Source organism: Eurytemora carolleeae, unplaced genomic scaffold, assembly GCF_000591075.1.
Source record: "Eurytemora carolleeae unplaced genomic scaffold, Eaff_2.0 scaffold800, whole genome shotgun sequence".
NCBI lineage: Eukaryota > Metazoa > Arthropoda > Copepoda > Calanoida > Temoridae > Eurytemora > Eurytemora carolleeae.
In genome coordinates, this window is record NW_019396687.1 from 78518 (window position 1) to 150606 (window position 72089).

At 31.1% G+C, this 72089-nt stretch overlaps 3 protein-coding genes across 3 annotated transcripts; 1 reads left to right on the forward strand and 2 right to left on the reverse strand.

Annotated features, from left to right (window-relative positions):
- Positions 1 to 5850: 5850 nt before the first annotated feature.
- LOC111707386 (histone-lysine N-methyltransferase, H3 lysine-79 specific) lies at positions 5851 to 19125 on the reverse strand. The gene is made up of 16 exons (XM_023480486.1): positions 19036 to 19125; positions 18677 to 18763; positions 18199 to 18282; positions 16555 to 16580; positions 15600 to 15733; positions 14897 to 14985; positions 14549 to 14574; positions 14432 to 14469; positions 13039 to 13147; positions 12804 to 12921; positions 12119 to 12227; positions 10913 to 10975; positions 10629 to 10722; positions 9842 to 9929; positions 6856 to 6899; positions 5851 to 5975 (listed from the first exon to the last, which is right to left on the reverse strand). The coding sequence occupies exons 2-16, from the start codon at positions 18737 to 18739 to the stop codon at positions 5873 to 5875; spliced, it is 1188 nt and encodes a 395-aa protein (XP_023336254.1). The 5' UTR covers positions 18740 to 18763; positions 19036 to 19125; the 3' UTR covers positions 5851 to 5872.
- Positions 19126 to 19947: 822 nt separating this feature from the next.
- LOC111707387 (uncharacterized) lies at positions 19948 to 32630 on the reverse strand. The gene is made up of 9 exons (XM_023480488.1): positions 32603 to 32630; positions 31728 to 31753; positions 31429 to 31482; positions 29826 to 29908; positions 28371 to 28436; positions 25301 to 25397; positions 24693 to 24781; positions 21721 to 21784; positions 19948 to 20191 (listed from the first exon to the last, which is right to left on the reverse strand). Exons 1-9 carry the CDS (start codon positions 32628 to 32630, stop codon positions 20099 to 20101), a joined length of 600 nt encoding a protein of 199 aa, XP_023336256.1. The 3' UTR covers positions 19948 to 20098.
- A 2557-nt stretch (positions 32631 to 35187) lies between these two features.
- On the forward strand, positions 35188 to 55104 carry LOC111707389 (soluble guanylate cyclase 88E). The gene is made up of 21 exons (XM_023480492.1): positions 35188 to 35351; positions 35515 to 35592; positions 37346 to 37467; positions 38093 to 38188; positions 38838 to 38900; positions 39325 to 39460; positions 39658 to 39789; positions 40052 to 40155; positions 41416 to 41498; positions 42402 to 42484; positions 43485 to 43547; positions 44229 to 44310; positions 46952 to 47103; positions 47770 to 47875; positions 48306 to 48382; positions 50677 to 50787; positions 51149 to 51195; positions 52962 to 53032; positions 53816 to 53882; positions 54550 to 54682; positions 55032 to 55104. Exons 1-21 carry the CDS (start codon positions 35310 to 35312, stop codon positions 55074 to 55076), a joined length of 1893 nt encoding a protein of 630 aa, XP_023336260.1. The 5' UTR covers positions 35188 to 35309; the 3' UTR covers positions 55077 to 55104.
- Positions 55105 to 72089: the final 16985 nt, after the last annotated feature.

Consider the following 72089-nt stretch of genomic DNA (forward strand, 5'->3'; position numbering starts at 1 on the left):
ACAGTCGTATATATCATTTTCATTTTTAATTTTTACCAAGCTTTCAAACAGACAATGCACACCGAACTAGTGAGAAAGAGAAGGTAATATTGATACGACAGTACAAGTACGGCTTTGTGTCCCTTGGGATCTTAAAGGATTTACAGATCTTCACAAAGTTGTATATGTTTCAAATGAATCCTAAAGAAGTTTTTCACAGCACTGCATACTCAGTTCAACTACCTTACATAGCCGGTCTGTCCCTTTAAGTTTTTGTTTTAAGTTCAAGTATAAGAAAAACAAAATGTTCGTTTAAGCATGAGAAACGCAAACTTTTGCAATTAAACATTAGAAATTCAAAACTTTTTGTTTTCTCTCAATAGCTCTTCAATAAAAAGAAATATAATTATATGATCCAAAATATTTCTAGCATACATATACTTTTATATATACATATACATATACTTTTATATATACATATACATATACTTTTATACATATACTTTTATATATACATATACATATACTTTTATATATACATATACATATACTTTTATATATACATATACATATACTTTTTTATATACATATACTTTTATATATATACATATACTTTTATATATACATATACATATACTTTTANATATGTATAAAAGTATATGCTTTCATATATACATATACATATACTTTTATACATATACATATACTTTTATACATATACTTTTATATATACATATACATATACATACATATACATACATATACTTTTATCTTATTTTACATTTTCTGAAACTTGAAGTCCAGAGCCGGAATGTTAAGAGAGTATATTTGAACGAAGCTCCTAAGTTTCCTTTTTGGGGTCTAGACATTGCGTAGATTTTAATTTAAAGATATTTTATATAAAAAACATGAAATAATATTTCTTTTACAGAAATATTGATGTTACTTTTAGGTTTATAATTATTATTTTTATTTTGTTTAAATTTCTGAAACCGAGTTTCCGAAACTGAGTTTCATCATGATACTCTGTCTTAAGTTTTGGGTTCTGGAATCTCTTGGTTTATTATAAATTTCATCAATATGGGAAACCGATTCCTCAGAATCTAGGTGGAGATGGGCAAATTAGACTTCATCGCTTGTGAACGGCCCATTTCGTTCATTTTTTTTCAATCGTCCAAAAGTTGTCAGTAAAAAAATATTGTTTTTTAAAAACTTCGTCAAACATATTGTTCGTTCTGTAATACAAACTATAGTTTTTAGGTTCGTTCGAACGATTTTAAATTAAAAATTAAAATTTTTAAATAAAGATATTTTTTTTTAATTCTTTGAACAATCCATATTATTTGTGAATTGCTCGTTTTTTCCTGAACGACACCCTTTTTCACAAAAAATTTCGTTCGTACTATAAAGTTTCATTGGTAAAAAAACTATGCCCATCTCTAAATCCAGGAATTACAATTTGAAGTCTTAGAATTTGTACAACTTGAATCCAACTTTGGGAAATCTAATTAAGAATCTCAAGACACAATTCCACTTACTCAACTTACTCAACTTCAAAACTTACTCAACTTACTCAACTTACTCAACTTCAAAACTTACTCAACTTACTCAACTTACTCAACTTCAAAACTTACTCAACTTACTCAACTTACTCAACTTCAAAACTTACTCAACTTACTCAACTTACTCAACTTCAAAACTTACTCAACTTACTCAACTTACTCAACTTCAAAACTTACTCAACTTACTCAACTTACTCAACTTCAAAACTTACTCAACTTACTCAACTTACTCAACTTCAAAACTTACTCAACTTACTCAACTTACTCAACTTCAAAACTTACTCAACTTACTCAACTTACTCAACTTCAAAACTTACTCAACTTACTCAACTTACTCAACTTCAAAACTTACTCAACTTACTCAACTTACTCAACTTCAAAACTTACTCAACTTACTCAACTTACTCAACTTACTCCACTTACTCCACTTACTCAACTTACTCAACTTAATCAACTTCAAAACTGGCAAAATCTCAACAATTTTTTATCTTAATAATCTTTCTGATTATTTAGCGTAAATTAAAAGCTGATCTGTAACAATAATAAATATATTTAAAATTTAATGATTTTTTTATATCATCTTCTTTTCCAGAAATGAAAGGAAATAGGATAATTCAAATTTACAGGTATAAGCTAATTTAGTTAGCAACCACTTGATATCTGACATTTCAAGGTGACATATTTTTAAAATTAAAGATATTTTGAAACGAATTTGGAGGCATCAAATGCTCCATCCCCCAAGGACCTTTCTTGAGATTAAAGTATGTTAAAAAAAATTGCAAAAATATACAGGCTTTTCCAAAAAAGTGTGTGTAAAAATGCAAGAAAAGAGATCCTACATTTGAGATCTTTAAATGCAGAAAATCATCTCCCTCAAAACTGGACACCGGCTTTGCATGCTTTTACATCTGCCTAAATATTAGGCAGACGCTGAACTTCAACCTTCGAGTGTGCAAGGTTGGGAAGACTTCACTGCCTCGCTTAATTAAAAGCATGATTAAGGGGGGATGACATTTGTAGATCGAGATTGAATCCTAACCGCAGCGCTCGGCCCAGAAAATGTAAAAACTTAACCTAAACCGTGGCTGCAGCGCTCGGCCCCCTAGCCTGTCCTAGACGCAGCGCTCGGCCCACAAAGTGTCTTACCCTAACCTAACCCTAAATAAAAGAAAGTTTAATAACTTAACCTAACCCTAAATAGATACTAATTTAATTTAATTGAAAAAGTGGTCAAGTACAAAAGTAAAATCTGCAGTGAAGTCTTCCCCAACTCGAGTTGGAGTTCAGCGTCTGCCTAAATATTATGTTTATTTTAATGATTTTTTAACAAAGATAATCTGCTAAAAGTAAGCAAAATATCCTGTAGATAAGCTAGGATTTAAAAACAATAGATTGTAATCAAAACGTTCATTATTTTGTCCTTGTTAGTTGGATAAAAAGAAATGTACTTTTATTTTTCAACTTTACACTTTAAAAGGCGTAAATGATTATGAATTTAAGGGAACTAAAGTTTAACATAAGTTTAAGTAACCCTCCATTAATTATGTTGCCGGTTCGATTCACAACAACACTTCTGAAAGCTTTATTAGAGTAACCATGAGAGAAAGATATCGTTTTATCTTTAATTACCATAGTCATTTTAAATTCTTGATATTCCATAATTTCGGTTAACTCTTTCAATCTAGCAGACATAATTTCGAAGAATTCCAAAAATCTAGGGGACATAATTTCGAGGAACTCCTTAAATCTAGCAGACATAATTTCTAGGAACTCCTTAAATCTAGCAGACATAATTTTTAGGAACTTCTTAAATCTAGCAGACATAATTTCTAGGAACTCCTTAAATCTAGCAGACATAATTTTTAGGAACTTCTTAAATCTAGCAGACATAATTTTAAGGAACTCCTTAAATCTAGCAGACATAATTTCGAGGAACTCCAAAAATCTAGCTGACATTATTTCAAGGAACTCCTTAAATCTAGCAGACATAGTTTCAAGAAACTACAAAAATCTAGCAGACATTATTTCAAGGAACTCCAAAAACCTAGTAGACATAATTTCGAGGAACTCCAAAAATCTAGCGGACATTATTTCAAGGAACTCGTTAAATCTAGTAGACATAATTTCGAGGAACTCCTTTAATGTAGCAGACATAATTTCAAGGAACTTCAAAAATCTAGCAGACATTATTTCAAGGAACTCCAAAAATTTAGCAGACATAATTTCGAAGAACTCCTTAAATCTAGCAGACATAATTTCGAGGAACTCCTTTAATCTAGCAGACATAATTTCAAAGAACTCCAAAAATCTAGCAGACATTATTTCAAGGAACTCCAAAAATTTAGCAGACATAATTTCGAAGAACTCCTTAAATCTAGCAGACATAATTTCGAGGAACTCCTTTAATCTAGCAGACATAATTTCAAAGAACTCCAAAAATCTAGCAGACATTATTTCAAAGAACTCCAAAAATCTAGCAGAAATAATTTCGAAGAACTCCTTAAATCTAGCAGACATAATTTCAAGGAACTCCAAAAATCTAGCAGACATAATTTCAAGGAACTCCAAAAATCTAGCAGACATAATTTCAAGGAACTTCAAAATCTAGCAGACATAATTTCGAAGAACTCCTTTAATCTAGCAGACATAATTTCAAGGAACTCGTCAAATCTAGTAGACATAATTTCTAGGAACTCCTTAAATCTAGCAGACATAATTTCTAAGAACTCCTTAAATCTAGCAGACATAATTTCTAGGAACTCCTTAAATCTAGCAGACGTAATTTCAAGGCAGAATTATTTCGAGGAACACCTTAAACCCTTGGGAAATATGACTAAGCTCTAAGAACGATTTAAAGCATACACTTATCTACATTTTTTTTAGGGAACACCCAACTGTATAACCACTATCTTTAAATCTTTTGTATATATTTATTTTGTAAATCTTTACTTTGTAAATCTTTATTTTGTAGATCTTTATTTTGTAAATATGTATTTTGTAAATCTTTATTTTGTAAATATGTATTTGTAAATCTTTATTTTGTAAATCTTTATTTTGTAAATCTGTATTTTGTAAATACAACATTTTAGTTAAATCTACAATTCTTCGAATTGAAGAGCCAAACATTTTTAATTAAGAGGGATTAGAACAAATAAACAGAAAAAAGACACAATATAGCATCTTTATAATTTGTTTGTGACGGGGGGAGATATTTGTAAAACATAATAAACATTATTTCATTTGCTAAAGTAATATTTCAGGATGAATTAAATGCATCTATTAAAATTCCAAAATTAGATTGTAATAACTATATTAACATAACAGAAACGTAGATGATGGATTAAGTTTATACTTATGATGTGAGAATTTTATAAACAAAAAAAATGAAAATTAAGCATTGACGTTAAAACCATCTTTGAGTTTTAAAAGAAATTAAGAGTTTTCCAAATTGTGGCTTTGTATCTTAAAACAGAAAAAAGACGCTTGAAAAGCTAGGTTGGGGTATATTAAACTAGATATATGATATAAGGTCAACATACAGGAAATCCCAGAAAAAATATAGTTTTTAGGTAAAGTAGGATGCCTCTGAGCTAGAACTTAAAATGTTTCTTATTACATTATATATCTATTACTCTCTCGTTTGTTTTTCTATTACGGAATCATATTGGATGTTTATATCACATTCAATGTGTTATTCATATTTCCACATATATTAAGCCTTGATAATTGTTGATAAATGAATCTTTGACTAAAAGGAATTCCTTAAATCTAGCAGACATAATTTCTAGGAACTCCTTAAATCTAGCAGACATAATTTCTAGGTACTCCTTAAATCTAGCAGACATAATTTCTAGGAACTCCTTATATCTAGAAGACATAATTTCTAGGAACTCCTTATATCTAGCAGACATAATTTCTAGGAACTCCTTATATCTAGCAGACATAATTCCGAGGAACTTCTTAAACGCTTGAGAAATATTGTATATACAGCTAATCTATTAGAACGATAAATATTACCACCAAAGTGCCAAAATATTTCTATGGTTAATCTCCTTGAATGATTTTAGACAAATTTCACTCCCCTATTCTACATAGTCTTGAGAGTGTCATAAGTTCCATTTAAGTATGTTCTAATATTTACGAACATAAATGGAAAGATCTTTGCTTAAATTTGTTCCTATTTTTTGGGACACCTTCTACCTAAAATTTGTAAATTATATTATTTCCAGCTGAATTAAACATTAAAAGTAATCTTTTTTGATAGAAAAAAATGATTTAAAAAATAACAATTTCTAAGAAAATCTGATTCATATATTTAATGATAAAACGGATTACTTCTTGTTATTATTCATATTTTTTTCACTTAAATAGTTAAACTTATTTTTCTCCGTGTTCAATGGTGTGATCTCGTTACTACTCCTCTGGAAGAGGCACCTAAGAAAAATGTAAGAATTAAATACAGGGTGAGTCAATCTGATAGATTCCTTACAGCAACTATTTTTTCCTCCTCAAAATTAAATGAGTAGAAAAACAAAAGTGTGCGAATATATTATTTCTATCACATCTTAATCTTAAACATATCAGATGGGTAGTTTTGTAAAATACGTAAAAAGATATTTCAATACACGTGGATTTAACGGTTCTGTCAATATTTCAGAAAACTGTGACTTACGATCACAATATGACCCCTTTTACATAATTTTTTAGCCTTTTATCTAAACTTTTTTGTTGGCATATACATTGTGAATGTATAAAGTATAAAATAAACAAATCTGTAAGTTTTAAGATTGTTGAGTTATAGACGAAAACACGTTTGATTTCAAATAAAAGAAACCGAATGCTTCTCTCTCTCGTTAGTTCATGATGAATAATACACTTTTTATGCTTAATTTCCTTTTATTCTAATTTAGATATCAAATTATAAAAAGAATTTAAAGAATAAAAATCCTCAAAATGATTTTAAAAAATTGAATTGCGGATTTCTTAATTTAATTTCGCGCATTTTTTTCGGTATATTTGGAAGTAAAAATTGGAAAAAAATATTTTTTGATTATTTTCATTTCTTTTTGTTGGCCATAATTATTAAACGGATACTAATTTTATATTTTTACAGTGTTTTAACTTTTATGTAAACAAAGCTGATATTTTTTTAAAAGCTTTTAACTATAAAAACATTTTTTCAAAAAAAAAACATTCTTCTTAAAGGTAAAAAATGTACGTACTTTTTGTAAGCAAAGCATTTTAAATTTTTTCTTTCATATGCTCCTCAAAAAAAAGGTTAACGACATATTATATAACATTCTCTTTAACTGACCTGAAGCATCCAAGATTTTCTAGTTCTCTTTCCTGCTCCAGAATCTAAACATCATAGTTTTTTAAAGTTTTTATTTTATCTTAGATAAAGATTGAAAATAAACTATTGTGAATCGGATATGCTGATCTTTAGCACTATAGTTTCAGTAGAAATAAATATTTCCATTTACTGATAGCGCCGATTGAAGGATTCATAACTCTGATTGGATAATGACATAGATAGAAAGATAGATGTTACCAACATACTATTTCTATTGGTTCAGAATAGACAACAAACAAATGGCTGACCCTGATTGGATCAGGATCTAATGGACTCGGCATACAGGAGTGTTAGATAGAAGTCTCGTTAACATTTCGTACACAGTCCCTTTACATAACAGGAGAATAACGAAAAAAGAATATTATTTGTGAAGATAAACTGTAATTGTAAAAATATAACTATAGCTGGAATCCTAGTTTAGCCTATGCCAACTGGACTTTCTCTGCAAAAGTTAAAATTCACAACGCAAAATTGGTAAACCAAGCTAAGAAAATTTCCGTGCGGTTCTTCCGAGTTCTAAAATCAAAATTTGAGGCAAATCGGTTATGGGGTTCCTGCGTTTGACATACACAAACAGACAAGAAGATAAACGCACAATCAGATTTCTTCTTTTATTTATACTATAGCTTGGGAACCTGGCGCTGTCCATGTTACTCATAGTGTCTCCCGTCGTTTACCCGCAATGGGTCAATTTTAGTAGGAAACTAAATGTTCGTTATTTAAGTCTACCCACTCAACTTAGAAACTCAAACCAAGCTAAGAACATTCATTTGGCTCTTCCGAGTTCCAAATCGGTCTAAGGGTTCCTGAGCTATGATTGGACAAACAAACAGACAGAGATTACAACTTTAAATGTAATCTGGGTAAAATCAGTATCAAGAGATTTCATATTTTTCACTTAAACTCAAAATAGTGTTTATAACACAAACATATTAAAGAAGAAAACAATCTCACCTTGAAATAACTGAAATATATATCTTGCTTTTACATTTTCGATAGACAAGCATTTGCTGAGTCATGGGATCATTAACATGTTTCACTTGGTGGTTTTCATAAGCAATGTTTTTAATTGTTTATCTTCTTGATGGTTTCTTTCATATATACATACTTGTAATGATACATCATACAACTCGATGGAATATTTTTAAAACTAAATCTTGGATTTTTTAGTTTTTTAAAACTATTGATGCAATTTTTTTTTGCATAATACAAACAAATAAAAGAGAAATCTAATTTTGTTTAATCCACCAATTTAAACAGAAAAATCTTTTTGTAAACAAAGTAATCTTAACTTTGGTATTTAGTTTCACATTTATATTTTTAATGTAAGTTTGTATAAATATGTTTAGTTTTACATTTATATTTTATATTGTAAGTTAGTATGAATATGTTTAGTTTTACATTTATATTTTATATTGTAAGTTAGTATGAATATGTTTAGTTTTACATTTATATTCTATATTGTAAAATTGTAAAATCTATTTAAGGCGATTTACAGCCTATTTAAAGAGAATATAAGACAGCAAATTGTAAGCATGAAAGACAATATTAAATATGTATTTCAATGGTTTCAATCTAAAAATATCTAAAATTAGTTTATGTTACAGAGAATATAGTTACTAAGATTGAAAGATAAATGTATAAATAAGTTAATAAGAAACGTACTTTTACGGCACTATCTCTTGGTTTAATTGAGGATGGATACAAATCTCATCTCTGGATATTGGACTCTGGACTCTCGCCTCTAGACACTCGACACTGGACTCACGCCTCTGGACTCGGGACTTGGTGTATAGACTCTTTGGACTACTGTCATCTGGACTCTGGACACTTGACTCTGGACTCTGGACTTTGGACTCTCGACACGGGTCTCTCTGGGATATTTAACCCATCTCCAGTGATGGTTAGCTCCATACTGATTAAACTACTTGCGTACACTAAGAGTAATGTACACAAGAGTACTGTACAGTTAATGCGTCACTACACATGTACCGGATACAGCTGGTAGGAAAGCTATAAGGGGGGGGGGGCAATCTGTAGATTTAATATTTGTATGATTAACAAGTTATCTTCAGATTACACCAACCACAGGTTTCACAAAGTTAGTATGAATATGTTTAGTTTTACATTTATATATTATGTTGTAAGTTAGTATGAATATGTTTAGTTTTACATTTATATTTTATATTGTAAGTTGTTATTGAATATGTTTAGTTTTACATTTATATTTTATATCATAAGTATGAATATGTTTAGTTTTACATTTATATTTTATATTGTAAGTTAGTATGAATATGTTTAGTTTTACATTTATATTTTATATTATATAAGTTAGTATGAATATGTTTAGTTTTACATTTATATTTTACATTGTAAGTAAGTATGAATATGTTTAGTTTTACATTTATATTTTACATTGTAAGTTAGTATAAATATGTTTAGTTTTACAATTATATCTTATATTGTAAGTTAGTATGAATATGTTTAGTTTTACATTTTTATTTTATATTGTAAGTTAGTATGAATATGTTAGATAAATATGTGAAACTCTTCTATATAAACCTTGGATAATGTTTACTTTAGTGATTATCCTTTATTGTCCTCTCTGCACTTTCTTTTATACATTCCACTCCTCTCACATATATGAAAATATGCACCCTCCTTCCTACCCACCCCTTTCTTATCCCACTTTACCCCCCCCCCCCTTAACCCAAAGAGGAGAAAATATATTTTCAGATTTTTTCAATTATTGTTTTTTTTGTTTCATATCATCATTATTTCAGGTGAGGTAATATGATTTCCGGGAATAGTACTGCGGCTCGGACAGGCTGGCTGGTCAAGTGCTGAGGCTTTATGTTTCATGGTTTGGGTTGGGGGGTAGTGGTGGTGGGGGGGGGGAATTGACCACTGATTCTTGGCTAAAATATCAAAAGTACTGAGCTCAAACCTGGTTTTGAAGAACTAGGTTATCCATCCTAAGTTCTTCCAAATCTTCTTCTAATTTATTCTTTTCATCATCTTCATCAGCAGCTTTCCTAAACATACATTGCATCTTCTTAATCTAATTTCCTAAACATTCATTGCATCATCTTCATCAAATTTCCTAAACATTCATTTCATCATCTTCATCTAATTTCCTAAACATTCATTGTATCATCTTCATCTACTTTACTAAACATTCATTGCATCATCTTCATCTACTTTACTAAATATACATTGCATCATCTTCATCTACTTTACTAAATATACATTGCATCATCTTTATCCACTTTCCTAAATATGCATTACATCATCTTCATCCACTTTCCTGAGTTATATGTCAACAACAACAAAAAAAACGTTCGGGGGTTGAGGGGCTGTCCTTCTCGGAGGAATAGGTTTAGAATCTGTTTTTATTATATATTATATTACCTTCATCTATCCTTTCTTTAACTCAGTAAGATAATCTTAATGTAATTAAGAGGATTATATTTTCATTTAATTAAAACAGTTTTAAATATGTCTTTGAAGAGATAAAGCTTTGTTCCATTATAAAATCTTACAATACTAATCCAACTATCTCTTGTTCAACTTAAAGGGACTGTGAACATAATTTGAGAGATTTCAATTTCTAACGCAATTTCAAACGAACCCCCTAAAAACTTAATGATCACTTCTTGCAGATGCAACAGAGACATGCAAGGAAAATGTTAAAATGGGCATCTTATCAAAAGAGCAAAATTTCTTTAACTTACTTAGGTAGTGCCGGGGTATTACTAGATCTTCTTTGTATTATCTCTGGTTGTCTTAAATCCACTGGGACTGATACTGACGAGAAGTAGAAGTATCCTAGAATAAAAAAAGTGACTCTTTTCAAAATTCTAGGCATCAAGCTAAAAATAAAAAAATAATATGTAATATATAATATTGTGGACAGCTTATTGTTTCATTATTTTAAAAGTTTACTTTATCATTATTTTACCTTTTATCCTGACATAAGAAATATATTTTTTTATATATTATAAGAAAATGATGTTACCCCCGAAAGTGCTAAGGTCTGCTTCAACTACAAAATATTCATCAAACTCCTCCTCAACCTCATCTAAATTCTTCATTAAAGGGACTGTACGCGTAGTTTTAAGTGACCTGCTATGCAAAGATATCAATGCCCGATTTACAACGGTACCCTTAAAAACTTTGTATGAATTATATTTGCATGTTTTTGCTTAGTTTAATTGTTTATCTTCATTTGCGGTTTTTCTTCAAAAGTTACTCCAGTCTAAAAGTTAAATGGACCGTGCCGGTACAACATGTACTGTATATTTAGTCGGTTGTACTGTCCCGTCAGACTACCCTGTGTAGAGGCGATCCAATACGTTTTATTCAACACGTATAGTCTGGTAAGATCACTGTGTACTTACACATTTCTTGATTGTAAGGAACAATTTAAAATGGAGAATCTCACACAAATAAACACTTTACAAGTCAGTTAAAATGACGGTATCTTCCAAATATTTTTAATCATTCAATGTTTCAATGTTATTGCTGTAAATCGGGCATTGCCATCTTTGCATGGACAGTTAATCAAAATTATGCATACAGTTCCTCTTAGCATAAAAGCACCTAAGTGGTGACCCTGCATTAAAAAAAGGCGCATGTCTGTTTCGCAACACTTCCTTTAAATATAAATCTAATTAAGATTGAGGAAGACATCGGTGTTTTCTAGTTTAAAAAAGGGTCGAATTCTATTAATTTCCTTTATTGTTTCTGAAGCAGATATTTTAAAGAAACCCAAAAATAATCAATTTGCATCTATATGGATACATATATCTTATTCATCCTTGATAAGAAAAAGAGATACAGGTAACCTTGTGAGTCAGACATGCCTCTCTGCTTACGGAGAGTCACTCAAAATTACGCCCCCGTTCTTTTATGATTCAATTGAATAGTATTACTTTTGGTTGCATTTTCAACTATGCATATAATATGATTATAAACAATACTAGGTATTCATAGATATAGATATGTAGTTAATACAAAATTCATATGTGAAATTGTTTACACTAGACAATTTTAGATTGCCTTGTAATTTGTAATTGTCTGTACGATGGTTTGGCACTATTGATATAAAAACAACGATTTAAAAGAAATCAAACGGTTCAATATCAATATCTTTTTAATTTGAAAGGAGAAATTTTTTTTTTAAATTTTGTGACCGCTCTAAGATTTTAATTTATCGCTTTACCTGCTGAAAGTTGAGAGCCACTATAATGACTTGGTGATGTTTGATACTTAGATAAATCTCGGATAGGTAAAGGGATATCTTTGACAGACTTAGTCAGATCATTCTTTTTCTAGAACACATTTTTAAGCACGTTAAAATATACATTATTCTAGTAATTTTAACCTCATCTGCTTTTTGCCCAGAATCAAAAAGGTTTTCTACTTGTTTTTAAAAACTTTCCAAAAACTGATATTCCTGCGAATAAAGGCACTTAGATGTATTTAATGTATTTGAACTGCCTATCAACGGTTCAAATTTAAATCACCGATTCAAATCCTTTCTAAACCCTTAGCTTTGAATTGGTGGTTCAAATTGAACTGGCTGACAGTGGTTTACTGACGCAGCTCAAATTCATCAAATTCATTAAATTCGGTCTCTGAACACATAGTCTCAAACTTTCAATTTTATCAAATATTTGCAACCGGAAGCCTGATTTTGATGAATAGAAAAAGTAGTTGAACTATGTGAATCAAATTAAACCAGTTCTCTTCAGCTTTTCCCAGTGCATTTAGAAGCATTTATTTTTTGATCTAGCCGAATTCAAAGTTTGACATATCTAAGTTATATGAACTCAAAAATTCAAAAATTGAGTTAGAAGAAAGAAGTATTTCAAAAGATTGTCAATAATAATCTTTTTTTTTCTTACCTTACTTATTAAAGTTTTCTCTTTTTGCTTTTTCTTCTTCTTTTTTACGCCAGGAGAATTGAATTTAGGACTGAGTTCCGAGCTTTTTTTTCTTATACTCTCCCTTTTCTTCTTCCTTCTTAAAAAATGAATGTATAAAAATAAATTTTATGAAACAGCGGGACCCACATTTAAGGAATATATGATTTTTTTCAGAAAAATTAATTTTTAATAATTTTGTTTTTTTGTTATTTACCTTTTCCTTTCTGGTTCTTCCTTCTTCTTTGATTTTCTTCTTTGTTTTGTTTCATTTATTTGTTCTCCTTCGACAGGGTTGACTATACCCTCTTCATCAGGCTCATCAACTAATTATTATTTATTTACCCTTTACAGGCATGGGGGGGGGGGGGTTGAATCTTTGTATAGATTTCCACGCCACCATAGAAGAAAGGCCTTAGAGTTAAGATATTGCAATGCCAGTTCATAATCAACATTTTCAAGGCCAGCACATTGGAAAACAAATTTGAATCCGTTTATGTTCACAGATTGGATGCTATAGTGAGGAGTGAAAAGTCAGAAAAATGTAAAAAAAAACTCCTATTTTTGACAAATATTAAGATGTGACACACATCACATCTCATCCATTTTTAAAGGCCTTTTAATAATATATTTTAGATCTGATACTTAAAAAAGTTTCTTTAGATGTTTTAAACACTGACTTGCCTTTTTACTGTCTTTAAAAGTTACCAAATGTTTTGTTAATTGTGTCAAAAATTGAAGTGCCAGGACAAAAACAACTAGAGGGGGGGAGGAAGGTCGTCAATCTTCCCCCATCCCCCTGGAGTTAAGCGCATGCTGCGCTGAATAACAAGATAGAGAAAGAGCATGCGCGTAACTCCTTTGGGCTTCTGCCTCATGGTTATTGTGAACGAAAAACCCCTAAATCTTGAAAAGGCGACATAAAGTGTTCTATCTGAAATGTTATGAATCATTGGTCATACAACTAAGCTAAATGATGTAATTTATATCAAGAACATAAGATAAGAATTACTAAGCTATTAGTGATGACGATGACGTTTGAGGTTCAGTTTAAAACGCCACTCTCTTCTCATTGGTTGAATTTTAACCTTCAACCAATCAGCAATATATTAGCTAATTAATACAATTTCGAGCCTGCAATTAGAACTCTCGGATTATAGTAACATTTTATATATGCAAAAAGGTATTTTTACTCCTTGTTCGATTGCTTTTCTGTAAATCGTTGATACTTATATGTTTAACTTATAATTTTGAATATCAAAATGTAAAATATCATTAGGTGGCATTATAGGAATTAGAAATTCAGGCTAGTTTGAGTTATGTATAAGTGAGTTAAAATGATATATCCTTATTTATTTTTGTGAGCGTCGATAGAGTTTGCCATTATTAATTTTCCTTTAAATGCCAGAAAAACTTGTCATCATTATTTTGGAAAATAACGATTTTTATACGAGTCCAAGGCATAAATTATTAACTTTGATGCTATGGTTTCTATTTTATGATAAATTATGGGTCTCTTCATGTAAATACCAAATTAATTTTGAAGACTGGAGGTTAATGATTTTCATGATTATGGTTAAAAACAAGTGTAAAACTAAATTATGTTTGACCTGTAATATCGTTTTGTTCTTGTTCTCTTGAGAGTAATCTTAAATAATTAATAAAATATTAAAAGATACTATTATTATGATAATGTATTGATCAAATGCTTTTTACTTTTATCGTACCTTCCCAATGCATTGTGGGCGCAGTCCTGCAATATATAATGTTTTATAAAAAAAATTAATTTTAAGATTTTAAATTTGAATCTACAGACATAGTTGAATCTGACCAAGAAGGTGAACCGTCGTTTTTCTGACTTGGAAAGCATTTGTTTCTGATAATTAATGCTTTGTTTCTAAAGATGTGAGAAGATGTATTTTGCAGAGAAACCACCAAAGAAATTACACAGTTTTCAAAATAAAAAACATAAAACGAGAATATACAGTTTAAACTTGATCAGACAAACCTTTCAATGCTATCATTGCGAATCAAACATGCCAATGGAGATTTGTCTATAAATTCCGTTAAAGAACCTGAGCATTCATGAGGCACATTGGACACACAGAGGTGGCAGGTTCAACAAACTCCTCCCTGTTGGATTCCTCTGATTCATCATCTTCAACTAAACAGAGATAAGATAAGATAAAGTTTATTGCTAAAATACATGTATCTGTGTACAGAACGAGTTTACAATTACAAATTGATGATTATATTAACAGTACAAGTATAAAGCAATTAGGTGGAAAATAGCTCTCGGCTGTTTTGATTATTTTTTCCACCTAATTTCAATAATGATAACAAAACGTTTCAAGTAAATAGATTTAAGGAGAACTATTATGAGATTAGAGATATATTAAGGTTTCCAACTAATTAAGTAAAAACCGAGAACTGGAGTATTTTTAACTTTTTAAAATTTTTAATTTTGGAATTTATTTTGGCTATGGCTATTATTTTGTAGGTTAAGCATGACCGTCAAATTAGAAAAAAAATATTTTTAAAAAAGAAAATCATTTTATAATGATCAAAATGCCACACATTTATTTACAAAGATCTATTATTGTGAACGTGAGATTGGTACCATCTTTATTTCTATTTTAGTATTTTGTTCTGAAGTACTAGGTTGCGAAAAAAATTTAAAGTTGTTCCTTTCATGCTAATCATAATCGCAAATGTTTCTAAATCTTCTAACTTGTCATAAACTCTTTTCTAAATCAGAGAACTCTTCTTATTTCTTACCAATTGCTTTCTTTTCCTGGGTGTCTGTGTTTAAACTTTTGGACCTTTTTCTTCGTTTTTTCTTCTTTTTCCTCTTTCCTCCAGTTAAAGGAGAATCTGTTTCACTTTTAGATCGTTCCTTGGAAGATTTTGGTCTATAAAAGATCGGTTCCTGATGTTCGCCATAGAAATAAAAAAATTGCAAAGGAATTGAGTCTTTGTAACAAACTTAAATTTTCTAATTACTACATCTTTGCAACCTGATGGTGTAAACCTTTGATATTTCAAATTGAAACTATTTGACCAAACATAATTCATAGTTTGAAATATCAAAGGTCTGCGAGATCAGGATGTTAAGCTATATGTGTTAGCAAATCAGAGTTTGTGGCAAAACCTCAGTTTCTTTATGTTGATATTATATTAAATGTGCAATGCCGTCATAGTTACATCACTATAAAAAATTACAATGCGAGAAATAATATTTGATAATTACAAAATTGTTTTTAAATAAACCTGAGTTAACAGTGTAGTATGTTTTTTTAAATAATACAGTTTATATACAATGATTGAACAATAACAAATATTTATTCATCAAAATTTTCTTTTTTAATTTCATTTTACTCTGCTAACACATAATGATATAATACTAACTGTCGATATAAGATTTAGCATCAACTTTAACCAATATTCTCAATACTAAATTTGAAAACTGATATAAGTTTATGTATATTTATAATTTATAAAAGACACAAATTCACATTCTCATCTTTAAATGGCTTTTGCGAAAATGTCAAACGTTCAGAACGAATGTTAGGCCTGCACTAGCACCTAACTCAACATTTTTAGTCAGAAAAAAATAATGGCATTGTTGATCACTGAACAGACAAAAGCTTGAAGGGTGCCTTAAGAAATCATTAATTTTTTAAATAATTGTTTTAACAAAATACAAACAAGCTTTAAGTTGCTAAAGGTTCACCTTGATTGTTTCTGATTTCTGGATTCCTAAAATAATTAAACATGTTTGGTAAGCAGTAAACCATACTCAAATCTTGTATGTCTTCAACACGCACCTCTGCCTCTTTAGTAAAAGTAAATTCAACATATATGAAGCATAAAGTCTGACCGCGTCAACCTTGTTGCACTGGCTAGTCCTGTTGATTGTCTGCTTAAGCTTAATCAAGCCAATGTCCGTGCGGTACCTAGTACAAACTCAAACCGGAAAGGTGGACCCGGCTTGGAAATTCAAATGTATACTATGACTGACCGTGTCAATCATGTATCCATTTATAGAAGAGGTATTGAATGAAATGTGTTAAAAATATAAGCAGTATGTAACCAAGTACTTCTTCTTTTCATCATACTTGTGCGATATAATCAAAATTAGAGAAGCTAAGATGGTAAGTAAGTAAGATTTATTAGAGATAAATCAAGATCATAATACATATCATTCTCATAAGCATATAATTGAAAATATCATGGGTTTTATCACAGATTAAGATAAGGTTATATTATGAATAAACTCATTCCAGTGATATGACCACCTCCTTCTGAATATTTTGCAGTTACGATCGTAAAATCACAAGAGATTTCTATATATATTTTACATAAAATTTTGTAAATTAAAAGAATTTTCCAAAATATGTTATAAACTAAGCATAAGAAAATGTGCTAATAACCTAACAATGTTGGTAATCCGAAATTTCATCTAACTAGGACGGGGCACGGTGAGACTTTTTCAAGCCGTTTGTTAGAGGTTAGTTATAACACAGCTTACCGTTATTTTAAAACACATCCATTGGTTCTTATTTATCTTACGATCTGTATTTTTACATAAACGGTTATTTTCGTTTTTTTAAAGAAGGTGGTTGCTGTTTGGTCTGTACAATTTCTGAACTGTTATTTTCCACAACCATTAGTCGTACTTTAAATAAAACTTTTCATTTTGGGTAAACTACAAATAATATGATAAGGGTGTCAAATAAGTATTTTTAGTATTTTTGATTGAGGGGCCAAAATCTCCACTTTCAAATTTTTAAAATCAATAAATGCTTGATTTTACAATTGTACACTTTTTCGAAAAAAGTAAATATTTGCGTGATTAGATAGGGTAATAATAGACGTTTTAATTTTTAAAAACGTTGTCTGGCCAAAGTGTTTGTCTGCAAGAGTCGCGCAGACATCGCTTTATAATCTCGTTTTTGATTTATTTTGTGGAAAAATACTTATATTTTCCACCTCCACCTCCTTTATGTTTTTTGCCGTTTGTTAACGGATTTTACAGTTTTTAAAAGTTTGCTGTTTATTTATTTATCTATTTATGTGATTTGTAAGGATAGGCGTTTTTAATTTGGAAAAAAGTTGTCTGATCAAAGTGTTTGTCTGCAAGAGTCGATCAGACATCGCTTTAAAATCTCATTCTTGATTTAATTAGTGGAAAAATACTTGATTGTATTACCCATATTCAGAGACAAACCACCTTCTTAATGTTTTTTGCCGTTTGTTAACGGATTTTACAGTTTTTAAAAGTTTGCTGTTTATTTATTTATTTATGCCCAGCACTACTTTCAACAATGTGCGCGAAATTGAAAAAAAAGTTATAATATGATGTGTCTAATCTTACTGTTGAATAGCTGAGTCTTCGCGGTGTTTCGTCAAATTTATCAAATCCCCCTGTCTTCTCTTTCTTCTCCAGCTCGACTAATATCTAATATTTAAAGGAGAATGAGTATGGTATATTTTCTCTTTTTTTAATGATAAACTAGATGAAGAGCCCATCGTTGCCCGTGGAATTTATAGAAACGCTTGAACTTTTTTTCTAACTTTGAAAAAAAAATTTTATTAAAATTCTCGAATTTTGAAAATATTTTTAGCCTAAGTTACCCCAAGGAAAACTAAAATATTTGTTAAGACAAATTCAACCAATTTGCTTAAGTAGTTTGGTCAGCTATATATAAGCTAACATATGTATATTATAAATATATATAATATATGAGCTTTATTTTATAGATAAGATTTTGTCATTTTTACCATGGTCTCTTAAAATGTGCGCTGGGACTTAAAAAATGATTATTATGGGGGATATAAAGTATTTTATATACCTGTTCTGGTTTTCCGGCCCCGACTGTAGTAGCCGTTTCTCCATATTCATTATAGGATATCATAGTATGCGTCTTAGTCTGTAAATCCTTTATTAAAAAAACATTATATTAGATATGATAAACCTTATATATCTATCTATTTAAAAAAATATATTTTTCTGGAACCAACAAAAAACACATGCTTTCAAGCATTTTATAAAAATTATCAAGTTTTACGAATCAGTGTTTGTTTGTTCAGTAAAAAAACACGCAATTGCTAAAACTTAAAAAGAATATAAAAAAAAATCATTATTCATACAAAAATAAAATAGTTCTTGACAGGTTTATAAATCAGTGATATTTAGGAAAGCAAGTCTCACCTGTTGAATATTGGTATAAGTATGGTAGTCAGGATTTGTAGAACTATTTCTTTTTTTACTTTTCCTTGTTTACCAAATCCAATCATTTTGTGTTTCTGTCCAAAACCAGGAATTAAATGACAAGTTTGATCGGATTTGCAAGATTTTGTTTATTTTCTTGAATGAAGAAATCGCAAGAATTGCCCAAAAACAAACAATTTTTCATCTGAAAGTTTAGAATCAGACAAATTAATCACGCACCTCTGCCGCTTTAGTACAGTAAATTCAACCTATATAAAGCATAAAGTCTGACCGCGTCAATCTTGTTGCACCAGCTAGTCCTGACCATAGAGCTAGGTACAGTACAAACTGGAAAGGTTGACCCTCCTCGGAAATTCAAATGTACTACGGCTGCCCGTGTAATGCAATTGAGAAGAGTTAGGTTCACGAGTTAAATTTGATTTTATAATTTTGAAAATAAATTTTGGCAATTCAGTTATTTGTTTAGATACAGGGTAACCCACAAAGGATGAGACGTCAGAGACAACTCTACGGATGAATCATACCTTTTATGTCCCATGCAGCTCTCTAACTTGTTTCTTTTTAAAAAAATCAAATTGTCAACAATTTATTGACTTTATTCAAAGCAGAAGCTTTAATTTAACCTTGAGTTCGTCATATTTTATAAGTTTTACGTCGTCTTTACAGTCTCATCCTTTGTGAGTAATCCTGTATAATAGCAAACAAACAACCGAAATCTCTAAGGTCAATTCATAAAGGGGCCCACTAAATTTTGTCAAAAACTCGAGTCAATTAATTTGTAAAATCAAAGAACGAATTCAAAGTTTTATATTTTATTATATTTTGATATGAAATGTTTTTTTTAATAATTTTACAATATGGAAGATGTATGTAAGGGTGTATGCAAAATTTTTTGTTTTTACAAGAGTTTTTGTGGTCAAAATCTGAATACATATTTACTATAATATTTGCTTGTTATATTTTATTTTCTATTAATAACGCAAATGTCAACAAAACACTATGTTTGTGAAGTGTTGTTTATAATGAGATTTTTGCCACAAATCTATCTATCTATCTTTTTATCAAATATAAAGAAAAGAAAAATGATTTTTTTCCTCTCCAAATCTTCTAGCTTTGGTTCTCTGTACCACTCCAACTAAAACAAATTCAATTTAAAAAATGCTACATTTTAACTTTCTAAATAAACCTTATCAAAGAGTGAAATGCTTAATCCACAGGGGTACACTTAAAACTCTATCTGAGTAACAATGAGAAAGATTCAGTCGTTTTCTATTCTAAAATGTGTTGAATCATAAGAATTCCTGTTTTGACGCTGCGCCACATAATTCCGCAAATACAATTTGCATGATCGAGGGACCATTTCTAAATACCAATTTTTATCTCTCAGCCTACGAATATATATATATCTATATATACATATATATATATATATTTCTAACTTTGAAGAAATAAATTTTAATTAGAATTCTCGAATGATTCTTATTTTTATAGTCTTAGTTACCCCAAGGAAAACTGAAATATTTCCTATATATATATATATAGGTACCAATGAAAATAGGACATGCCACTCTATTGTGGGAGGGCATCTATAATTAGGTATACTTCAACATCTAGAATTTTTAATAATTATTGTCATAATAAAACAAGACATTCATATGTTCCATATAGCCAACCTAACGGCTGGACCGAATCGGCTGAAATTTTTGTGGACACTCATTGGTGACTAATTCTAAAATTTTTCCCTTTTTTCAATATAGTTTCTTGTATATCATAAAATTGCCTAAAAGGAATTGAGCTTTTGCAACACACTCTGATTTTCTAAGTCCAATATCTTTACAACCCAATGTCGTGTAAACCTTAGATATTTTAAACTTAAAATTCTGTATTATCAAAAAATCACAAAAGTTTGTAATATCAAAGGTTTATATCATCAGGTTGCAAACATATAGCAATTACAAAATTTGAGTTTTGCAAGGAATCAATTCCTTTGAAGACAAAGGAATTGAGTATTTGCCACATAATCTGCTTTTCTAAACCCTATATCTTGGGATTCCAATGTCGTAGACCTTAGATATTTCAAACTATAAATTCTGTTAGATCAATTAATATAAGTTTGAAATATCAAAGATGTACGACATTGGGTTCTAAAGATATAGACATTATAAATTCAGAGTTTGTGGCAAAGACTCAATTCCTTTACAACAGAGTTATTATCATCAACTTTTGAATCATGAAATTTACATCTATAAGAGGTTCTATTATAAAGGATTATTATTAATTTTATATATTTAGAAGTCGGATTATCAAAATATGTCAACTATTCTCATTTTTCATCTTTTCATGAACTTTTCTAATTGTTATTTAGATAGATATGTGTGTACATAAAATAAATGAATCTAGATACAAAACATAATCCTGCAAATCTTAAGTTGAAGATTATGAACGCATTTTAAGGACAAAACTTTCGACTCACACATAGAAGACGCAAAAAATTGTGTCTCACGATAAATTAATCTAACTAGAAGGGGGTTTTATTTGATGTACTGTCTTGTTTTATCGTCTTTAAAGTTTGTATGTTTCTGTACAACTTGCATACATAAGCTGTCTAAAAGTCGGTTCTATACTATATTCAAATGATATGACATCTTCTTTAAATAAACCAACCTGCAGTTTTCCTCCGGTTTCCTCATCATCATCAACTCTTTTATATACTCCAACAGTCAGAATCCTGAATACAGTGGTCTTTAAAATAATGTGTAATACGACGAAGCATTTCGGAGGGAGAGCAAAAATTAGAAACTAGTGTAACAGTGGGCGAGTTTTGTTGATCTTTTACGATCAGCAATTCAAGGATTTTTTGGATCGCTGAGATCATAGCTACCAAGGGGAATCATGCCCCCTTCCCCCCCCCATGTTTAACCCTACGGTTGGACTTTAGAGTCCTATTTTGAATCCTAACGGATTTATTTGAGTTTGCATTTGGATTCTATAAATAACCCAAGCGACGTTGAATTTTCTGTTATCTTGAAGACCCAAGCGTTGGGGAGGGGGCGGAACAACCCCGGGGTAGCTAGGGTTAAATGCGATCCTAGGATGGAGCAAAATCGAAGGAGGAGAGTTAGTTGATCGTCAGCTCCCTTAAACTGAGGTTCCCTTGAAGAATTCCCCTATTTGATGAAACTGATTTGATTCATAATATTTAGTTTGTATAAGTATCGTTCGATTTAAAGTTTGTATTTTTTGTATCTTTTGTATATAAATATATTGTAAGAAAACCGACTCGTTGAATATTTGAGAAACTCAGTGCATTGCTTTATTGATTTTTATTCATATACAATACTAGTGTTACAAACAGTTCTCTCTTGCGATACCTCATCTATTCTTGAAGTTAAAGTTAGATTAAGAATATGGCTGGGCGTTCGTTCTTTCACAGGTAAGAAAGGAATTATCAAGAAAGATGCCATTGTTCCGAAAAAAATAACCAACACATAAAACGCGTTCTTATAAAAATTGGAATATTCTATAAAAGAACGAAATTGAACAAAGGGTAATTGGTTGAAAAGAACAATTTGGAATAGTTCTATCACTCAGTCCCCCCCCGTAANTTGATCAAGAACACAAAGAACGGAACGGGGATGGAACGATTGGAATAAGAACGAACGAGGAACAAGCAACCTAGCGGAAGGTCCTGGTTCTAATAAAAGGAACAAATGATCTAGCGGAAGGCCCTGGTTCTTGAACCAGGAACGAACGATTTAGCGGAAGGTCCTTGTTCTAGTACAAGGAACAAGCGATCTAGTGGAAGGCCCTGGTTCTAGAGCAAGAACGAACGATCTAGAGGAAGGTCCTGGTTCTAGTACAAGGAACAAACTATCTAGTTCTATCTGGTTCTAGAACAAGGAATAAGCGATCTAGCGGAAGGCCTTGGTTCTACAACCAGGAACGAATGATCATAGCGGAAGGTGCTGGTTCTAGTATAAGGAAAAAGCGATCTAGCGGAAGGCCCTAGTTATAGAACCAGGAACAAACCATCCAGCGGAAGGTCCTGGTTCTAGAACAAGAAATAAGCGATCTAGCGGAAGGCCCTGGTTTTAGAACAAGAAACAAACGATTTCAAAAAAACAAGAACACGCCCAGCCATAATTCAGGGGACACTAGTTCTAAAACTAACACTTGGCCCATTTCTTACACTGAGTGTTAGAAATGGGCACAAATTGAAGTTAGAGTGGGATTTATGTTGTGTGCAATGCCCCGGAAAATTCCAAAACAGAGAGAGGGGGATTGAATTTTGTAGATCCAGAAAAATAATTAAATTATTATTTATTTGGGGTTAGGTTAGGTTAAGACACTTTCAGGACCGAGCGCAGTGGCTAGGACAGGCTAGGGGCCGAGCGCTGCGGCCACGGGTTAGGTTAAGTAATGACACTTTCTGGGCTGAGCGCTGCGGCTAGGACAGGCTAGGGGGCCGAGCGCTGCGGCCACATTTTTTACATTTAAGACCCCGCCAGTTGACAGTCTCTATGCAGGCATCCCACAGATATTATTTTTCTGGATCTACAAAATTCAATCCCCCTCTCTCTGTTTCGAATTTTCCAGGGCATTGCACACAACATAAATCCCACTCTGCCCAAATTGAAAGACTGGGATTTTAAAATCCCAGACTATATCTAGAGTAAAAGTCGATGATAAAATCTATAACCAACATTTTATCAGTGAAAGTTAAAAGTATTTTATGAAGACTAAATTAACTACTAAATTATTTCTAAAATCTTAATTTCCCTATTTTATTTGTTAAATATAAAATAAGAGCATAAAGTTCATTTAATTTCCCGCATTCTGAATAAACAATTTCCCGGATTTCTAGTTAAATCTACATTGTAAGAACAAAATAATATTAAAATTTTTATTTCACGATGCTTTAATGATTATATTTTTTGTTTTACATTTTGTTTATATTTTACTTTATCATATCAAAAATCTTGTTTTGTTAAGTAAGTGTGTGAATGCATGAGCTGAAATCCGGTAATTGTTTCAAAATAGGGATGTGTTCGAAAATGAAAACCAATATAACCAAAAACTAATTCTTACACCTTATTTTTAGTTTAAAGTTGACATTTCTCGTTTCAAAAATTAGTTTAATGATATATACGCTTGAAAAAAGATAACTTTGCGGATTTTACCCATTTCTAACACTCAGTGTTAGAAAGGCCAAGTGTTAGTTTTGGAACTAATATCCCCTGGAATTGTGAATCCTTATTTAAACAACTGCCACTGAAAACGCTATCAAGTAAAGTTTGAACAGGATTTTGCCCTTCACTCCTTTCAATCCAATTAAAGCTATAAACGATCACGTTGCAGTTTACCAAAGGTAAAGCGTTGCGACATTTCATAGTCGACCCGGTCTTAAAACTTGATGCGAAACATGCAAAGTTTTTTTTCTAGTACACTAGAGAATTAGTTCAACTATCTTTACCTAAATCAACCCCCACTATTAATAAATTTCGACCTTAGAATAATTTAAGAATATACCTTCTACAGGTGGCAAATTCTAAAATTTAGAAAATTTAAACTTTTCACAAAACAATAATGAATTCATGACTTATAAGATGTATTTCTTTTAATTGAAAAAAACTTACTTCAGTTTCTTACACTGTTCATCAATCATTTCCTTCCAGAGTTTCTTTAATATTATTAGATCTATTTCTTCAGTATAACTCTCAATTATCTAAACAATATTATTAGATCTATTTCTTCAGTATAACTCTCAATTATCTAAACAAGAGTTTAATATTATTAGATCTATTTCTTCAGTATAACTCTCAATTATCTAAACAAGAGTTTAATATTATTAGATCTATATCTTCAGTATAACTCTCAATTATCTAAACAATAGTTTAATATTATTAGATCTATTTCTTCAGTATAACTTTCAATTATCTAAACAAGAGTTTAATATTATTTTTATCTATTTCTTCAGTATAACTCTCAATTATCTAAACAAGAGTTTAATATTATTTGATCTTTTTCTTCAGTATAACTCTCAATTATCTAAACAAGAGTTTAATATTGTTTGATCTATTTCTTCAGTATAACTCTCAATCACCTAAACAAGAGTTTTTTTTTTACAATATAATTAGATTTATTTCTTCAGTATAACTTTCAATTATCTGAACAAGAGTTTACTCTGAGAGACTTTGGGGTCCAATTTACAAGATGTTATCTGAAATATAAATGAGATCTATACCTGTATGATACCTATGGCTAACTTGCATTTATATTTAAGATTATTTGATATTCCCACAGACCAGGCAAGAGCTACAGCTAAATTATGCTTCTCTATTCTAGACACCAGAATATCTATATTCAGCATTTAACTTAGGAACCCCTGTCAAACTAATCAGAACTACACGAAAGATCGAAATCTTACATTATATATTATCTTATATAGGATTAAACATCCTAACTCATTCTTCAAAATGTATAGAAAATACACTAATGTTTTAATAGTATTATTTATGTTTTTTCTCATAATTATGCGTAAAATCAAAACTAGAATGGAATGAATGGTCTTTCCAAATTAAAAAATTATCTTTAAAAAAAATCCGCCTTAAAAATATTTTAAAAATATATTTTTACAATAGAAAGAACAACACAACGGAAAGTAATATATAATGATCTAAATGCTAAAATGAATACAAGAAGAAGAGATGCGAAGCACCTGAAAAACTAGTCTGAGCTGAAAATTTTAGAATGGGATATCCTTAATTCCGTTCTCTTAATTAATCTAGAGATTAATAACAAGAGGAGAGCAAGCAGAGATTAAGAGAGGATCAAGCATTAATCCCGAAATCCACCATTCAAAAGTTCCCAGCTCTGTACAATAAAGCTCTTCACTCACATATGTATTTATATAATATATGTGTGTGTTAGCTTATAGCTGGCTAAACGGCTGGACCAAATTTGCTAAAATTTGTTCAAGGAAACCCGAGGGTAACTTAGGCTAAACAAAATTTGTTTTTTTTTCATGATAGAATTTTTTTTTCAAACTCAGTTTCATTTTTGTTTCAATTCCAGGGACACTGCCGGGTACTTTAGCTGATATATTTATATTCAGTAAACTTTTCCGATATTCCTGTAGGGTTTGCAGCGAAGGAAACGTTTCGTGAAAAAATGCGAAAGTTTTTGTTCGCATTTCGTAAAATTTTTTGCGAAATTTCGCATTTTCTCGCTAATATATTTTTGCGAAAACCATAGGGGTTGAATCTGAATTTTGTCTGTATTAATGAATTTTCGTAAAATTTTGGCATTTTTTTTTAATTCCGAATTTTTACACGAAATGGATTGAAATGAAATTTCGCGAAAAATGCAAAATTTTTGCGAAACGATTTTTCCTTTTCGCTGTAAACCCTAATTTGAAGAAACAATTTCGTTTTTGCATTCGGAACATGTTGCATTTAGATGAAACGGTAGATTTCATGTTTTAAAATTGTATCAAAAGATTGCAAAACATGTAAAGTGGATTTAAAAAAACATGTCACACCTTTTTCTCTCAGAGACATACTTGTTGTCCAATCATAATGCAATTATCAGTTCAATCCTGAAGAGGCAAAGAGTATTTATTTAAAGCAGGTTTGACCAAATCCGATAATTTGTTTTCACACAGCCCTAACATCCTTAAGACATTATTGTATATTGATTTCATTATGATCGGGTAAAAATTATGCCTTTGAGAGAAAGAAGTGTTATGTTTTTTTTTTTGGTAAACCACCCTCCAATATGCTTATGTTTTTCCATTTTTTTTCGCCCCACCATGGCAGTAATCTGATCCAGCAATTACTTTTTGTCAACTTTTTATTGAGTTAAATTTTTTTCTTCCAAACTTCTAAGCTTTTGAGGAAATTATTGGGATTTCCTCAAACACTGATGTTTGGCGCTGAACCCAAAAAACGATTATTGAATAAAATAAGTAGTAAATTGTTTAATGAGAAGTGTAAAATGTGGGATTACTTATAACGAACTTGTGGGATCACAAACGAAATTATGGGATCCCAATCCAGAATAAGGGATCAACAACGAGATTATGGGATAACAAACAAGATTATGGGAGCACAACCGAGAGTATGGCATCCCAAACGAGATTATGGGATCCCAATCCAGATTATGGGAGCACAAATAAGATTATGGGATCCCAAACAAGATTATGGGAGCACAAATAAGATTATGGGATCCCAAACAAGATTATGGGAGCAAAAATGAGATTATGGGAGCACAAATGAGATTATGGGATCACACACGAGATTATGGGACCCCAATCCAGCTTAAGGGATCACAAACGAGAGTATGGGATCACAAACGAGATAATGGAATTATCGCCGCAAATCACAATTTTGTCATTTGTAACCCCTATATCTTTGCAACTTGATAGTGTAAACCTATGATTTTTCAAATTATAACTTTAGCATAATATTTAGCATAATAATAATTTATATTTTGCATAATGCATAGGTATCAAATATCTATTAACCCTATCTCTGCTGGGGTACTTGAAAACCAGGATATGCTGGGGGGGGGGTCAGTTTGACCCCCCCTCTAAATCCCATGTTTGATGTCCAAATATGACAAATGATACATCATTGGAAAGCTCTTGTGCTCTACTTTTAGAATCTGCAAAAAAATTTGCAAATTTGCAAAAATAGAATTTTTTATCGCAAAATTCAGTTATATAGTAAAAATGTTTGCAAAAAAAAATTTGCCCAAAAAATAAAAAAATGATACATTTTTAAAAAGCCCTTGACCATGCCATTTCAAATATGCAAAAATTTTTGCAACGTTTTAAATAACCTGATTTTTAATTAAGAAAAACTAAAAATATGCAAATTTCCTTTGACTAGTTGTTTGCAAAAAATTTGCAATTTTTTTCGCAAAACTTGTGCAATTCGTTTCCTTTGGTCAAAGGCTTTCCAAAAAGCTAAATTTTATCAAAATCTGACAAGTGAAAGAAGGTCAAAACAAAGATTTAGTTTGTTACAGGAAAAAGCGGTCATTCAGGCAGTGTGACTGAGGACTCAGGCAGTTAGTATTAAAGCCCGGTTTTAGGCCTAAAGGGAGGGCTTTGGGTATGTAGGAAAAGTCAGAAAATTTCAACCGCCTCAGACCAATACCGTTTGAGTTATGTAAAAAAAACTACAGGGGGGGTCAAATTGCCCCCCCCCCCCCAGCAGGAATAGGGTTAAATCAGGTTGCAAAGATATAGGGATTGTAAAATTGAGTTTTTTTTCATTTCCTTCCAATGATTTAAACATAAATATTCTGTCCTGAAAGTGATGACCCCTGAAGTGTTCTTGATCCCCTGAGAACTCAAGAAAGAACTCGAGTCTGGGCTGGAAAATAATATTAATAACATTGTTAACAAAATTGTTATTTGTCCTTTCATCTAATTCATACCATTTTCATGGTTTAATTATAAACTGGATAAAAATTGAGCTTTGCTTGGAGATCAATGTTATCAAACATTTCCGTGGTTCAAAATTTGAGGCAAATAGGTCGAGGGGTTAATGAGTTATAATCGGACATACTTGAGCATATCTATTTTATCAAATAGATCTCCTGTATCGGCGTTGGGACATTTCATTACATAGACAGGATATTTTACAGATAGGACTCTTCATAGATAGGACATTTTATAGATAGGACGTTTCATAGATAGGCCATTTTATAGATAGGAGTTTTCATATATAGGACATATTATAGATAGAACTCTTCATAGATAAGACATTTTATAGAAAGGACTTTTAATAGATAGGACATATTATAGATAGAACCTTTCATAGATAGGACATTTTGTAGATAGGACTTTTCATAGATTAGGACATTATATAGATGTTAGGTACTTTCCCAAAGGCCTTTTCCCAAGCGGCAACTTCCAAAGGGTTAAGTTAGGCCTTCTGAGGCGCCACAGGCTGCAATAGATCCGAGCAATGCGGCTAGAATGAGCTAGGTGGCCGAGCGTTGCGGCTAGGACATACGTGGGAAGTTGCCATTTGGGAAATGGCACATTTGGGATGCTGCCACTTACGAAAATATCCTTAGGATGTTGCCGCTTGTGAATACCTAACATGATATTATAGCGAGGTCTTACATTGCAAAGAAAAATAATTTGTTTAAAATTTATTTTATTAGACAAACACTGTTATTTCTACAATATTTCTTCTTCACTTTTAAAACTGATAATAATTTGATTGTAGACATCTTGTTAGCAACATAGCAAAACATATATAAAAATTCATTTAATTTTTATATTAATTTTTACATCTAAAAATCAAACTTCTTCAAATTGGAAATATTATTGGAAATCTAAGAAATGTTTTTTTTATCTACAGTAATAACCAGAAAACTCTGGAATAGTAAGACGACTTTTAGAATCAAGTTTTAACTTTAAAAAGTTCAATGACGACGAAACACAGCAATAATGCAGTGTAAAAAGACCCATTTCACAAAAATAGTGGTTTTATAAGTGTCTGGTAAAACCATTTGCTTTGTAACACCATCAAATACACTTAAGTATTGCTATAAAGTCGTCTTCTTATTCCATTGGTATCTGGTTATCACTGTATGCAATGTGTCAATCTATGAAATGTTGGTAATGTCTATGTAAGAAATGTTCCAAAACCCCGTATATCACCTGACAATACAGGGGGTATCACCTGACAATACAGGGGGGATCACCTGACAATACACGGGATATCACCTGACAATACAAGGGGTATCACCTGACAATATCTCCTGTATCGAGGGTGGATAGGTCGCCATATTTCTTCATATTGAACAAGAAAACATCAGATTTATTGATAATCTAAAAATTTTATTAAGTAAGGCCCAAAAAACTGTGTAAGTTATGATTTAAAATAGTCTAATGAAGATGAAATACAATCATTGTGCAAGTACACAGACCTATTTGTTACTCAGCTACAGATAAAACCAAACAGATTCTAGTACAATAGATGGCAACGTAAAATGTGTACACTCTCAGACCTCAGTACAGTTGTACTCTTACCTCACAAGTGTTAACTTAGTTTTTGTGTCCGACAAAATTATTAATAATAGTGATAATTTAAGAATAAAAGTTCTTATAAAAAATGTAATTTTATGTGTTCTTTATGTTCTGTTTTTACACTTTTTTATTAAATCTTAGAAAACATGTCAATTAATGTGAGAAAATTTCGTTTTCCTTGTTATTTTTGACACTTGTGACGTTGTGTATAATTGGTCTAGTTCTCTGTTGCCACCTATTGTACTAAATAATCTATTTGGGTAAAACTATTTGTTATTTTAACAACATCAAATACACATAAATTTGTTTAATGTCTTCACTCTATTCCAAAGCTTTTTAGGTCACACAGTATTTTTTTTTTCATAAACACTAAGTGATTTATATAAAAGAAATTATTTAGGATTAAATGATTTTAAAATAACTAATTTAAAAGTTTTCAGATTTGTTAATTAAAATATTTTCATGTTGTATAAAACAATAAGAACAGAAGAAAGCAAACACTAGTGTAATTAAATTATAAAACAGAGATTACGATTTTGAAACAGTTTTTGGTCCTTGAATAAGGAATCCTAATAAATCATGGTTTCCTTGTTAATCCCCTATGGTACAATTACAAATCATTCAAATTTAAATAAAAATAAATACAGCAGACTTGCAGAAAAGTTGCATTAAGTTTCAAGACTGAATCCACTTGGCCTGCCTTTTTATATTACCTCTAAACTTTTTTCTAGCATTAGACATGTGCAATTTAGAATTATGAAGTACTTGTTTTTAGCGTAATTGGCAAAATTCTCAACGAGTTTAGCGTAAGAGCTTGTAACCTTTGGATCGCAGTGAGATAAATTGAATTAAACCGATGACGTTTGCTAATGTTTGTTGACATTTATTTTCTCAGAAAAAAATATGTCAGAAGTAAAACAGGCACCTAAACCGGGCACAGCTTGTTGGCTCAAGCACTCTCCGCATAAACCCACTATTTATTCAGTCAGAGTATTTCAGATGAGTACGAACGATGAGCTTAGTTTAGGGTGCTGTTATTTTTGACACTATTATATAGCTAAAAACTGCTTGACTTTTTAAAATAAATGTTTAATTATCCATTGCTTCTTTATTATTTGAGCTAGAGATCTAAACAATCAATTATTTGATATTAAAACATGTGTCGTCACTGTCACCCTTTATAAATATTGTCAAAAACAAAAATTTCATTTGTTCTTTTTTTCCGATGTAAATTTAGATTAATTTAGATTTCATGTAGATACTATAGATACATTTTTATCTATCGAGACAACATTTTGATAAAATGAATAAAAAATACTTACTTGAAATTTAACCGTCTTTGTATTAAGTAATCTAGAAGCTACAGCAGATATTCCCTAAAAAAATACGATCAAATTGAGTGTCTGAAAAAAAACGATTGCTGTTTGAAAACACCAATTGTGTACTGTGAACATGAATCAAACTCCTGAAAGCCAAAGTTGACATTACTTGAACACACTGCCCAAAATTTATCAAGAATATTCATCGAAAATAATAAAATAAAAACATATTTTACGGTCAAAAGCGTTCTCTCTTTTTAGAAACTTTATGGCAAAAAAGTTGAAAAAAACTATTCACTTACCTTAGCAGTGTCTGCACCGAGGGCGCCTAAACCAGAAGAGAAAAATTATCAATTGAAAAAACAATTTAGCTTTGTTACAGATTTATTACTGGCTTTTTATTTTAAAAATGCTCCTAAAATAAATTAAAAAACTGGCAATAAAATGAATTGAAAAAATTGCCAATAAAATTACTTAAAAATGTGCCAATAAAATAAATTGAAAAAACTGCCAATAAAATGAATTAAAAAAACGGCCAATAAAATGAATTGAAAAAACTGCCAATAAAATGAATTGAAAAACTGCCAATAAAATGAATTGAAAAAACTGCCTATAAAATGAATTGAAAAAACTGCCAATAAAATGAATTGAAAAACTGCCAATAAAATGTATTGAAAAAACTGCCAGTTAAAATGAATTGAAAAACTGCCAATAAAATGAATTGAAAAAAAACTGTCAATAAAATGAATTGAAAAACTGCCAATAAAATGAATTGAAAAAACTGCCAATAAAATGAATTAAAAAAACTGCCAATATAATGAATTGAAAAACTGCCAATAAAATGAATTACAAAATTTTCTTTCCCATTTGGACGTACAAAGGATAAATGAGAACATAATTTCTTGCTAATTGAAAATCGTCTCCGATGTTTAAAATAATTTGCAGTATTTTTTGTCAACCAAATTCTTCTAAAAAAATAAACAAAAAATTCAGTTATTTCTAAATATTGCCTGCCTATTTGTGCTTTCAAAATTATCGGAGATATGAAGAGTTTATTTTTAGACTTATTAAATATAAAAAAATAGCCAATATTTTCTAATTCCAAATAAAACCAAGTTGATTTAAAGCTCAAAGTCGTTTTTAGATTTTCAAGAAATTTCACTTGAATTTGTTTTACCTAAAACTGGCATTCCTGCACCGTCCATTTTCTTAGGATTAGTCTCCGACTACTATCAGGGCTTCAGTATTCTAAGCAAATATTTATATTGTCTCTTTAAAATCATATAACATGGTTTTTCACATTTAATTTTTTAACCATATTCCTGCTGGGGGGGGGGGGTCAATTTGACCCCCCCATAGTTTTTTTTTTACATAACTCAAAAAGTATTGGTCTGATGCTGTAGAAATTCTCCTGCTTTTCCTAAGTACTCATAGCCCTCCCTTAAGATATAAAACCGGACTTTTATGCTAATTGCCTGAGTAATCAGGCACACTGCCTGAATGACTATTTTTTCCGGTAATAAACGACCGACTTCAGATTTGCTGTTTTTTTCAGATTCTAAAAGTAGAGCATAAGAGTTTTCAAATGATGTATCATTTGTTATATTTGAACATCAAACATGGGATTTAGAGGGGGGGGGGAGTGTCAATTTAACCCCCTAGCGTAACTTGGTTTTTAAGTACCCCAGCAGGGATGGGTTTTAATGACTTTTGAGCTAAAAGAGCAACTGAAGAGCCAGATTGAAGTGGTATTTAAAAAAACCTACTTAACAAATTTTTATCAATCTTGATAAAATGTCACCAAAAGAAAGGAATTGAGCCTTTGTCACAAACTCTGATTTTCTAATTCCTTTATCTTTGCAGTCCAATATTGTAGACATTTGACATTTCAAAGTATGACTTCTGTTAGATCAAATGATATAAGTTTAAAATATCAAAGGTTTATGACATAGGGTTCAAAAGATATAGGGATTAAAAAATCAGAATTTGTAGCAAGGACTCAATTCCTTTCACTCCAATTTTCAGAAAAATTTCTGTGAATTCATTAAATGCAAGTGGTTTGTTAGATACTATTTGAAAGGAATATTATATGTAAAGGAGCAGGTGGTAAATGGTATAATTGGTTTTTATCATAAATCATGGAATATTTTCCAATTATTGATTTCTAACTAGAAGAGGGGAATCCGGAACTTGGAAAAGAATTTCCAGCTCTGTTTTTATTCTGATTTCCAGCTCTGTTTTTCTTCTGATTTCCAGCTCTGATTTCCAGCTCTGTTTTTCTTCTAATTTCCAGCTCTGTTTTTCTTCTGATTTCCAGCTCTGTTTTTATTCTGATTTCCAGCTCTGTTTTTCTTCTAATTTCCAGCTCTGTTCTGGTTTTCTTCTGATTTCCAGCTCTGTTTTTATTCTGATTTCCAGCTCTGTTTTTCTTCTGATTTCCAGCTCTGTTTTTATTCTGATTTCCAGCTCTGGTTTTCTTCTGATTTTTACATTTTTTGCTGTAAATTTGGAAGGGGACTCAAGGGGAGCTCAAATAATCCTGGGAAATGTTTACGGCTGCTAAAAGTCAACATATTTTGTTTCCTAATAATGTTTAAACCGATCAGTCCTAACTTTTTTCTGGCAATCTTCATTATCCGAGAGAAGCTTTTTGACTGGTCGAAATTCAATAATTTACTTAGAAAAATGTTATTATACATTTTTGGAAATGCAGGCCAACAGAAAAATCAGCTGTTTAGCTTTACAATTTCGAACGAGAATTAAAACTGGAAAAACAACACTTTAAAGCTAAAATTGTGCTAGAAAAGTGGTTCTAGCTACCCTGGAACCCTAGTAATTATGCATATTGATTTACATATATATGATATTTTCATAACTCTAATTTTCATAATTCCTTACTTTTCATAACTTATACTTTTTCTTCATAGAAGAATTATATCCATCAGGAAATAATCTCATCAGGATGGTATATATTGGAATCTTGCGGAGTTTCAAAAATATAAAAAGAATGAAAAATTATTTTTTAAATATTAAACATTTTTGAAATACTCGAAGTCAGGGAAGGAAAGCTATAAAATACATTTATTTTAAATTTTTTTAATCTTTGTTGCTTTATTTATCACCTAACTATATATATAATCAGTTTCATCTAAAATAAATTGGTTTGTGTCGTGTAAGGATTACGTTTAAACTGTTTCTGTTTCAGTAAAGGAGAAAACTTAGCAAATGAGAGTAATCTGATAAAATTACAAAATTTCCATTTTTCTTAAATTAACTTTTTTTTCAGAAAAAGTAACATTTTCTGTGAAAATCATACTTTTAAGGTTTTTTCTTGAAGTTAAAAAGAAATTTTTTAATTTTAAGAATGTTTTAATCTGAGCAAGTTCTTATATTTAATTTTCCTTCTTTCTATATTAAACTCTTAATATAAAAAGTAATGCACTCATAGTGTAAAGGGATGAGAAATTTATACTTTTTTTCGGACAAAAAAAGCCTTGGCCTTTTTTTAAATTCGTCGTTTTGTAATGATGAACTTATAATTTGAAAATAAAATTTAATTCAAAAATGTACAAGATGTTTTTGATATTGATAATAGAAAAATATAGAAAATACTGTTTGTTTTAAGTTTGAACTAAAGCAAGAACAGTAAAATGTATGTTTTAAGGTTGAACTAAAGCAAGAACAGTAAAATGTATGTTTTAAGGTTGAACTAAAGCAAGAACAGTAACATGTATGTTTTAAGGTTGAACTAAAACAAGAACAGTAAAATGTTTGATTTAAGGTTGAACTAAAACAAGAACAGTAAAATGTATGTTTTAAGGTTGAACTAAAGCAAGAACAGTAAAATGTATGTTTTAAGGTTGAACTAAAGCAAGAACAGTAAAATGTATGGACTTATATTTGAAAACTTCTCTGGTTATATAAAGGTATAATTAAACATAAATACATAACAATGATTTCAATGATTCCTTAAAAGCAATAACAGAAACTCAAATTTAATCGAAGGTCTAAAAATGTTGATAAATAACTGTCAGAGTTGTCTAGATTTCAGTAACTCCCATAAATGCATAAACTCAATATTTTGTTTAGGTTAAGTATGGAGAGGAGGCCTGGGATAATGTTAGAAGATTAGCAAACATTGATACTCCGACCTTTTCCATTCATCATGTACGAATTAAAAAGATAATTGAACACTCACTCGCCACAAATTCGAATGTTATCTTTACATTTACAACTATTTGTAATAGACCTCTGATATTCAAACTATAAATTCTATTGATCAATTGTTCAAGTTTTAAAAAAGGTTTTAATTAGTTGTAAAATATATTAGACAATTAGGGTTCGTGGTTAGTATTCAATTCCTATTTGTGATTGTTTAGATTACAAATTTACAATTGTATTTGTGAATTGTGCCGTTTAATTAATAATCTGAGAAATAATTGTTTAGATATTTTTATTCCTCCTGCAAACAAATGCCACTTGCGACAAGCCAATCGTAAAGGAATTGATTCTTTGCCACAAATTCTGATTTTCTAGTCCCAATATCTTTGCAACCCTGTGTCATGTTGTAGACCTTAGATATTTCAAACTTTGAATCCTGTTACATCAAATAATTTTAGTTTGAAATATGAAAGGTTGTGTAATCAGGTTGCAGAGACATAGGAATTAGAAAAATTTTACAAATTTTACAATACAAACTCGAGCAAGTATAAACTGCTGAAATTTACCTCTATTCCATCTAGAAACTCTTGAAATCAAGGATCATGAAAAATTTCTTGATTGTGTTTTATTAAAATCATTTTTAATGAATCAGGACATTTTTTTCTTATTATCTGAAAAGATGCGAGTCTTTGCTACAAATTCAAATTTTCGCATCCCTATTTCTTTTTAACCTGATGGTTAAAACTTTTGATATTTCTATACAAAACCTGAATATGTGGCAAACACTCAGTTCCTTTTCGTACTTTTTAGATGCAAAGAAGAACACCTAAGTTTTCAAGATCAAAAATTCTTATCAATATTACACTTACACACTGATCAAAGATGGTTTTTACTGTTTCCGAATCCCCCTGTCACTTCCTGTTCTTTACAATATTTTTATTTCTCTTTGTATTTTCCGATATTGATAATACTCAATGGTTCTTTCTGTTCACCAATATTATTCCTTTTCTTTCAAAGAATTTTCGGGCTTCATTATGTAATTATTATTATTTTTTAACAAATTTAAACGGCCAAAAACAATAATTGAGAAAGGAACTGGTTTTTGGACACTTACTAAAATTTTCTAATCTTTGTAACCTGATGGGGGAAACCTTGACCATGAGATAGGAAGACAACTTTTGGAGCCAATTTATAACTTTTAAAAGGTTCAATAAGCATAAGACACAAAAATTTGCAGCGTAAACAGACCCATTTAACTAGATTAGTGATTTAATAAGTGTCTTTACAAAAAAGAACATCCAAATCACTTGACCATTGCTATAATGTCGTCTTACTATTCCATTGTTTTCTGGTTAGCATTGTATTTATTTAAAGCTAACTTTTGTGCTTTAAAATAAAAAAGGTTGGTCTCACATTACCTTTTTAAAGAATTAATTTTAATCATCTACTTTTTCTTAGCGTTAAAGGAAAATATAGTTTCCGATTTTTAATATCCAGTTCTGCTTTTAAATATTTTTATTTTAAAGGAATTGAGTCTTTGCCGCAAACTCTAATTTTCTAATAATTATATCTTTAAACCCTAATCTTATAGACCTTAGATATTTCAAACTATGAATTCTGTTAGATCAAATAATATAAGTTTGAAATACCAAATGTTTACAATATCATATTGCAAAGATATAGACATTAGAAAATTGAGTTTGTGGCAAAGACTAAATTCCTATTCCAACTTTATATACTTTATATATACTTTATCTAGGTATACCCGGAAGTACTTCTAGGAAAGATAGCGAAGAAAACGTTCACTACTCTTGGATGCAACGCTGACGAATTCTTTGAAGGAATGGGATACTACTTTGTAGAACTTTGTAGTAAATACGGGTAATATATTCGCAGATTTTCAATTGGGAGAATTCGCGGATTTTTCTGAAAAGTCCAAATTTACAGGTAGTCAAGGGCGAAAGTATTGTTAGGGACAGAGATATAGCTTCAGAAGCCAGAGCTAAAATCTCTTGTATTGGATACATCAAGTGCTAAATTTCTGTATTGATATTGCAATCCACAATTCTAAAATTTTCAGCTCAAGTCAAAAAAGTTTTTATTTCTAAAACTCTTTTTTTCATACATGTATATATAATATAAATGTATTTGAATTTCCATTTACAAACTTAATTCAGTTTGTTGGCATTATTTGGCAATATTGGGATAAAAGGCTTTATAGTGTATCAGTACTATCGAATTATTCGGAAACACAGGAAAAGGGATTTAGCAAAGATCACAGTTTAAAATAAAAATTAAAATATTAAAATTATATATAATGCAAGTAAAATAGTAAATGTCAACACTTTTTGGAAGCAAAACTTTTTAAATTTTAACTGTACGTGTAACCTTCCGGCTTCCCTGAGGGGCTAGCGCCACGACAAATTTAGGCCTGATCGATTCAGCCGTTCTAATGTTTTTGGATTTTTGTAAAATATCTATTTTTACAGTGTACATATTTGCCTAGTTACGGAGATGTGCTTGCTCTACTGGGTCGTGAGCTGCGAGATTTTCTGAACGGTTTAGACAACCTTCATGAATATCTAAAGTTTTCATATCCTAGGTTAGATTATTAATTAAGAACTTTTATTTTTAAAAATAAAATTTTGTGTGTTGAAACTTGAAATATTTGAGATTTTGTAAAATTTTTGCAGAATAGTATATTTCAAATATTGTCTAAAAAAAGGAAATGATAAAATTATATATTTTAAAAATATATTTTCTAATCCAAATATGCAACCTAGGTTAGATTATTTTCAAAAATTTACTTTTGTGTTGAAGGATTTAAGTAGCTTGAAATAATTTATGTCGCTTAACATTTTTTTTGTAAAATAGTATACTTCAAATATTGTCTAAACAAAGGTAATGATAGCTTGGCAAAATTATATATTTAAAAAATATATTTTCTGATCCAAATATATTTTCAATCTGATGTTGTAGACCTTTGAAATTTCAAATTATGAATTCTGTTGAAACGAAAGATCTGAGTTTAAATTTATTTTAAATTTTACAGAAAAAGATTCCAGAGATATAGGGATTACAGGGGACATTAGATCCAAAACTAACACATGGCCCATTTCTAATACTTATTGATTTTTTACAAGTTATCAGTTCCTTTAAACAATGGCACCATTAATATATGAATGTGTATCATTATTAGTGTAAAAACAAATCATTGTAAAATTATAGAAAAAAATAAAAAATATTATTAGGTTGCGAGCCCCGTCCTATTTTGTTGACAATGAGACTCCAGAAGGATTGATGTTACATTACAGGTATAAACCAAAATGTTTTAGAATTTAAGTCAGGACTCCCCCTCCCCCCTTCCCCTCTCCTTAGTTTAAGATAAAGATATTACTTATTTCTAGGTTGGCATATGCAAAAAACGACTCGAAAACTATTCAAATACTTTGGCAAGAATTATGCAACAACGAACGTTATGTAATGATAGTCATTGGATCAAATTACCATTTTTTGAGGTGTGGGGGAGGGGGGGTAATGAAAGCAAACTTGTATATAATACAGTTTTAAAATCTTGGAACTTCTATCAATTAAAAAAACGATCCAAATCGTTTAACAAAACTAGATTAAATAGATAGTCAACATGAAATGGCGTCTACAGTCCCCTTGGCTAAATTTGAAAATAAAGCCTTTAATTGTTCTAGGGTAAAAGGATTTTTAGATTTTTGCGGATTTTAGGTCAAAGCGTCGTGGATTTACGAACTATACTGTCGGTCAGCTGAAGGCTGTGTCAGAGACCTATTACAAAACTGAGATTCAGATCGAAGTCAAAGATTCGCAGATTAAATTCGATACTGTGTTTGTTTCTTTCCAGGTAATAATATTCATGTAATTTTTTGAATTAGTATCAATATAATGGATTGATAATTTTCCCATAAATAATTTTCTATTTATTAAAATATTAATTTATTTATCAAATGTAAAAATACAATAAAGAAATGAAAATTGACTTGTTCATCCTTCACTTCCTATAAAATAAAATAAAAACTATTTTTTAACAATTTTGTTTAGTTGACGTTTGACAACAAGAGCAAGGTTGTCATGAACTCTAACTTAGTGAGGGAGGAAGCGAGGCTTCCTGCCGTATCATCATCTGTTCTCTTCGAGATATTTCCGTTCATCATTGTGTTCGGAGAGGATATGGTATCATTATTATACTTGTTATTATCAACAGTATTTCTAGTAGTTTTAGTTTTATTAGTTTCATTATTATCATCAACCTATTCGGGATCTTTTTATGTATCATTATCATTATGGTTATCATCAGTAGTAGTGTCATCATTGTTATCATTACTAGAATTAGTATCATTATTTAATAGCAGCATTATCATCAGATTCATCGAAGCGTGGGGGGGAGGGGGAAGGAATTAATATAATTAATTGATATAATTATTATTTTATTTAGGTTGTTCAATCAATTGGGAGATCATTGACCCAGATTCTTCCAAAGCTTGTTGGAGCAAAGATGAACGATTATTTTGACGTTGTGCGCCCTCTCATTGAATTCAAGTAATTTTATCATTTACTCTCAGAGTACCGCCACGGAATAATCATAAAATCATAATTTATAGACACCAAGCGTTAGTAAACGGGAGCAAATAAGAATTATAATATAAACATGGGCAACGTTGCGCACTCCAGCTAGTAAAGATACAATATTGAAGAAATTTAAACAATTTTGAATTGTTCATAAATCCTGATTATGGATCAAAATTGTTCTTTCAACCATGAAGCTTTTCAGTATAACATTTCAATTAAATAGTTTTTGAGAATTTCTCTATTTTGAAAAAATAAAATTGTATTCTAAGAGCTTTTAACTTCAACACTAAATAGAAAAATACAGAGAGGGGGGGGGGGAAACAGAGGTTCCGAGGGAGGGGGGGAGAGAAGCCAAAATTTGTTTATTGTAGTTGGCATAGGGCATAGTCTGTTGAGAAAATTTGTAAAAAAACGTCTTTTTTAGTTTATAATTCAGACTGGAAAAAAATAAAGCTCGTTTTAACAACGCAAATAATGGGGGTGGGAACATGGAAATTAAACCTCAATAACAGCAGGGGAGGGGGGGGGGGCAGAAGATAAAAAAAAATAAAAAACACATAATATGAACAAAAAGGAATTTGGTCTTTGCCACCCACTGATTTTCAAATTTCAATACATTTGAAACACAATGTCGTAGACCTAGGGTTTCCAATCGGAATTCCGTTGCGCGGAACTGTGCTCGTATTTTGCGGAATTTTACGGAATTGTTCGGAATTGCACGGAATTGCGCAGAATTACCTAAAAATACAAGACTCACAAGTAAAATACACTTGCGGTGGAAATCCAATGTAGACCTTAGATATTTTAAACGATAAATTATGTTAGTTCAAATCAGAGTTTTACACCATCAGGTTGTAAAGATATAAGGATTAGAAAATTTTTATTTGTTACAAGGATTCAACTCCTAAACGCCTATTGAAAATTGTTTAAACGGAAGTCAAATGACTTGAAACTCATAAGATGCGACAATCACTAGGTTAAATTAGGTCTTCTACCTTAAATGAAGTCTTTAAAAGACTTTTTTGATAATTTTGCAAAAAAAAAACACAAATACAGTTGGAGGGAATTCTGAATTTTAGAAAACAGTTAGAACACTTTCGTACAGTCGTTTCTGAAGTCTCGTCCTTTGTGGGTAACCCTGTAAATAGCCAGCTTTTTCGTATCAAAATAAACGCAGACTTCGGAGATTTGATAGACATATTAGAAGGAAATATAAGCATACTATTTTAGGTTTGACAATATTCTGAGTCGATCCAACAATATATTCGAACTCATGACAAATGAACCCATTGACAAGTTGCTAAAATCAGGAGGTAAGGGATCACGTCTAACCAAAGTAAATCTAATTTTTTAAACTCCCCTTATTAAAGATCTATTAATAAGAAAAATTATGTTAGAAATTTCTATTTTGACACCGGTGGCCGAATTTAAAAAATTTGAGCGGCAGTTTAAATTTAAGCCGCGGCTTAAATATGGTTAGTTCCGCTTAAAATTGTATCAAATGTTTCAAGATTTCTGCCGGCGCTTAATTTAAACCGGGTTTTGGAAGATTTAAACCGCGGCTCAAATTCTTTAAGTTCCATCTCGAATATATTTTTTTGTGCGTAAGATCAAAATTAGAAGAGCTACGAGGTCACAAAGTATTTGGAGGATTGAGAAATGAGCAGGATTGCTTTAAGCCAAAAAATTTTAATTTACCTTTACTCTTCCATTTTTAGAGATAGTTTTTTTTTGTAAACGTAAAACCTTTTGAACACTTTTCTGCAAAAAAATATCATTTGGTCTTATGCTGTTTTTACATTAAACAAAAAATAATCAAGATGGTGTTATTAATTGATTTACATCATTGTTTTTTTTCAAATATTTTCCTTTCTGTATAAGATTTAAATCATTTAAACGATATTGCACATTGTGGAGTTTTAGCTTTTTAAATTCTAAATATCATTTAAGTCATATTATCTATGATATATATTGAAATCTGATTTAAATACTTTACATCTATGATAATTTTTAAAGCAAAAAAAGGCAGACCACAATTTGGAAAATGCAAATGTTGGGGACATTTTGTGTTACCTAAAATGAATATTGTCTAAGGGGCACTAGGGGGAGAGGAAGAGGGTGAGGGGGATGTTACCTAAAATGAATATTGTCTAAGGAGCACTAGGGGGAGAGGAAGAGGGTGAGGGGGATGTTTACTAAAATGAATATTGTCTAAGGAGCACTAGGGGGAGAGGAAGAGGGTGAGGGAAATGAAGAAAATCTGATGGAGGAGGAAGTAGATAACTTCCTGCACTTGAAGGTAACCATATTTACTTATTACAGTGGTCATCAGAAAGCACTGGAATGAAAATTTTTTGCCTTTAGTTCTATGTATTGTCGCGAAATATTTTGGAAAGTAACATTAATAAAAATATAAAATTTTAATAACTACTAATAATAACATCCTTGTTAAAATTTATTTCAAAGAAAGAACGAAGACGACTGACATTCCACTATTTTTAAATTACCAATGTTCCAAGAAATCTGTATTCCAGTGCTTAAAGGGAATGTAAACGTAATTTCAAGTGAACATCAAAACTAACAAAGATGTCAATGCCCTGTTCACAGAGGTAACATTAAAAGATTTGTCTTAATCATGAATTATATTTATTTATTACTGTTTTTAAATTTAAAAACTTAAATAAGAGACTTGTGCATTTCTTCTGCTGGAAAACACATAAAAATTATCAGATCACTTTAAACCTGGAAAGAATATTTTTTTCAAAATTGTCAGTCTGGAAGAATCTTAAAGATCTGACTTATGCTCAAATTTAACAAAAAGATTGAATAAAAAGTTTAAAGGGTACCTAAATCTGGCATTGCACTTCTTGCTTAAAAACTGTGCAAATATGTTATATTTATTTGAAAATAATTTTGTATATTCCTTTCAATGTAAAATTTAACAGTTTTTCACAACTTAAAAAAATGTACGTCATTTTGAACTGGATTTGGCAACAACAACCAAAACTGTTTTTTTACATGCATTTTCAGGATTCTAAAAACTGCAAAGCTTGTTTTACTTTGAGCTTTTACCGTTTAATTGCTATAGACATTGAAAAAAAAATGCTGCAAGATTTAAATTTGACCTATTTATATATTTTCTTTAAAATTTTGCGTAAGTACAATATCTTTCACAGTATTAATTAGATATAGGGTAACGTTGTGAATCAGGCATTTCATGGAGGTTCACGTGACATTACGCTTACAGTCCCATTAAAATATATATATATATATATATATATAAATACACACCTATACAGGGTCAGATGAACTTCATGGCTGACTGGAATGTTGTTATGTTTCTCTGCTCTCCTGCATTAAAGGTTAAACCATTATAAAACAATGTCACTGATCACTTGCCACAAACTCTATTTTTATAATCCCTGTATCTTTGCAACCCAAAGGTGAAGTTCTGTAAAATTCATACGCTTCCCATGGAATTAAAAAACACTAAAAAAGAATTTTGAATTTAAAAAAAATTAGAATTAAAAAAAAAATTTATTTTTGAAAATTGTACATTGTTGCGAAAATCAGTTACTTAATTTCGGTATTAAATTCTTGCAATTTTAATAGCTTACTTTTTAAAATATTTTTCCCTAATAAAATTGCATAGTTTTTTTTTGGGGGGGGGGGAGGGCGAAGGGGTTCTGAGTGAGATACAGGCCAAAGATTTTTTAAATCAGCGAAACACTTGCTGAAAAACCATTTTGTACGAACAATCAAGTATTTTTAATATTAACACTAAAACTAGAACAGGTCAATATTGAAAGTGAGGCCAAGAAGCGCATTCCTTAAATGTTAGAAAAGTTGTACTGTTCTATTTATAATGGAAAAAATAGAATAACACAAAATTGAAAGAAAACAAAACACAATCCGTTCTGTTCCCAGACAATGAAAATATTTATTTTAACAAATTGAAAGAAAATACGGGAAAACCGTTTTCTAACTTTTCCTAACTTCGAGAAAGTTAAACTAAAAAGAATTATTATTATTATTATTTCTAGGATTTACAAGGATTAAGTTTCTCTGGTTTATTTATCTGTGATCTGTCAATGCATGATTTCTCCAGAGATCTTCTTTTAGCAGGTAGGCGGAGTAGGTGGAGTAGGCGGAGTAGGTGGAGTAGGCGTATTAGGCGGAGTAGGTGGAGTAGGCGGTTTAGGCGGAGTAGACGGAGTAGGCGGAGTAGGCGTAGGAAGAAGAAAACAACATCGACTAAGTTTCGTTTCGGAGCAACAAATTACAAAATAAAAAAACTATTTTCTTTAAATTTTGTAAAAAAAATCTTTCAAAGACCGCCGTCGATCCATGCTTCGTTAGCAAAATGATCAATATATGTCTTTTGAGAAAAGTGATAAAGTCCCATCCCTAGAGGGGAAAGTGATAAAGTCCCATCCCTAGAGGGGAAAGTGATAAAGTCCCATCCCTAGAGGGGAAAAGTGATAAAGTCCCATCCCTAGAGGGAAAAGTGATAAAGTCCCATCCCTAGAGGGAAAAGTGATAAAGTCCCATCCCTAGAGGGGAAAGGAACTAATGAGTTCTCTGGTTGAAATAAAAGTTGGGCCTTTCTACCATCTGAAAAATCAGTGTATATTTTCCAAAAGTATCAGTCTGAGGCTGTTAAAATAAGTTACTTTTTTAAGTTAGTAAAAATTTGGAAAAAAATCAGAAATTACGTACTTAAAATGTTTGTTAAAAGTGAAAACGCATATTTTAAAAATCTAACAATTTCTTTGAAAACAGTAGATGAGAACCCTTTAATTATTTTCTTGTTTTATCATTCCAAATAAGAATTGTTCATGCTTTCAAATAAGAATTTTATCCAAAAAGCTTTCAGACAAGAATTTTTCTGAAACACGTGTTTTCAACTTTCAGAACTTTACCTAACAAGTTTTGAATGTTATCCAGCAAATCATGAATTGTTACCTTTTTACATAAAAAAAGTGTGAATATATAATCTTTTTTTAACTCTTAAAATCAAATATACTATTCACCAGTATTCACCTGGATTCAGGATATTGGTTTTATTAAGATTTTGACTCCAGGAAATTAAATTATTTCAAGTTTTGATTTTAAAAAGAGCAAGAAATTTTTCTTGATGTCGAAACTTTGCACGAAACTGAGTTCTTGCAACAAACACAAATTTTCTAGTTCCTATATCTTTGCATCCTTGTGGTGTAAACCTTAGATATTTTAAACTATGAACTCTGTTAGATCAAAAACTCTAAGTTTTAAATATTGATGGTTTAAACCATCAGGATCCAATGAAGGATTAGAAAATTTGAGTTTGTGGCAAGCACTCAGTTTCTTTGAATTTCACCAAAAATCACTGCTCCGTTTGCTTTGCAGTTCAACGGATTATGTTAATTTCTTTCTTCAATTGACCTATACGAATTACAACAAAATCTCCTTTCGACCAATATGCATGTATACGCGAATATACGAGTCAGCTGTTTCCTTAGATTAAAAGTCCGATGGATGCATTTAAATAAGCGTTATTTCATCAAAAAATGTCGACCTCTAATTTTGTATGAAATAAAATGTCGACCTCTGATCTTGTTTGATATAAAAAGTAGACCTCTGATCTTTTAGGACATAAAATGTCGACCTCTGATCTTGTTTGATATAAAAAGTAGACCTCTGATCTTTTAGGACATAAAATGTCGACCTCTGATCTTGTTTGATATAAAAAGTAGACCTCTGATCTTTTAGGACATAAAATGTCGACCTCTGATCGTGTACGATTTAAATGTCGACCTCTGATCTTTTATGATATAAAATGTCGACCTCTGATCTTGTACGATATAAAATGTTGACCTCTGATCTTGTATGATATATAACATGTCTACCTCTGATCTTGTAGGATATAAAATGTCGACCTCTGATCTTGTAGGATATAAAATGTGGTCCTCTGATCGTATATTATATAAAATGTCGACCTCTGATCTTGTATGATATAAAATGTTGACCTCTGATCTTGTACGATATAAAATATTGACCTCTGATCTTGTATGATATACAAAATGTCTACCTCTGATCTTGTAGGATATAAAATGTCGACCTCTGATCTTGTAGGATATAAAATGTCGTCCTCTGATCGTATATTATATAAAATGTCGACCTCTGATCTTCTATGATATAAAATGTCGACCTCTGATCTTCTATGATATAAAATGTCGACCTCTGATCTTCTATGATATAAAATGTCGACCTCTGCTCTTGTACGATATAAAATGTCGACCTCTGATCTTGTGTGATATAAAATGTCGACCTCTGATCGTGTATTATATAAAATGTCGACCTCTGATCTTGTACAGTGAAACCCTTAATAACGAATACATCGGAAGAATTTATTAAATGTCGTCTTGACAATTTTTCAATGAGTTTTGTACTATATAACATAAATTTCAGTATTTGCGAAAATAAATAAATAGCCAGGAATATGCGGGAACAGTTTTAAAGAGTTCCATATAATAATTGAATTAAAAATCCGTGCAGGGTGTGAAGGACCAATCCAAGTTTTGATATGAATGAAATAATCCTATAGGTTCGAAGCAATCCAAGTTTTGATATGAATTAAATAATCCTATAGGTTCCCAGCAATCCAAGTTTTGATATGAATGAAATAATCCTATAGGTTCCCAGCAATCCAAGTTTTGATATGAATTAAATAATCCTATAGGTTCCCAGCAATCCAAGTTTTGATATGAATGAAATAATCCTATAGGTTCCCAGCAATCCAACGACCTAAAGGGAGCTCTTGAGTCAGAAATGGAGAAAACTAAACTAATGGAAGAGAGTATGGCGAAGCTTGACGAAGAAATGAAACGCAGTGATCAGCTTCTGGCACAGATGATGCCAAAGTCTGTCAGTGAAAAGGTTGGTATATATGTAGTAAAATTCTAAATAAAGTAGACAAACAGATTTTTTAGGATACTTAAATGGACTGTTATAGAGCGTAGACGTTGGTTAAAGTGACGCACCATTTTGGGATTGGCAAGATATTTTCTTTTTTGAAACAGATTATTTTCAATTCTCCTATCTTGGAAAATGTGACTTGCGCATTTATGCTTTAGAATCAGAAACAATGAAACTTAGAAAACATGAATTAAACACTATTCAAGGTACAGGGCGTCCCAATAAGCATGGGAATTCAGTGACATCTTTTATATCGTCTTCGATCCAAGCGACATTTTTTCATAAACACAATCATTGCAGTATTCCAGCTTAAACATGTAATATCGAAAACGCCTGCTCTTGAGATTTTCAAAAAGTTACAAGAAAGGTAGACCACTTTATAAATAAATCGTTAGACACACAGCATCGTTTTTTTTTACTTTAGTTGCCATGTAATTAAATTACAGCAAACTTCTTTTTAATTGTTGATTTTAATTCGTTCTTAAACGAGATCTCGTTTTTCTTCCAAATCATTCGTTAAAGTTGGTTATTTTTTATTTATAGTTTATTAGTTTTTTTCAAAATTTGTCAAAATTTTGACAATCTTTAAACAACGTTTTTTAATTTGCTCGAAAACCATGTGTTCAGGTAAAGAATGGCGCTTCAACTGTGGAAACTTGTGAGATCTTTGAATCTGTAACAATCGTATTCAACGATATACCTGTGTTCGGTGACATCTGTGCTAAATGTGATGGTAATTTTAATGCTTGACTATTGTTTTTTAAATGATATTCTTGATTTTCTTCTTGAAAATTTATTACTTTCACCAAGATAATTCATAGTTCAATATAATCAGGCTGAAACATTAAAACAAATAGAAAAGATAAAAAGAGAGAAAAACGAGTTGCATCAGTTTGGGTTGATATTAGTCACAAGGCCTTTGTTTTTTTATACCACCTCATTTACTTACAAATACTTTTTTGCCCCAGATATATACGTTTTAGAGCCATAAGGGATTTGTTTTAGCCTTAGTTTTTGAGAAGTAATTGAAACAAATAATTATATTTTTTTTCCACGAGACTGAGAGCTTGCAACCTTGGGAAGATGATTGTTTGAGTTTGAAAAAGAATCAATGTTTTGAACAAAATACTAAAATATGTTTGATTAAATTGGTTTTATTTTAGGAATGTCAATTGTTCTGATGCTGAATGTAATGTTTGGAATATTTGATAATTTGTCAGACAGAAATCAAATTTACAAGGTATAGGATGTTGTTCAAAATTTACAAGGTATTTTATGTTGTTCAAAATTTACAAGGTATTTTATGTTGTTCAAAATTTACAAGGTATTTTATGTTGTTCAAAATTTTCAAGGTATAGGATGTTGTTCAAAATTTACAAGGTATAGGATGTTGTTCAAAATGGACAAGGTATTTTATGTTGTTCAAAATTTACAAGGTATTTTCTTTTGTTCAAAATTTACAAGGTTTAGGATGTTGTTCAATATTTACAAGGTATAGGATATTGTTCAAAATTTACAAGGTATAGGATGTTGTTCAAAATTTACAAGGTATAGGATGTTGTTCAAAATTTACAAGGTATAGGATGTTGTTCAAAATTTACAAGGTATTTTATGTTGTTCAAAATTTTCAAGGTATAGGATGTTTTGCAAAATGTACAATTTTTTTATGTTGTTCAAAATTTGTAAGGTATTTTATATTAATCAAAATTTACAAGGTATTTTATGTTGTTCAATATTTACAAGGTAAAGGATGTTGTTCAAAATTTACAAGGTATAGGATGTTGTTCAAAATTTACAAGGTATTTTATGTTGTTCAAAGTTTACAAGGTATTTTATGTTGTTCAAAAAGATTTTTTTCTTTATAGATTAATTTTCTCCTTTATAAACTGGAATAGATTCATTTTAAGTTTTGTTAGATCAAATAATCTAAGTTTGAAATATCAAGAGTGTACACCATTAGGTTGCAAAGATTTAGATATTTTGACAAATAAGTTTTTTACAAAAACTTAATTCCTTTATTAATTAAAATATTATATAAATGATACACAAATATACTTATATAATGGTGAAGTAACAATTTAAATAATTTTTTGATGATGAAACAGTTTAATTTTCTGTTTTTTAATTCGTATTTGTTAATTAATTTGTTTTTCGGCGATTTGTTAAATAAATTTATCATTATTATTATTGTACAAGTCACACAAAAATAATTAATAAATGGTTGAAGTATCTGTTGATTTATATAATCCAAATAATACAAATGATATTAATTGAATGCAAAAACCTATTCTTTTTGATTTTATAAATTTATTCTTAAAAAATCTTAAATCTAAAACTAGTTCTTTATCAATTGATCTTTCTACGATTTTTTTCAAAACTTCGATCGAAAGAATTTATAAAATATCGTTTTAAAGCTAATGATTATGGAATGCTGCAGATTTTTAGTTTTTTTTGTCTTTTTAAGTCTGCGAAGTTCTTGTAATTGTCGCTTTAGATCCTACAGTCATTTGAATCATTTTTTTACCCTTCAACCAGTTCCACCCCGAACTAACTGCAGAGTGAGCAGCATTCGGTTTCTACTATTTAAAATCAAACGTGTTTTGGTCTATAATTCAAGAACCTTTTACCTTACGGATTAGTTTATTTTATACTTTTTCATTTAAAATGCATATGGCGACAAAAAACGTATTTAAAAAAAGGCTAAAAAATGATGTTTAATGGGTCAAAATGTGATCGAAAGTCACAGCTTTCTGGAATATTGACATAACCATAAAATCACGTGGTTCATGATCTAGCTAGAATTCTACTGCCCTAGATTTTAAATTAAATGTTCTAACCAAAACAAATCTTCCAAAAGAGGCTAACACTTTAGTGTTAGGAATCCACCGTTAACGGTTGGAACTGTTCTTGATCACGAACACAACGAACATGACGGGAATGGAACGATTAAAAAAGAATGAACAATTTAAAAAAAGGAATACACCCAACCCTATATACCTAAAATAAAAAAGAAATAACAAGATAAAGTTTTGCACAGTTTAGCCGAGAAGTTCGAAGATTTCAAAAGCATTTATAAAATGTCCTTTCTTAGACATACAGATAATTAAATACTGCAGATATTTAGTTTTTTAATCAATAATTATATGGAGTTCTTGTGAAATTGCTCCAGCATATTTCATGAATGTTTATTTATCTTTATAATTACTGAGATTTAGGTACAGGGTGTCCCAAGAAACATGACAGTTGGTGAATAGTTTAAAATATCGTCTTCCATAATATATCAAGTTGTTTGCTACAAAAGAGAATAATAATAAATATTAGATGGCAAAAAATCTTTAATATCTAATACAGTATATGGAAGAAGACATTCAAAACTATTTACCAACTGTTATGTTTCGTGGGAAACCCTGTATAATAGTCTAAAACCTATTGAAAAATGGTAAATACGACATTTTATCAATTCGTTCGATATCTCCCAAGTTCTGAGTTTAATTGTAGATTAAAGCAAAAAGTTTTATCTTAATAAATTTCTAGGTTGAGACGGTTAAAGACTGTTTTGTTGGTGTTTGCGGAGCTCCTGAGAGGAATAACAACCATGCTGAACGTATAATGGATATGGCCATGGATATGAGAGATTGTGTTCAGGGATATATAAAATAAGCCAGCTGTAAAGATTCAAAAATAGGTCAAAAGCGGTCGGAACTGGGTTTTGTTATTCCCGTAAAAAAGCACTAATTCCTCCGTATTGGGATTCCAGTTCAACGGATGAAATGTTTAAAAATAACAACCTCTATATCTTTGTGTAAAATTTTCTTTACCCTTTTCCCCAAAACTTGTTAAAAGATTACATACCTGCTTGTGCTTTTATCATTCCTTTATTTTGACTTCAAAAGACTAAAGATACACACTCAAATATCACGTTTAACAGCAAAGACGACTTTAAGGTACAGCATAAATACCAATAAACAAAAGATTGGGATCTTGTTTATATCTCGTATTGCGTCAGTTTGTTCCTGATCCCAGGCCTGGGGTGGATTCACATATAAAAATCAGGTACAGGGTGTCCCAATAAACCAGGCCTGGGGTGGATTCTCATACAAAAATCAGGTACAGGGTGTCCCAATAAACCAGGCTGGGGTGGATTATCATATAAAAATCAGGTACAGAGTGTCCCACTAAATCAGGCTGGGGTGCATTCTCATTTAAAAATCATGTACAGGGTGTCCCAATAAACAAATTCGAGATCGTCGTTGTCAAGAATTAGCATTGAAAAATCTGATTTTAAAAGTCATAATATAATTAATGGATCTGCCTAGAAATGCCTAGAAACGGCATGGAATTGGTAAATGGCTGTATTAAGTGCCTGTAATGTCTCTGAAGATGAACATAATAAAGACTAGTTTCCTTTATGTTTGTAAAAAACAATTTTCTTGTTTACTAGATTCAACCGTATGCAATCAATACAAAGACAATCAAATTCTAAACTCTAGATGTCTAAAACTGCTTAATCGGAAGCTGAGTTTTAAACAGTCTTCAGTGTAATTTATGTTGTAATATAAAGCAAATAGTTTTACCTTGCAGTAATTATAGCATCTGTGTCCTCAATCTATAATCTGTGTAATCCTGTCATCTCTATATAATCTGCTTCATCTTGTCATCTCTATATAATCTGTTTCATCTTGTCATCTCTATATAATCTGTGTCATCTTTTCATCTCTATATAATCTGTGTCATTTTGTCATCTCTAAAATCTGTGTCAATGCTCTTTTCATCTCTATATAATCTGTGTCATCTTGTCATCTCTATATAATCTGTGTCAATGTTCTTTTCATCTCTATATAATCTGAGTCATCTTGTCATCTCTATGTAATCTGTGTCATTTTGTCATCTCTAAAATCTGTGTCATTGCTCTTTTCATCTCTATATAATCTGTGTCATCTTGTCATCTCTATATAATCTGTGTCCTCAATCTATAATCTGTGTAATCCTGTCATCTCTATATTATCTGTTTCATCTTGTCATCTCTATATAATCTGTGTCATCTTGTCATCTCTATATGATCTGTGTAATCCTGTCATCTCTATATAATCCTTTCATCTTGTCATCTTTATATAATCTCTGTCATCTAGTCATCTCTACTTAATGTGTGTCATTTTGTCATCTCTATAATCTACTCTTTTCATCTCTATATAATCTTTGTCATCTTGTCATCTCTATACAATCTGTGTCATTTTGTCATCTCTATAATCTGTGTCAATGCTCTTTTCATCTCTATATAATCTTTGTCATCTTGTCATCTCTATATAATCTGTGTCAATGTTCTTTTCATCTCTATATAATCTGAGTCATCTTGTCATCTCTATGTAATCTGTGTCATTTTGTCATCTCTAAAATCTGTGTCATTGCTCTTTTCATCTCTATATAATCTGTGTCATCTTGTCATCTCTATATAATCTGTGTCCTCAATCTATAATCTGTGTAATCCTGTCATCTCTATATAATCTGTGTCAGTGCTCTTGTCATCTCTTTATAACCTGTGTCAATGCTCTTGTCATCTCTATATAATCTGTGTCAGTGCTCTTGTCATCTCTTTATAATCTGTGTCAATGTTCTTGTCATCTCTTTATAATCTGTGTCAATGCTCTTGGCATCTCTATATAATCTGTGTCAATTGTCTTGTAATCTCTTTATAATCTGTGTCAATGCTCTTGTCATCTCTTTATAATCTGTGTCAATGCTCTTGGCATCTCTATATTATCTGTGTCAATTTTCCTGTAATCTCTTAACATAAAATCTTTTTATCTCTCTGTTTTTTTCAGGCTAGGTTCAAGCTCTGGTCAAGTTGTTGGTGGAATAGTCGGGAACAAATGTCCGAGATATTGTCTATTCGGTAAGCCATATCGGCCACTATATACATCAGGATTTTAAACACCATTGTCTATTCGGTAAGCCATGTCGGACGTAAGCCATGTCGGACACTATATATATCAGGATTTTAAACACCATTGTCTATTCGGTAAGCCATGTCGGCCACTATATACATCAGGATTTTAAACAATATTGTCTATTCGGTAAGCCATGTCGGCCATTATATATATCAGGATTTTAAACACCATTGTCTATTCGATAAGCCATGTCGGCCACTATATATATCAGGATTTTAAACACCATTGTCTATTCGGTGAGCCATGTCGGCCATTATATATATCAGGATTTTAAACACCATTGTCTATTCGATAAGCCTTGTCGGCCACTATATATATCAGGATTTTAAACAACATTGTCTATTCGACACTATATATATCAGGATTTTAAACACCATTGTCTATTCGGTAAGCCATATTGGACACTACATATATCAGGATCTTAAACATCACTGTCTATAAGGTAAGCGATATCGGACACTATATATATCAGGATTTTAAACACCATTGTCTATTCGGTAAGCCATGTAGGGTTTCCACCGGAATTCCGGGTTACGGTTTACGTACGGAAATGATCCGGAAATTTTTTCCATTTCCATTATGGAAAAGCTAATAAAAAACCAAAACAATTGTCTTTTAAAAATATCTCATCCATCCCCATCCTATCACACTTAAACTTTAAACCCATAATTTTTATTATATTAAGCCATGAAAAATGTTTTTAAGATGAAATACTTTTGTTTTGCTAGGAGACGCCATGAATACAAGTTCAAGAATGATGTCGTTCAGTGAGGAACAATGCATACATGTTTCTGGGTAAACCATTAGTCTTAACTATTCATATTTTAGGGTATTCCATTTTTATTCAGAGTTATTTTTTTATTATTTAGGGTAGATATTGATATTTCTGGGTAAGCCACATTTTAGAGAAAATATTCATATTTTTAGGGTAAACCATTCATATTTAATTCAGGGGAAAATATTCATAATTTAGGGTAAACCATTTTTATTTCAGAGTAAATTTTTCATCTATTATTTTAATAAATATTCATATTTTAGTGTCAAATATTCATTTTATAGAGAAAATATTCGAATATTTCAGGGTAAAAATTAATATTTCAGAAGAAAATATTAATATTTTAGCTTATATCATGCCGGGTAAACATGATCATATTTCACAGTAAATCTTTTAATCTTTGTGACAGAAACAATCTCAAGAACTGGCGAGGGTTAACCCAGACTGAAATATATTTTTAATAAATGTGGAACTAACATCTACTTTTTTTACTCTACAGAGGTTTGGTCCATCACCATTCACCATGACCGAATTTTAAATTAATCATATTTAAGAAAACGAAGATTTCTATTCAGTGTATCTAAGCTAAATGCTTACAGGATTCCATTTTCAATGTTTATATTTTGCTGTGACACATTAATTCGGATTTTATATTAAAAAATGTATTTTAAAAAACAATATCCTTAGAGCAACGAAGGAGCTTCTCCCCCCTGCCTACTCTGTGAAGGAGAGGGGGAAGATGATGATCAAGGGGAAGGGGGAGATGGTCACCTACTGGGTTGAATCAAAGGCTAACCGGGTACCACCAACCAAAGACGAGGTATAACACTAAATCAGGAAGACAGGTACAGGCTGTCCCAAAAAACATGACAGCAGCAAGACAATTTAGGAATTTAGGAATTAGGAATATTTTGTGAGAAGTAACTCTAGAATTTTAATTATAAAATTTGTTTTGTTTTTTAGTTTGAACCAAATTGTTAAGTGAAATGGGTCTGAGTTTAATGCACAATTGCTGTTTTTCATGTTTATGGACTTTTTTAAATTATAAGATAAATTCGTCTTCCTAAAACCCATTAAATAATAAGAATAAAGTTACAAACGCATTAGATATGTTTGAATAGGGATAAATTATGTTACTAAAAACATCTAGATAAAAAATTTTGTTTTAGGTTTATCCTCAGGAAGCAACTAAACCATCTCAACCTGCAGAATAAGCTACAGTGTTGCAGAAACTTAATCAATGAAAAAGAAATAATTACACTATATTCCAATGTTTATCAGTAGGTAATAAGTTACCTAAAATTACCGCTAAAGTGTCCCTAAGTTTTCGACGTAAAACGATAAAAAGATTCTTTATGTTATTAGTATCTGGCACTCATGGACATCTTTAAGCTGAAAAATTGGGATATTTTTGTGTTTCTTTTTTCACATATGTAAAATATCCTTTTTAAAAAATCAGTTATTTAATGGAACTGTCAATGTATATTTTAGTGAAGAATCTTTATTTGAAAGCTAGGTATTTAAATATATATGAAAACCTTTTCGTACCAAATAATACCCTTCTTAAAAATAAAGAGTTTCCTTAAAGGGAGTGACCGGCTATGTAAGGTAGTTGAACTGAGTATGCAGTGTTATAGAAAACTTCTTTCGGATTCATTTGAGACATATTAAACTTTTTAAAGATCTCTAATTGATAAATTTGTTTAAAAAACTAATTTTAAAAACTTATCCACCCCCAAAGTAGGAGTTTTGAACGTCGAATTTGCGCTCAAACTCAGGATTTACAGATCTTTGTCAAATGAATCCTAAATAATTTGTCCACAACACTGCATACTCCGTTCAACTACCTTACATAGCCGGTCACTCCCTTTAAATCAAGTTTGAAACCTACTTTGGGAAATATATTCCCAAGATATTATATATATATATATATATATATATATATATATATATATATATGTAATATGTATGTATTTATATGTTATTGGTATTACAGTTTTTATGTTTATTTAAAATTGTATATTTCAATGTTGGACCCTAATAATCATATATATTCTAGTAAATAAGTAATTATCTCAAAACATAATAAACATTTTAAAATCTTTTGTGTGTTTTAATTCGATTAACTCTGAAAAGTAAAGATAAGAAAAGCTGGATTTTATTAGTAGTAATTTTTTCTGCCGAAAGCCATTAAGTTTTTTTTACTTCCCCCCTTTTTATTTATTTTTCATGATTTAATGAAGAATTCTATATTGCATGAACATCTAGCTGGAAAAGAGTATTGATTGAATTAGAAAATCAATAAATCAATTTAGTGAAAAATGCAAAGAAAGAAAAATTCTTATTTCCATAAATGATGAAAATATTGGTAAACCTCACACTTATGTGCAGTGTGCACCCATTGTTGACATTTCTTGCTAGGATTTTAGGGCGCTTCGCGCCTGTCCTTTACTTCAACTTTTAATTGTGGCTTTATCTGTGAGTATCTTTTCTATGTAATATAAAACAATAACAAAAAAAATTACGCGGATTTGATAATACTCTTTCGCGCATTTTTAAAATTTTACGACGATCAAAAACTTTTGTGTACAGATTTAGTAATTTTGAGCATCCATAAACCTTCCCTGGGATCATGTGAGGTCCCAACAAAAAATTGGGCCCGATCGTTATTGGATACAATCAATCAAACACCCAAATAAGCAAAGTATATATAGATAGATGACAGTTTTGATGCGTTAGTATTTTGAAAAAGACTATTATGGTGCTTTCAGGTGGCTAAAACTAATTTAGATGATTTTCGCAGGTTAGGTTGTGCTAGGTTATACGTAAAACATCGAATTTTTGTCTGAATTAATGACAGAAGGATTGTCTGAAACATACCCCTATACAAATAAAGGGTTTCGTGAACTTACGTCATTGGTCACTCTAATTGTCGTCTTCCCACGACGAGCAGAACTAATTCTAATAAATAAAGTTTATTTTTTAAAACAATAAAATTTTCGCTAAAAAAGGACATGGCAAAGTTTTGTTTTGCCAAGTCCTATTTTGACCTTTGGATTCGACAAAAGTATGATTAAGCTTGTATCACAATATAATTTTTCTTTTTATGCGAGTAAAATGTTTCATAAAACAACCAATTATTATTTATTAACATTTACGATTTACACACAACTTCTATGTTACTACAGTGATAACCAGAAAACTCTGGAATAGGAAGTCCGACTTTAAGACTCAATTTAAGACTTAAAATAGTACAATAAACATGAGGCATAGCAATTGTGCAGTGTAAACAGAACCATTTCACTTAAATTCATCAAATTCGGACACAGAGCGTTCTACCAGAGGAAGTTTTCTATCTAAAATTGGCTGAGAAACCGTGTTTAAATAACATTGTTAATCATTGAGTTTAAACTATCTTATGGTATTTTCAGATACACTTTTCAGTGAAACTTTGCAGAGGGGGATGTTATTTTACTTAATTGTCCCTAGAGACGTGTTAATGTGTTCATAGTTACATCTTTTATCTATAAGTTGGATTCCAAAAAGGGATTGTTGAGAAATACAATACAAAATTCGATGTGAAACTTTTCTATATTTTGCTCATGCTTGTTATAATCTGAAAAATTTGTGTCAATTAAAATATTTCATTTTACTACAATATACTTTTAGTTTCTAAAAGATGAGCAGAGACACCAAGTGTTGTGATTTTGCAACTCTATTAAAAATGAAACATGAAGTTCTTCCCGTAATATCTAATTTATTTTACGCGTGATATTTACAAGAATTAAAATCTATGATATTCTGGCATTGCATTACTCATGATTTACACGTTGGGAAAATGCAAGATCTTGCACAGGTATCTTTTCTATAACGAGAACAATATGTGAAAAAATTACGAGTATTGAGCTAGAAATATCTCATATATCTTACACGTGATAATAACGAGAATTAAAATCTAGGTATTCTGGCATTGTACTACTCGTTTTAAACACGATGAGAATATGCAAGGTCATGCACTGGAATCTTTGCTACGAGCACAACATGTGAAACAAAATAACGGGAATTTGACTAGAATATTTCCGCGTTTTTTACCCGTGCTTTACACAGGATGAATCTTCAAGATTGAAAAAAGTAGCTTTACCACGAGTATAACACAAGGAGGGGCCGTAAATTAGATCACTTGAATTATCTACCAGTTCTCCACCATGCTAATCTCGTCAAAAAAAACCTTTGTTTTGTTTGTTGGGGTTTCCCACGTTTTACTTTTATAGCTATAAGCAAGGGGGCCAGCTATGTGACTATTTGAGATAAAATTAAATTCCCAGACATACAACAAAATATCCCTTTTCTTAAATCCATGATATCTCTCTGTAAATAAAGTAATTTTAAAGAAAATCCGATTTTCGGTGAAAAAGAAGAACTTAACGTTAACCAATTTCAAAGTTTATACTAGTTCCTGTTTTTGTTGAAAAACTATAGGATTCAACATAAAAATAAGTTAAGAAAACTTGTTTTCCAAAAGAAGGACAAATGAGTTTCAACAAAACTTTTTATAAAATCAAAACATTTTTGCACATTTCAATACTTAAAGAAAAAAGTGTTAAACTAAGTTGAAGATTTATATTTAATTAGATTTAATTACACACGCATGATCATTTTAAGGATTTAAGATTAAATAGTTTAGGGTTTAAGAATGCAAAAGTGAATCGTTTATGGGTCTCTTTTGCTTCAAGGGTGACTTAGAATTTTGGTGACAATCCTTGTTACCCAAAAAGAATGAGACTGAAACTGAAACTGATATTTTTAGATAATATGAAATCTAAGACATATGTTTAAAGGTGCAACAAATGTACACCAACGTTGTCATGTCTGATATAACAATGTTCATTTTGTAAGTTGCAATTTAACCCTATTCCATTTACTCAAAATGGACTGAGGGGTATTAGGTACCTTCCCACAGGTATTTCCCAAATAGCAACTTCCCAAATGTGCAATTTCCCAAGCGGCAACTTCCCAAATGTGCAATTTCCGAAGCGGCAACTTCCCAAAGGTTTGGTGAGGTCCTCTGAATTGGAATGGGGCCCGAGCACAGCTTCTATGAAGTTTTGGGAAGCCAAGCGCTGGGGCTAGAACAGGAGGCGTTAAAAGCGCTGCGGTTAGGACTGACTTGGAAAGTTGACGCTTGGTAAATTGCACATTTGGGATGTTCCCGCTTGGGAAAATACCCTTGGGACGTTGCCACTTGGGAAAAGTACTGTGAGAAAGTACCTAAAATCGGCGGGGGGGGGGGGTCACTGTGCCCCCCTCTATTTCCTTCTTATGATACAAATCTTTAACATTTGATACATTTTTGGACAGCTCTGAAGAAATCTGAAGAAAAATTGCAATTTTCAATAATATTCAGAACCAGGGACAGTCAACAGACGAAAAAGAAATAAAGGATGAAATAATGACAAGAAGAATAACAAAATTAGAGTTATTCTGTAAGAACTGCATCCAAATTAAAAAATAAAAAATTTAAAATAACAATTTGTAAAAAAAATAAGATATAGTTTAATCTTCATATATATATCAGTTGTGTGTTTATTTTCTTTTTCTGACTAATTTTGTTATTGACTACTGTTTGAATACTTTTTTTCTAATCTCGACGTGGTTTTCTTAATGTTGACTTTTACTGCCGGTCATCCATTCATGACTGGCACTTCATACCTATAGCTTCTCATTCTTAACCCTATTCCTGTGGGGGGGGGGGTCAATTTGACCCCCCCCCCTGTAGTTTTTTTACATAACTCAAAAAGTATTGGTCTGAGGCTGTTGAAATTTTCTGACTTTTCTTACATACCCAAAGCCCTCCCTTTAGACCTAAAATCGGGCTTTAATACTAACTGCCTGAGTCCTCAGGCACACTGCCTGAATGACTGCTTTTTTCCTGTAACAAACTAAATCTTTGTTTTGACCAACTTTAACTTGTCAGATTTTGATAAAATTTAGCTTTTTGGAAAGCCTATGACATAAGGAAACGGATTACAAAAGTTTTGCGAAAAAAAATTGCAAAATATTTGCAAACAACCCGTCAAAGGAAATTTGCTCATTTTTAGTTTTATTTGATTAAAAATCATGTTATTTAAAATTTTGCAAAACTTTTTGCATATTTGAAATGGCATGGTCAAGGGCTTTTAAAAAATGTATAATATATCATTTTTTGGACAATTTTTTTCTTGCAAACATTTTTACTATATAACTAGATTTTGCATTAAAAACTTCAATTTTTGCAAATATGCAATTTTTTTTGCAGATTCTAAAAGTAGAGCACAAGAGCTTTCCAATGATGTATCATTTGTCATATTTGGACATAAAACATGGGATTTAGAGGGGGGGTCAAATTGACCCCCCCCAGGATATCCTGGTTTTCAAGTACCCCAGCAGGGTTAGGGTTAAGATTGACCAATATTTTTTCAAATTTTTTCTCATAAATACTTTGTCTTTTAATTTTTGCGAATTTGTAATCCTTGCTTATTCACTATCTGTAAAATTTATTGTTTAAATCTGTTCCAGGACTGATATTGTGTAAAAACATTTAAATATATATATTACTTAGAAGTTGTGCACTCTACAAATAAAGAACATTTTTAACAAATTTGGAATTGTAAAAACTGAACAATTACAAAATTGCCTCTTAAGAAATGTACAGGACAGACGTTGTCCCTATCGTTTCGAACAAAAAGAACGAACACATAAAAAACACATTCCAACAAACTTGTATTTCTAATGAAATGCAACCAATTTAAAACCTTACTAGATTCTTTATGGATATGTTTAAGTTACAGCCATTTTACTAAGTTTAACTTGTGTAAAGGCTTGAAATTTTTGCTAATTGGAATGCAAATTATCTCTGGTAGAAATATAAGAGGATGACAATTAGGCAAACATATTTCATCTAATTTTCAACTGTGTTAATAGATGCTAACATACTTTTAAATAAATAAATACTCGTTCCTCATTAATATATTGGTTTGCAGCAAATTAATTTAATCATATTCTAATCAAGTAAGCTAAAACGACTTCTAGCGGCTAATAATTGAACTAAATTTAATATTTGTAAATTAAAGTTTAACAACATTATCTTTTATTGATAACTTTGTTAGGATTTTTGGTGGTGGACCCAGTAAGACGACATTTATACACATAATTGCTAGCTTTAAAATAAACTTTGAATACAACCTTTTAATAGCTTTTATATTGATTAGGCAAAGAAACAAAAAAAATTACGATTGCAAAGAATAATAAACATTAGGGAAGAGACAGTATAAATGTACAGCCGTCTCTGAAGTCTCAACCTTAGAGGGAAACTCTGTACATATAACAAAGTGAATAAATCCCAAGTAACAATTTTGCGGAAAATCCGCGGAAATTCCCAGGAATCTTTCCTGGGAATCCGCGGAAATTCCCAGCATCTTTCATAGGAAAATCCGGTGAAAATGTCGACAGCTTTTCCCAGGAATTTCTCGTAACCCATTCCCAGGAACCAGGTCCGAGGAATTTCTTGTAACCCATTCCAATTTCTCGAGAATTTCCGAGGAATCAGTTACAGGAAATGATTCTCGAGAAATTCCTCGGAAATTCCTTAAAGAAAGTCACCACGGTTGGAGAATCTGATGAAATTCCTCACTTTTGTTACTTGGGATACTAAAGTGAAACAGACTAAGTCAACGACGACAGGTTGGGCCATAAGGTTTTATTTGGTTTGGGAATAATTGCATGAAAAGATTTCTTTTGGACAGTAAAGACTAGAACAAATAAACTATTATTCTAATAATATATTGAATAAAAATCTCTTAATAAAGCTTGGCAATTTATTACTTTTTAATGCTATTTTCTGTTCTTGTGAATTGTGTAATAAGGAAAAGGAACAAGTCTTTGCAACAAACTGTGATTTTCTAATCCCTATATCTTTGCAGCCAAATGTCATAAACCTTTGATATTACAAACTATATGGATTCTGTTAGTTTAATGAAATCAAGTTTAAAATATCCGAGGTTTACACCACCAGAGTATAAAACCAAAGAATGCGAAAATTTAGGTTATAGCTTACTAGTTCTTTGAAATAATTAGTTGCTACTTAAATATTAGCTGTCTCAATTATCTTGAACCGAAATTTGAATTTCCCGGGAAAAATCTGAACCAATCAGAGAAAAGGATTTAAGGAGAGATATTACGTAACCATCGCTCATCAGCTGATTTTTTTAATTTTAACTAATTTAAGTAACCAAAAAATTTGGGTTTACATGCAAAAATTGATTAATCTAAAACGTGAAATTTCTTCAATTTTGAATATATCGTAAAGTTGAATGCCGCTTTCTCAGCTGAATGATGATTGATTAATAGACAAATAGGTAAAATGCAGGATTTCAAGATTTTAACCCTGGGTTTAAATTTTAACTCGCCGATTTTGGCGACTTAAATATTTGACCCCAGGGCTAAAATTCAGGTTTAAATTAAGTCAGAAGTGGCATTGAAGCTGAACTTAAGATTTAAGTCGGAACTTTTCATTCTTTAGTTTCAGGCTCTGGGTTTTTAGTTATTGGCATATACTCATTTAATTTATGAAACAATTAAACATCAACTCTAGTTTTCATCGATAAAGTTTTCAAAATTGTAAAATTATAAATATAATTTATTTATTATCAGACAATGATTGCTAAGATGAAGAATCTGGATAAATTAATAGTTCCATAAACCAAATAGATTCTAGTACAATAAATGGAAACGTCGAATTTGTATAAACTGTCAGTGCCGCTGTATTCTTACGCTTAGTTTTTGTGTAACACAAGATTATTAGAAATAGTAATAATTTTAGAATTAGGTGTTTACCTTGTAAATTAAGTGCAATTTTAAGTGTTCTTTATTTTCTTCTTTTACTCTTTTTTATTTAATCTTGGAAACCATGTCAGCTAATGAGAGCAAATTTCGTTTTCTTTGTTATTTTTGACCCTTATGACGTCGCGTATAATTGGTTCATTTCTCTATTGCCACCTAATGTATCTGATGGTCTATTTGCCTTAAATGAATATTTTATTTTTATTTTGTAAAATTCACTGAAAAAATTGATACTGCAAAGTGTAAGAACTATTTATAAATAGAAAATTAGAAAAAAGTTTTGACTATATATATATATACATACATCTATATAGATATAGATATATATAGATATAGATATATATAGATATTCCGTTAAACATGACACTTTTGTGACAACTTTTAGTGTGCCCTAATGTGAAGTATCTCTGTATATCTCTGAAGATTTTGAATTAATTGATTTAAGAATGGAAGACGACATTTTTGAAGACATACGCCATACTGCCATTGACCTTCATCGACAATTGTAAAAAACTGTAAACAATTAAAAAAAATGTCTACAGGGTTTATCATTGACTATACCCGTATACTCCACTTCGGTTCATTTTAAGTACAGGACGACTTTTAAGCAGCTAGAGCAAGCTGTATAGTACATATACAGACTATATAAGGCAGAACGGGACAGTATACCGAATTTTCGACTCAAGCATAATATGAACAAACTGTTGCTTTGAGTAAAAATCATTTCTACTTTTTATTTTACGCACAGATTTGCATTATACATATTTCACATACTGCTTCCTAGTCTTCTGTTTTGGCAAACTATATATAAGCAAGTTTAAATATACTAGGCTTCCAAAGTGCTTCGCGCCCATCTTCAATTTTAACTTTTATCTGTTGCTCTGTTTTCGATTTTTTTCGTTTATTTTAAACAATCAAAGTCATTTTTTTTTAATTCAAACCATCAATTCTTTCCCTGGATCGTGTGAAGTCCTACACAAATTTTAGCCGGTTTAGCCGATTTGACTTTTATCGTTTAAAATCAAACAAACAGACACCCACACAAGCTAAGTATATATATAAAACATAGGTGCAGGGATTCTTGAATGGAAGAACAAGATTGTTTGAATTCCTATTTTATGAATATTTTACTGAATTAGCTGCAGGTCGTCATTTAAGTCAGAGGCATATTAAGGGGGGTGGGCTGTGGGGGCTAAGCCCATCCTGGACCATTGAAATCTATTGATTTCATGGGGTTTTCGGGCCCCAACGGGAGCTGAGTCCCCCCTGGAAAGTAAAAATTTAAGCCCCCCCCCTGGTCAAATTGCTGAATACGCCCCTGATTGAAGTCTCATCCTTTGTTGGAAACCCTGTATAACTAGTCTCCATCGCGCAACCTCTTATTCTGGTATATTTGAGAGGTTGCGTGGGTGGTGGCACAACACACGAAACATCTTACAATTCCAGGAAAGGACTTTAATGGAGACCTGTAACTCTCTTAATAATAAAAACTTGTTCTTATTTATATATATACATTGCTTGCCTGAGTATATACAGGGTGACCCTAAAGAATCAGAGATTAGCGTTTTTTAACAAGTTTTCTCTCTATAGTAAAATTTTTTTTGGGGGGGGGGGAGAGAAGGGGAAACAAAATATCACAGATCACCGAGTTTTCACATTTAATTGTGCAACTTTTGGGTTTATGCGATTTTACGTAAATCTCAGTATTTGCGAAAATAAATAAATAGCCATGAATATGCGGGAACAGTTTTAAAGAGTTCCATATAGATCCCTGGGGTGTTAAGCTTATTATCTGAATGACTGCACTGCTGTTATTTCTGAATCAATCAATCTCTAAATATTCAAGATTATTTCAAGGTGCTATCCAAAGAGTATGCAGAGGGTTCTTTCCATAGAGTGTGCACAGGGTTCTTTCCATAGAGTAGTTTTGGTTTTGTATGAGCTCTTTGCAAGTTTCAACTCTGTAGTATATTTTCCATGGTTTAGTTTCTTTAGAGCTCTATATAACTTCTGTGTTATATTTACTATGATTTGGTTTCATGAGACCTCTATAAAAGTTTCAACTCTGTGGTATATATTGCATAGTTTGGTTTGATGAGAGCTCTATATAAGTATAGACTCTGTGACTGGGGTATATTTGCTTGGTTTGGTTTCATGCGGAGCAAAACTGTCATAGATTAATAACAACGCAAATAGAATAATAGATGTCGTCCTTTAAAGATTTAGGGATTTTCGTTTACAATAACCATGTGACAGAAGCCCAAAGGAGTTCCGCGCAGCTGCAGCACATGCTCTCTCTCTGTCTTGTAATTTAATGCTGCCTACGCGGAACTCCTTTTAGCCTTTGCTAATGAAAGGTGAATGAAAAACCCCTAAATCTTGAAAGACAACTTCTATTATTCTATCTGTTTTATTGTTAATCTATGAAACCTGTGTTATACAAAAGAACTTTTCAGTTAAATTAATCCAAACAAGAATTTAGAGGTGGAAACTAAACAAGATTAAAAACTCAGTTTAGCACCTTATTCATTTATTAAGAATTTAGAGGTGGAGACTAAACAAGATAAAAAACTAAACTCAGTTTAGCACCTTATTCATTTATTAAGAATTTAGAGGTGGAAACTAAACAAGATAAAAAACTAAACTCAGTTTAGCACCTTATTCATCTATTAAGAATTTACACTCACTTTATATCACAGAGACCCAAACATGTCTATGCACGATACAGTAATCAGAAAGGATACAGATACAAAATATCAAACACACAGCACTTGAATAAAGGTTACAGCAAGTCGAAATACAGAAGACAGATTAAGGGATAAAGAGTAAAAAATAATAACAAAAGAAATTATTTTCCTTAAAACCTGCACTATGCATAATTCCCCTGTATTCAATCCTTCGGTATTCTTTAATCTAGCCACACCCCTGATCCTCCCCCCTTGAAAGGGACTATTGACATTATTTTATGTTATCCTTTAATTATTAATTATTATTTAATTATTATTTTAAAGTGGTGGATTCACAATGTTACCATTAATAAACCTCATACACTAATCAACAATGTCAACGTTATTATATATTTTACTTTCAGGAAATCACAAAAAAATTAGTATTTACATTTTTCTTAAAAAGCGCGTTCAACATGTTTTCGATTCTCGAGAAATATGTAAAGTCAGCTGCGTTGAGTTCACAGTGTACACTATACCGTACACTTCACAATTCTTAGCACACTGTCACATGGTCATGGATACAGTCGCCGTCGATATTCAGACAAAGGTTTAAAGTGTACATGCCACTTTTCAACTGAAGGGTCACATTAACTGAGGTGTACAGTCTCTTTAAAATCCACGTTATGAATATAGGTTAACTTGAATTTTGTCTACAATCCCTTTAACTTGAATTTTTTCTACAATCACTTTAACTTAAATTTTGTCTACAATCCCTTTAACTTGAATTTTGTCTACAGTCCCTTTATCTTGAATTTTGCCTACAATCCCTTTATAACTTGAATTTGTCTACAATCCCTTTATAACTTGAATTTTGTCTACAATCTCTTTATCTTGAATTTTGCCTACAATCCCTTTATAATTTGAATTTTGTCTACAATCCCTTTATAACTTGAATTTTGTCTACAATCCCTTTATAACTTGAAGTTTGTCTGCAATCCCTTTAACTTGAATTTGTCTACAATCCCTTTAACTCCCCCGCCCTTTCACTCCACCTGCACGTGATTATTAATGGCCGAAGAATGACAAGTTGTATTTTATTGTTTTTAATCAGACTCATTCCATTAAACCTTTCAGGATATACACACAATCGAAAATAAATAAATAGCCATGAATATGCGGGAACAGTTTTAAAGAGTTCCATATAGATATTTAATCAAAAAACTAAATATCTGCAACATTCCATTATCAGAAAGTGAAGAATACGACATTTAATGAATTCTTCCGATATATGGCTTATTATAGGGTTTAAAACTGTACTAGAATAATTATAAGAAAACAGAATAAGAGAACAGAAGTGGTTAGAGGACTTGAGTCAGACTCTAATAAAAACGCATAAATAACTTCCAGTATATATATTTCTTATAACTTATTACTTGAGGGTTCAGACTAAGAGTTTATCTCGAGATCATACGTGTAGATGTTTTTCAGTACTCTGCCCCGTATCCGTTCTATCTCATTCTGTTGAATCTTGTGGAACTTGTTTAACGCGGCCAGGCATCGTCTTCCACAGTGGATTACTAAAATAAATGCAATAATACTTGGTGCTATATGATGACTCATATCATATTATTAATCATGTATAGATAACAACCAATATTATAATAATAATAAATATTTATGGAAAAGCATATTTTCCAGATTAAATCTAAATCATCATATTCCTTGTGTCATATCTCATGAAGCAAAGGACTTGCAGTCGGCCATATTTAATATTCTTTTAGGAGAATTATGTCGAAAGAAAGCAAAGAGATAAAATCTATCCTTTCAGGGAGTTACTGGTTGAGTATACTATAGTTAAGTAGTGCATTATTATAAAGCATAATATCAGGATTCATTGATGGTCTATAAAGCTTTTCAAATTCTATAATTGCTAAAAAAGACAGAAAATTCGGATTTTTAACAAAAATCGCGAGGAGTGATAATTTAGTAGTCTTTCTCGTTAATTAGAAATTATTTAATGAAGCAAACAGAAATTCTGACTTTCTAATTCTTTACAACCCAATGTCTTTAACCTTTGAAATTTCAAACTATGAATTCTGTTAAATCAAATGATCAAAGTATTTACAATTTAGCAAAATTATAATTATAAATATTTATAAAGCAATGCCCAAAAACACAGTTATGGGTTTCAACTATAAACAGACCGTAAATCCAAGCAGACAAAACATTGTGTAAATTCTCATTTTTTCAGTATCTCTTGGTTCTTATTTACATATTTATAAATACTCCGAGGTTACGGTGTGTATTCATATCTTCATCATTTCTCATGGTTAGATGAACACTCCCAGCAGATCTATCTATCTATCTATCTATCTATCTATCTATCTATCTATCTATCAATCTATCTATCTATCTATCTATCTATCTTTCTATCTATCTTTCTATCTATCTATCTATCTATCTATCTATCTATCTATCTATCAATCAATCTATCTATCTATCTATCTATCTATCTATCTATCTATCTATCTATCTATCTATCTATCTATCTATCTATCTATCTATCTATCTATCTATCTATCTATCTATCTATCTATCTATCTATCTATCTATCTATCTATCTATCTATCTATCTATCTATCTATCTATCTATCTATCTATCTATCTATCTATCTATCTATCTATCTATCTATCTATCTATCTATCTATCTATCTTATATTTATATATCTATCTATCTTTCCATCTATATATCTATCTATCTATCTACCAATCTATCTATTTATCCATCTATCCATCTGTCTATCTATCTATCTATCTATCTATCTATTTATCTATCTATCTATCAATCCATTTTTATGTATAACTATTTTTTTGTGAATTAGCTTTTAGTATGTCACAATATACCATTGTACCAACTAAACTATAAAGATGGTACAGCACATGTATGCAGTTTATATAGAATATTATCAAACCACCCTTCTTCCTTGGTCACCTCGTATCCTGATATCTCTACCATTCCTCATGGTGGAGATATCACAAGAACAACAAATCATATTTATCTCTTTCTTACTGACAGCATTAACCAGTGGAGTAGTGGAGTACTTTTCCCTAGAGGCTAGGAGAATAGTGGAGTACTCTTCATGGAGACTAGTGGACTAGTGGAGTAATTTTACTTGGAGACTAGTGGAGTAGTGGAGTACTCTTCCTCGGAGACTAGTGTAATAGTGAAGTACTCTTCTTTGAAGACTAGTGAAGTTGTGGAGTACTCTTCCTTGGAGACTAGAGGAATAGTGGAGTACTCTTCCTTGGAGACTAGTGGAATAACGGAATACTCTTCCTTGGAGACTAGTGGAGTAGTGGAGTACTTTTCCGAGAAGACTAGTGCAGTAGAGGAGTACTGTTCCTTGAAGACTAGTAAAGTAGTGGAATACTTTTCTTAGGAGTATATATATGTACGTGTGTATATTTGACCGTGTGTTTGAGTCAATGACGGGGTGTGTGAATCTGTGCAGTGTTGTGTGAATCTATGGCAGTGTGTGTTAATATATGGCAGTGTTGTGTGAATCTATGTATTGAGTGTGAATCTATGAAGTGTTGTGTAAATCTATGTATTGAGCATGAATCTATGAAGTGTTGTGTGAATCTATATGTGTGTGCGTGAATCTATGCAGTGTTGTGTGGTTCTTTGGCCGTGTGCGTGAATCTATACAGTATTGTGTTAATCTATGTGTGTGTGCGTGAATCTATACAGTATTGTGTGAATCTATGTGTGTGTGCGTGAATCTATACAGTATTGTGTGAATATATACAGTATTGTGTGAATCTATACAGTATTGTGTGAATCTATACAGTATTGTGTAAATCTATACAGTATTGTGTGACTCTATACAGTATTGTCTGAATCTTTGCCTGCATGTGCGAATCTTTGACCATATGTATAAATTTATGACTGTTTGTGTGAATCTATGACCGTCTGTGTGAATTTTTGACTGTTTGTATGAATCGTTTACCATGTATGTGAATCTATGACCGTATATGTGTTTTTTTTACTGTTTGTGTGAATGTTTAACCCTGTGAGTGATTCTATGCAGTGTTGTGTGAATTATGACCGTATGTGTAATACTATGACCGTGTGTGTGTTTGTCATTTTCTTTATAGTTCCCTCTCTGTATGAGGTTTACCAGGTGTTAATGCCAAATCATGACGTATGATAGATAGATAGTTGATGTATGATGCTTTTTTCTCAAACACACACACCTTTCCCAGTGGTAAGCCGACTTCCGTTTCTTACAATGGGAAGGAACAGGCAGTTTAACGCTTGAATGTATTTTAAGAAGGAACGAGCAGTTCAACGCTTGAATGTATTCTAAGAAGGAACGAGAAGTTTAACGCTTGAATGTATTCTGAGAAGGAACGAGCAGTTTTAAGCTTGTATATTGTGAGAGAAGAGAGAAAAAAATGACGCGCAGGAATTGAGTCTTTGTCACAAATCCCAATTTTCTAATACCTATATCTTTAAAACCAGATGGCGTAAACCTTTGATATTTCAAACTTTGATTGTTTGATCCATCGAATTAATAGTTTGAAATATCTAGGGTCTACAACATTGGGTTGTAGAGATGAAGGGATTAAAAAAATCAGAGTTTATGGCAATAACTCAATTCCTTTCTGGCTAAAACTGGACGCAGGAAAAAGTTAGCGTTAGGCATTTCTTAGGGCATCGAGCGAACGAAAACTTTCGCGAAAATGATCTTTTGTATTTCGTTAACCTTTTTGCGAAATTTCGCATTTTCTTTCGCGAAAATGAATTTGTTACCCTAGGAGAAAATATAAGGCAAAACTGATAGTTTTTAAAACGTTAGTTTTCGGTTAGTTTTTGCCTTATATTTTCACCTAGGATAAAAAATTTGCATGTTTGATAAAAGTAAACTTCTACAGAATACAATTTTAAAATGTTGGAACCTTTTCAGAGATTGTTGTGAAACTTTTTAAAAGTCTAAAAATATTAAAAGTTTCTGTAAAACGAACCTAGCTATTACTCAACTATTCAAAAAGAGAAATGTTGCTAGGGTGGTATCTTTTAAGAATTACACCCACTCAGCGGGGGGGGGGTATCATTGAAGCTCTCTGGGGGATAATATTAAAATCGGACAGACAATGACAAGGTTTTTAATTATACTCTTTGATATGGTAAACACAAAATTTATTTATTTTCCCCAAAAGACAACAATTTATTTGCTAAATGTATATATTTATATTTATAAAAGGATAACATTTTATTTACTAAACATATAAATATATATATATAATCCTGAAAAAAACATACTTAACATTTGATCTCTAAAATTATTATCAAAATGGGGAAAGTTTTTTGTTTTTGAGAAAAAATCCACCCCTGAATGTTGCTTGGTTAAAAATTATACATGTACAATGTTAACAGCTCTTTAATAAGACTTATCCAACATAACAAAAATAAAACTTTTTAATTGCAAAAAGTGACAAAAAAAACTGTGAAGATTCAGTTGTTACATGAACTACTAGAACTACTAAATCTTCAAGCTTTTAGTCTCTCGCTCACTGAGAGGAAACACAAAGATTAGTAAAAAAGAGAAAGGTCACTCTAGTTTAAAGGTGATTGAAGATGTGGGAGGGGTAAATATAGCTTGGTTTCTAGGTGTTGACATATTGAGGTGTACTGTGGAGGGGGGNACACGCTTCACCAGTTAAATCTATATGGATGGTTCACATTCTGTTCGGTTCAGTGCTCTTCTATACTCATTCATTCATTCATTCATTCATTCATCATTCACCAACCATTCACAAGATACAAGCCGGAGATAGAAAAGATACCAGGAGATACAGTGTGTCCTAATAAACTTTAATAAACGCATCATTTTTTCAACAATTATTGCAGCATTTCAGTTAGAACCGAACCGTTAAATAATCGTGCAATATATTAATTAATCTTTTGTAGAATGTATTTCATCTTTCTACTTACCTATCTATCTATCTATCTCCCAATCTGTTAAAAAGTGAATCCCCCTCCTTGATATAAAACATTAATATCAATTTGCTGAACCTATAGAGAATATTCCCCACAAAGGGAATCTTTAAAAAAAACGCTTCTTAGTTTTAAAAAATCTGTTCTCTGTTTTTATTTCCCTGCGTGCGCTTAAAGGTTTCCAAATTTGTTATTATCAAAATGATTTTCTATCCAATACAATTCGTAGTGTTTCTCTTTAAACATTGTTTCTATATTTTATCTAGATATTTGATATTCTTTAATGCCATAATATAAAATAAAAGAGCCAAGTTAATGTCAAAAAGACGAAAAAAACAGGGATGAAATAATTTTAAAAAAATTGAGTATTTAATTTCTGTAAATTTTATTATTTATGTTTTTTTATGAAAGAGGGTGAAAAGTAACCCCTGATATGTCAACGAAGGAGACAGGAGTAGAAGAATATGGTGGGAGGGAGGCCGAGGGGGACATCAGGGGAAAACAAGATGGGAATGTACGAACCAGAGGGGAGGAGGCTTCGTTTCCGCTTCCGGTTTTGAGGGAACTTCCGGGGAACGTAGACCATTGTGTGTCATCCAAAATACGAACTGGGGGATTTTAAAAATGTCTTTTCTAAGATGTTAACCCCTCTCCCCCCCCCTTTTCCCCCTTCTAATAA

Bases quoted from the DNA above. Each gene is read 5' to 3' on its own strand.
- LOC111707387 (XM_023480488.1), bottom strand. From the start codon at position 32,630: ATGGACGGTGCAGGAATGCCAGTTTTAG. The intron at 31,483-31,727 runs GTAAGTGAATAG...GTATTTTTTTAG, and splicing joins TCGGTGCAGACACTGCTAAG to GGAATATCTGCTGTAGCTTC. The intron at 21,785-24,692 runs GTAAGTTTTTTT...CACTGTATTCAG, and splicing joins GAACAGTGTAAGAAACTGAA to GATTCTGACTGTTGGAGTAT.
- LOC111707386 (XM_023480486.1), bottom strand. From the start codon at position 18,739: ATGATATCCTATAATGAATATGGAGAAACGGCTACTACAGTCGGGGCC. The intron at 15,734-16,554 runs GTGAACCTTTAG...GATCTTTTATAG, and splicing joins AGAAATCAGAAACAATCAAG to ACCAAAATCTTCCAAGGAAC. The intron at 6,900-9,841 runs GTTTGAGCTCAG...TATGATGTTTAG, and splicing joins ACCTAGTTCTTCAAAACCAG to ATTCTGGAGCAGGAAAGAGA.
- LOC111707389 (XM_023480492.1), top strand. From the start codon at position 35,310: ATGTATGGACTTATATTTGAAAACTTCTCTGGTTATATAAAG. The intron at 42,485-43,484 runs GTAACCATATTT...ACACCTATACAG, and splicing joins ATAACTTCCTGCACTTGAAG to GGTCAGATGAACTTCATGGC. The intron at 47,104-47,769 runs GTTGGTATATAT...CCATGTGTTCAG, and splicing joins CAAAGTCTGTCAGTGAAAAG to GTAAAGAATGGCGCTTCAAC.